We start from the raw sequence: 72,089 nt of genomic DNA, 5'->3' as shown, positions 1-72,089 counted from the left end.
CACACGCTCATACGTGCACGCTCACACATGCCCTTTTTTCACACACACTCATACGTGCATGCTCACATGCCCTCTTTTTTCACACACACTCATACGTGCACGCTCACATGCACTCTTTTTTCACACACACTCATACGTGCACGCTCACATGCACTCTTTTCACACACACTCATACGTGCACGCTCACATGCACTCTTTTTTCACACACGCTCACATACGTGCACGCTCACACACGCACTTTTTTTCACACACACTCATATGTGCACGCTCACATGCACTCTTTTTTACACACACACAAATGTTATATGACGGATAGTTTGGGGAAAGGTAAGAGGGGAGCTTGGTAAAACACACTTTTGGACCACACTTTGTTTCTCAATTTCATTATATGAAGTTGTTAAGAATTATGGATTAATTAAACTAAACATTTCACTTGTACACTAAGTTTTTTTTTGGCCCACCTCCACCCCCCCATCTTTGGAGGACAACTTTGTTTTTATGTACAGTTTAAATGACATTTATAAAAATTATAACAATATTCAAAGTGATAATTATTGGGGTTAGATGGACCAAGAAAAGGGGGAGAGAAAGAATAAAAAGGGAAAAGACAGAAGGGCAGGGAATATATATATAAAAATTAAAAACACAACCAACTCGAATGACCACAGCAAAGTAAAGCAGTGTGCATTGATCATGCCAGGATTCTCAGCGTTGAACAAATAGACAACACGCACTTTTTTCATGCGCAAGATCACATGCACACTCACTTTTTTTTACACACGCACAAACTCACACATGCACTTTATACATTTTTGTCAAAAACACGCATGCTCACATGCACAATCACGTGCACTTTTTTCACATTCACTTTTTTTCCACACTCGCATGCTCACACATGCACTCTTTTTTCACACACACTCGTGCGTGCACGCTCACATGCACTCTTTTTTCACACACACTCGTGCGTGCACGCTCACATGCACTCTTTTTTCACACACACTCGTGCGTGCACGCTCACACACGCCCTCTTTTTTCACACACACTCGTGCGTGCACGCTCACACACGCCCTCTTTTTTCACACACGCTCATACGTGCACGCTCACACACGCACTCTTTTTTCACACACACTCGTGCGTGCACGCTCACATGCACTCTTTTTTCACACACACTCGTGCGTGCACGCTCACATGCACTCTTTTTTCACACACGCTCATACGTGCACGCTCACATGCACTCTTTTTTCACACGCTCATACGTGCACGCTCACACACGCCCTCTTTTTTCACACACGCTCATACGTGCACGCTCACACACGCACTCTTTTTTCACACACACTCATACATGCACGTTCACATGCATTTTTTTTTTCACACACGTTCACATATACGTGCACGCTCACACACGCACTCTTTTTTTCACACACGCTCACATACGTGCACGCTCACACACTAACTCTTTTTCACACACTCATACGTGCACGCTCACATGCACTCTTTTTTCACACACGCTCACATACGTGCACGCTCACACACGCACTCTTTTTTTCACACACTCATATGTGCACGCTCACATGCACTCTTTTTTTCACACACACAGATGTTATATGACGGATAGTTTGGGGAAAGGTAAGAGGGGAGCTTGGTAAAACACACTTTTGGACCACACTTTGTTTCTCAATTTCATTATATGAAGTTGTTAAGAATTATGGATTAATTAAACTAAACATTTCACTTGTACACTAAGTTTTTTTTGGCCCACCTCCACCCCCCCATCTTTGGAGGACAACTTTGTTTTTATGTACAGTTTAAATGACATTTATAAAAATTATAACAATATTCAAAGTGATAATTATTGGGGTTAGATGGACCAAGAAAAGGGGGAGAGAAAGAATAAAAAGGGGAAAGACAGAAGGGCAGGGAATATATATATAAAAATAAAACACAACCAGCTCGAATGTCCACAGCCAAGTAAAGCAGAGTGTGCATTGATCATGCCAGGATTCTCAGCGTTGAACAAATAGACAACACGCACTTTTTTCATGCGCAAGATCACATGCACACTCACTTTTTTTTTACACACGCACAAACTCACACGCGCACTTTAATTTATACATTTTTTTCAAAAACACGCATGCTCACATGCACAATCACGTGCACTTTTTCACATTCACACTTTTTCCACACACTCGCATGCTCACACATGCACTCTTTTTTCACACACACTCGTGCGTGCACGCTCACATGCACTCTTTTTTCACACACACTCGTGCGTGCACGCTCACATGCACTCTTTTTTCACACACACTCATACGTGCACGCTCACATGCACTCTTTTTTCACACACGCTCACATACGTGCACACACACATGCACTCTTTTTTCACACACGCTCACATACGTGCACACACACACGCACTCTTTTTTCACACACGCTCACATACGTGCACACACGCACTCTTTTTTCACACACGTTCACATACGTGCACGCTCACACACGCACTCTTTTTTTCACACACGCTCACAAACGTGCACGCTCACACACTAACTCTTTTTCACACACTCATACGTGCACACTCACATGCACTTTTTTTCACACACGCTCACATACGTGCACGCTCACACACTAACTCTTTTTCACACACTCATATGTGCACGCTCACATGCACTCTTTTTTTCACACACACAGATGTTATATGACGGATAGTTTGGGGAAAGGTAAGAGGGTAGCTTGGTAAAACACACTTTTTGACCACACTTTGTTTCTCAATTTCATTATATGAAGTTGTTAAGAATTATGGATTATGGATTAATTAAACTAAACATTTCACTTGTACACTAAGTTTTTTTTGGCCCACCTCCACCCCCCATCTTTGGAGGACAACTTTGTTTTTATGTACAGTTTAAATGACATTTATAAAAATTATAACAATATGCAAAGTGATAATTATTGGGGTTAGATGGACCAAGAAAAGAGGGGGAGAGAAAGAATAAAAAGGGGAAAGACAGAAGGGCAGGGAATATATATATATAAAAATAAAAAACACAACCAGCTCAAATGACCACAGCAAAGTAAAGCAGAGTGTGCATTGATCATGCCAGGATTCTCAGCGTTGAACAAATAGACAACACGCACTTTTTTCATGCGCAAGGTCACATGCACACTCACTTTTTTTTACACACGCACAAACTCACACGCGCACTTTAATTTATAAATTTTTTTCAAAAACACGCATGCTCACATGCACAATCACGTGCACTTTTTTCACATTCACACTTTTTTTCCACACACTCGCATGCTCACACATGCACTTTTTTCACACACACTCGTGCGTGCACGCTCACATGCACTCTTTTTTCACACACTCATACGTGCACGCTCATACACACACTTTTTTCACACACGCTCATACGTGCACGCTCACACATGCCCTTTTTTCACACACACTCATACGTGCATGCTCACATGCCCTCTTTTTTCACACACGCACTTTTTTTTCACACACTCATACGTGCATGCTCACACATGCACTCTTTTTTCCACACACACTCATACGTGCACGCTCACATGCACTCTTTTTTCACACACACTCATACGTGCACGCTCACATGCACTCTTTTTTCACACACGCTCACATACGTGCACGCTCACACACGCACTCTTTTTTTCACACACACTCATATGTGCACGCTCACATGCACTCTTTTTTACACACACACAAATGTTATATGACGGATAGTTTGGGGAAAGGTAAGAGGGGAGCTTGGTAAAACACACTTTTGGACCACACTTTGTTTCTCAATTTCATTATATGAAGTTGTTAAGGATTATGGATTAATTAAACTAAACATTTCACTTGTACACTAAGTTTTTTTTTGGCCCACCTCCACCCCCCCATCTTTGGAGGACAACTTTGTTTTTATGTACAGTTTAAATGACATTTATAAAAATTATAACAATATTCAAAGTGATAATTATTGGGGTTAGATGGACCAAGAAAAGAGGGGGAGAGAAAGAATAAAAAGGGAAAAGACAGAAGGGCAGGGAATATATATATAAAAATTAAAAACACAACCAACTCGAATGACCACAGCAAAGTAAAGCAGAGTGTGCATTGATCATGCCAGGATTCTCAGCGTTGAACAAATAGACAACACGCACTTTTTTCATGCGCAAGATCACATGCACACTCACTTTTTTTTACACACGCACAAACACACATGCACTTTAATTTATACATTTTTTTCAAAAACACGCATGCTCACATGCACAATCACGTGCACTTTTTTCACATTCACACTTTTTTTCCACACTCGCATGCTCACACATGCACTCTTTTCACACACACTCGTGCGTGCACGCTCACATGCACTCTTTTTTCACACACACTCGTGCGTGCACGCTCACATGCACTCTTTTTTCACACACTCGTGCGTGCACGCTCACATGCACTCTTTTTTCACACACTCATACGTGCACGCTCACACATGCCCTCTTTTTTCACACACGCTCATACGTGCACGCTCACACACGCACTCTTTTTTCACACACACTCATACATGCACGTTCACATGCACTCTTTTTTTCACACACGCTCACATACGTGCACGCTCACACACTAACTTTTTCACACACTCGTACGTGCACGCTCACATGCACTCTTTTTTCACACACGCTCACATACGTGCACGCTCACACACGCACTCTTTTTTTCACACACTCATATGTGCACGCTCATACACACACTCTTTTTTCACACACGCTCATACGTGCACGCTCACACATGCCCTTTTTTCACACACACTCATACGTGCATGCTCACATGCCCTCTTTTTTCACACACGCACTTTTTTTTCACACACTCATACGTGCATGCTCACACATGCACTCTTTTTTCCACACACACTCATACGTGCACGCTCACATGCACTCTTTTTTCACACACACTCATACGTGCACGCTCACATGCACTCTTTTTTCACACACGCTCATACGTGCACGCTCACATGCACTCTTTTTTCACACACGCTCACATACGTGCACGCTCACACACGCACTCTTTTTTTCACACACACTCATATGTGCACGCTCACATGCACTCTTTTTTACACACACACAAATGTTATATGACGGATAGTTTGGGGAAAGGTAAGAGGGGAGCTTGGTAAAACACACTTTTGGACCACACTTTGTTTCTCAATTTCATTATATGAAGTTGTTAAGGATTATGGATTAATTAAACTAAACATTTCACTTGTACACTGTTTTTTTTTGGCCCACCTCCACCCCCCTCATCTTTGGAGGACAACTTTGTTTTTATGTACAGTTTAAATGACATTTATAAAAATTATAACAATATTCAAAGTGATAATTATTGGGGTTAGATGGACCAAGAAAAGAGGGGGAGAGAAAGAATAAAAAGGGAAAAGACAGAAGGGCAGGGAATATATATATAAAAATTAAAAACACAACCAACTCGAATGACCACAGCAAAGTAAAGCAGAGTGTGCATTGATCATGCCAGGATTCTCAGCGTTGAACAAATAGACAACACGCACTTTTTTCATGCGCAAGATCACATGCACACTCACTTTTTTTTACACACGCACAAACACACATGCACTTTAATTTATACATTTTTTTCAAAAACACGCATGCTCACATGCACAATCACGTGCACTTTTTTCACATTCACACTTTTTTCCACACTTGCATGCTCACACATGCACTCTTTTTTCACACACACTCGTGCGTGCACGCTCACATGCACTCTTTTTTCACACACTCGTGCGTGCACGCTCACATGCACTCTTTTTTCACACACTCGTGCGTGCACGCTCACACATGCCCTCTTTTTTCACACACACTCATACGTGCACGCTCACACATGCCCTCTTTTTTCACACACGCTCATACGTGCACGCTCACACACGCACTCTTTTTTCACACACACTCATACATGCACGTTCACATGCACTCTTTTTTCACACACGTTCACATATACGTGCACGCTCACACACGCACTCTTTTTTTCACACACGTTCACATACGTGCACGCTCACACACTAACTCTTTTTCACACACTCATACGTGCACGCTTACATGCACTTTTTTCACACACGCTCACATACGTGCACGCTCATACACACACTCTTTTTTCACACACGCTCATACGTGCACGCTCACACATGCCCTTTTTTCACACACACTCATACGTGCATGCTCACATGCCCTCTTTTTTCACACACACTCATACGTGCACGCTCACATGCACTCTTTTTTCACACACACTCATACGTGCACGCTCACATGCACTCTTTTCACACACACTCATACGTGCACGCTCACATGCACTCTTTTTTCACACACGCTCACATACGTGCACGCTCACACACGCACTTTTTTTCACACACACTCATATGTGCACGCTCACATGCACTCTTTTTTACACACACACAAATGTTATATGACGGATAGTTTGGGGAAAGGTAAGAGGGGAGCTTGGTAAAACACACTTTTGGACCACACTTTGTTTCTCAATTTCATTATATGAAGTTGTTAAGAATTATGGATTAATTAAACTAAACATTTCACTTGTACACTAAGTTTTTTTTTGGCCCACCTCCACCCCCCCATCTTTGGAGGACAACTTTGTTTTTATGTACAGTTTAAATGACATTTATAAAAATTATAACAATATTCAAAGTGATAATTATTGGGGTTAGATGGACCAAGAAAAGGGGGAGAGAAAGAATAAAAAGGGAAAAGACAGAAGGGCAGGGAATATATATATAAAAATTAAAAACACAACCAACTCGAATGACCACAGCAAAGTAAAGCAGAGTGTGCATTGATCATGCCAGGATTCTCAGCGTTGAACAAATAGACAACACGCACTTTTTTCATGCGCAAGATCACATGCACACTCACTTTTTTTTACACACGCACAAACTCACACATGCACTTTATACATTTTTTTCAAAAACACGCATGCTCACATGCACAATCACGTGCACTTTTTTCACATTCACACTTTTTTTCCACACTCGCATGCTCACACATGCACTCTTTTTTCACACACACTCGTGCGTGCACGCTCACATGCACTCTTTTTTCACACACACTGGTGCGTGCACGCTCACATGCACTCTTTTTTCACACACACTCGTGCGTGCACGCTCACATGCACTCTTTTTTCACACACGCTCATACGTGCACGCTCACATGCACTCTTTTTTCACACGCTCATACGTGCACGCTCACATGCACTCTTTTTTCACACGCTCATACGTGCACGCTCACACACGCCCTCTTTTTTCACACACACTCATACATGCACGTTCACATGCACTCTTTTTTCACACACGTTCACATATACGTGCACGCTCACACACGCACTCTTTTTTTCACACACGCTCACATACGTGCACGCTCACACACGTGCACGCTCACACACTAACTCTTTTTCACACACTCATACGTGCACGCTCACATGCACTTTTTTTTCACACACGCTCACATACGTGCACGCTCACACACGCACTCTTTTTTTCACACACTCATATGTGCACGCTCATACACACACTTTTTTTCACACACGCTCATACGTGCACGCTCACACATGCCCTTTTTTCCACACACGCTCATACGTGCACGCTCACACATGCCCTTTTTTCACACACACTCATACGTGCATGCTCACATGCCCTCTTTTTTCACACACGCACTTTTTTTTCACACACTCATACGTGCATGCTCACACATGCACTCTTTTTTCCACACACACTCATACGTGCACGCTCACATGCACTCTTTTTTCACACACACTCATACGTGCACGCTCACATGCACTCTTTTTTCACACACGCTCACATACGTGCACGCTCACACACGCACTCTTTTTTTTCACACACACTCATATGTGCACGCTCACATGCACTCTTTTTTACACACACACAAATGTTATATGACGGATAGTTTGGGGAAAGGTAAGAGGGGAGCTTGGTAAAACACACTTTTGGACCACACTTTGTTTCTCAATTTCATTATATGAAGTTGTTAAGGATTATGGATTAATTAAACTAAACATTTCACTTGTACACTGTTTTTTTTTGGCCCACCTCCACCCCCCTCATCTTTGGAGGACAACTTTGTTTTTATGTACAGTTTAAATGACATTTATAAAAATTATAACAATATTCAAAGTGATAATTATTGGGGTTAGATGGACCAAGAAAAGAGGGGGAGAGAAAGAATAAAAAGGGAAAAGACAGAAGGGCAGGGAATATATATATAAAAATTAAAAACACAACCAACTCGAATGACCACAGCAAAGTAAAGCAGAGTGTGCATTGATCATGCCAGGATTCTCAGCGTTGAACAAATAGACAACACGCACTTTTTTCATGCGCAAGATCACATGCACACTCACTTTTTTTTACACACGCACAAACACACATGCACTTTAATTTATACATTTTTTTCAAAAACACGCATGCTCACATGCACAATCACGTGCACTTTTTTCACATTCACACTTTTTTCCACACTTGCATGCTCACACATGCACTCTTTTTTCACACACACTCGTGCGTGCACGCTCACATGCACTCTTTTTTCACACACTCGTGCGTGCACGCTCACATGCACTCTTTTTTCACACACTCGTGCGTGCACGCTCACACATGCCCTCTTTTTTCACACACACTCATACGTGCACGCTCACACATGCCCTCTTTTTTCACACACGCTCATACGTGCACGCTCACACACGCACTCTTTTTTCACACACACTCATACATGCACGTTCACATGCACTCTTTTTTCACACACGTTCACATATACGTGCACGCTCACACACGCACTCTTTTTTTCACACACGCTCACATACGTGCACGCTCACACACTAACTCTTTTTCACACACTCATACGTGCACGCTTACATGCACTTTTTTCACACACGCTCACATACGTGCACGCTCACACACGCACTCTTTTTTTCACACACTCATATGTGCACGCTCATACACACACTCTTTTTTCACACACGCTCATACGTGCACGCTCACACATGCCCTTTTTTCACACACACTCATACGTGCATGCTCACATGCCCTCTTTTTTCACACACACTCATACGTGCACGCTCACATGCACTCTTTTTTCACACACACTCATACGTGCACGCTCACATGCACTCTTTTCACACACACTCATACGTGCACGCTCACATGCACTCTTTTTTCACACACGCTCACATACGTGCACGCTCACACACGCACTTTTTTTCACACACACTCATATGTGCACGCTCACATGCACTCTTTTTTACACACACACAAATGTTATATGACGGATAGTTTGGGGAAAGGTAAGAGGGGAGCTTGGTAAAACACACTTTTGGACCACACTTTGTTTCTCAATTTCATTATATGAAGTTGTTAAGAATTATGGATTAATTAAACTAAACATTTCACTTGTACACTAAGTTTTTTTTTGGCCCACCTCCACCCCCCCATCTTTGGAGGACAACTTTGTTTTTATGTACAGTTTAAATGACATTTATAAAAATTATAACAATATTCAAAGTGATAATTATTGGGGTTAGATGGACCAAGAAAAGGGGGAGAGAAAGAATAAAAAGGGAAAAGACAGAAGGGCAGGGAATATATATATAAAAATTAAAAACACAACCAACTCGAATGACCACAGCAAAGTAAAGCAGTGTGCATTGATCATGCCAGGATTCTCAGCGTTGAACAAATAGACAACACGCACTTTTTTCATGCGCAAGATCACATGCACACTCACTTTTTTTTACACACGCACAAACTCACACATGCACTTTATACATTTTTGTCAAAAACACGCATGCTCACATGCACAATCACGTGCACTTTTTTCACATTCACTTTTTTTCCACACTCGCATGCTCACACATGCACTCTTTTTTCACACACACTCGTGCGTGCACGCTCACATGCACTCTTTTTTCACACACACTCGTGCGTGCACGCTCACATGCACTCTTTTTTCACACACACTCGTGCGTGCACGCTCACACACGCCCTCTTTTTTCACACACACTCGTGCGTGCACGCTCACACACGCCCTCTTTTTTCACACACGCTCATACGTGCACGCTCACACACGCACTCTTTTTTCACACACACTCGTGCGTGCACGCTCACATGCACTCTTTTTTCACACACACTCGTGCGTGCACGCTCACATGCACTCTTTTTTCACACACGCTCATACGTGCACGCTCACATGCACTCTTTTTTCACACGCTCATACGTGCACGCTCACACACGCCCTCTTTTTTCACACACGCTCATACGTGCACGCTCACACACGCACTCTTTTTTCACACACACTCATACATGCACGTTCACATGCATTTTTTTTTTCACACACGTTCACATATACGTGCACGCTCACACACGCACTCTTTTTTTCACACACGCTCACATACGTGCACGCTCACACACTAACTCTTTTTCACACACTCATACGTGCACGCTCACATGCACTCTTTTTTCACACACGCTCACATACGTGCACGCTCACACACGCACTCTTTTTTTCACACACTCATATGTGCACGCTCACATGCACTCTTTTTTTCACACACACAGATGTTATATGACGGATAGTTTGGGGAAAGGTAAGAGGGGAGCTTGGTAAAACACACTTTTGGACCACACTTTGTTTCTCAATTTCATTATATGAAGTTGTTAAGAATTATGGATTAATTAAACTAAACATTTCACTTGTACACTAAGTTTTTTTTGGCCCACCTCCACCCCCCCATCTTTGGAGGACAACTTTGTTTTTATGTACAGTTTAAATGACATTTATAAAAATTATAACAATATCCAAAGTGATAATTATTGGGGTTAGATGGACCACGAAAAGAGGGGGGAGAGAAAGAATAAAAAGGGAAAAGACAGAAGGGCAGGGAATATATATATAAAAATAAAACACAACCAGCTCGAATGTCCACAGCCAAGTAAAGCAGAGTGTGCATTGATCATGCCAGGATTCTCAGCGTTGAACAAATAGACAACACGCACTTTTTTCATGCGCAAGATCACATGCACACTCACTTTTTTTTACACACGCACAAACACACATGCACTTTAATTTATACATTTTTTTCAAAAACACGCATGCTCACATGCACAATCACGTGCACTTTTTTCACATTCACACTTTTTTCCACACTTGCATGCTCACACATGCACTCTTTTTTCACACACACTCGTGCGTGCACGCTCACATGCACTCTTTTTTCACACACTCGTGCGTGCACGCTCACATGCACTCTTTTTTCACACACTCGTGCGTGCACGCTCACACATGCCCTCTTTTTTCACACACACTCATACGTGCACGCTCACACATGCCCTCTTTTTTCACACACGCTCATACGTGCACGCTCACACACGCACTCTTTTTTCACACACTCATACGTGCACGCTTACATGCACTTTTTTCACACACGCTCACATACGTGCACGCTCACACACGCACTCTTTTTTTCACACACTCATATGTGCACGCTCATACACACACTCTTTTTTCACACACGCTCATACGTGCACGCTCACACATGCCCTTTTTTCACACACACTCATACGTGCATGCTCACATGCCCTCTTTTTTCACACACACTCATACGTGCACGCTCACATGCACTCTTTTTTCACACACACTCATACGTGCACGCTCACATGCACTCTTTTTTCACACACACTCATACGTGCACGCTCACATGCACTCTTTTTTCACACACACTCGTGCGTGCACGCTCACATGCACTCTTTTTTCACACACGCTCATACGTGCACGCTCACATGCACTCTTTTTTCACACGCTCATACGTGCACGCTCACACACGCCCTCTTTTTTCACACACGCTCATACGTGCACGCTCACACACGCACTCTTTTTTCACACATGCTCACATACGTGCACGCTCACACACGCACTCTTTTTTTCACACACTCATATGTGCACGCTCACATGCACTCTTTTTTTCACACACACAGATGTTATATGACGGATAGTTTGGGGAAAGGTAAGAGGGGAGCTTGGTAAAACACTTTTTGACCACACTTTGTTTCTCAATTTCATTATATGAAGTTGTTAAGAATTTCACTTGTACACTAAGTTTTTTTTGGCCCACCTCCACCCCCCATCTTTGGAGGACAACTTTGTTTTTATGTACAGTTTAAATGACATTTATAAAAATTATAACAATATGCAAAGTGATAATTATTGGGGTTAGATGGACCAAGAAAAGAGGGGGACAGAAAGAATAAAAAGGGAAAAGACAGAAGGGCAGGGAATATATATATATAAAAATAAAAAACACAACCAACTCGAATGACCACAGCAAAGTAAAGCAGAGTGTGCATTGATCATGCCAGGATTCTCAGCGTTGAACAAATAGACAACACGCACTTTTTTCATGCGCAAGATCACATGCACACTCACTTTTTTTTACACACGCACAAACTCACACATGCACTTTAATTTATACATTTTTTTCAAAAACACGCATGCTCACATGCACAATCACGTGCACTTTTTTCACATTCACACTTTTTTTCCACACTCGCATGCTCACACATGCACTCTTTTTTCACACACACTCGTGCGTGCACGCTCACATGCACTCTTTTTTCACACACACTCGTGCGTGCACGCTCACATGCACTCTTTTTTCACACACACTCGTGCGTGCACGCTCACATGCACTCTTTTTTCACACACACTCGTGCGTGCACGCTCACACACGCCCTCTTTTTTCACACACACTCGTGCGTGCACGCTCACACACGCCCTCTTTTTTCACACACGCTCATACGTGCACGCTCACACACGCACTCTTTTTTCACACACGTTCACATATACGTGCACGCTCACACACGCACTCTTTTTTTCACACACGCTCACATACGTGCACGCTCACACACGCACTCTTTTTTTCACACACGCTCACATACGTGCACGCTCACACACTAACTCTTTTTCACACACTCATACGTGCACGCTCACATGCACTCTTTTTTCACACACGCTCACATACGTGCACGCTCACACACGCACTCTTTTTTTTCACACACACTCATATGTGCACGCTCACATGCACTCTTTTTTACACACACACAAATGTTATATGATGGATAGTTTGGGGAAAGGTAAGAGGGGAGCTTGGTAAAACACACTTTTGGACCACTTTGTTTCTCAATTTCATTATATGAAGTTGTTAAGAATTATGGATTAATTAAACTAAACATTTCACTTGTACACTAAGTTTTTTTTTGGCCCACCTCCACCCCCCCATCTTTGGAGGACAACTTTGTTTTTATGTACAGTTTAAATGACATTTATAAAAATTATAACAATATTCAAAGTGATAATTATTGGGGTTAGATGGACCAAGAAAAGGGGGAGAGAAAGAATAAAAAGGGGAAAGACAGAAGGGCAGGGAATATATATATAAAAATAAAACACAACCAGCTCGAATGTCCACAGCCAAGTAAAGCAGAGTGTGCATTGATCATGCCAGGATTCTCAGCGTTGAACAAATAGACAACACGCACTTTTTTCATGCGCAAGATCACATGCACACTCACTTTTTTTTTACACACGCACAAACTCACACGCGCACTTTAATTTATACATTTTTTTCAAAAACACGCATGCTCACATGCACAATCACGTGCACTTTTTCACATTCACACTTTTTCCACACACTCGCATGCTCACACATGCACTCTTTTTTCACACACACTCGTGCGTGCACGCTCACATGCACTCTTTTTTCACACACACTCGTGCGTGCACGCTCACACGCACTCTTTTTTCACACACGTTCACATACGTGCACGCTCACACACGCACTCTTTTTTTCACACACGCTCACAAACGTGCACGCTCACACACTAACTCTTTTTCACACACTCATACGTGCACACTCACATGCACTTTTTTTCACACACGCTCACATACGTGCACGCTCACACACTAACTCTTTTTCACACACTCATATGTGCACGCTCACATGCACTCTTTTTTTCACACACACAGATGTTATATGACGGATAGTTTGGGGAAAGGTAAGAGGGTAGCTTGGTAAAACACACTTTTTGACCACACTTTGTTTCTCAATTTCATTATATGAAGTTGTTAAGAATTATGGATTATGGATTAATTAAACTAAACATTTCACTTGTACACTAAGTTTTTTTTGGCCCACCTCCACCCCCCATCTTTGGAGGACAACTTTGTTTTTATGTACAGTTTAAATGACATTTATAAAAATTATAACAATATGCAAAGTGATAATTATTGGGGTTAGATGGACCAAGAAAAGAGGGGGAGAGAAAGAATAAAAAGGGGAAAGACAGAAGGGCAGGGAATATATATATATAAAAATAAAAAACACAACCAGCTCAAATGACCACAGCAAAGTAAAGCAGAGTGTGCATTGATCATGCCAGGATTCTCAGCGTTGAACAAATAGACAACACGCACTTTTTTCATGCGCAAGGTCACATGCACACTCACTTTTTTTTACACACGCACAAACTCACACGCGCACTTTAATTTATAAATTTTTTTCAAAAACACGCATGCTCACATGCACAATCACGTGCACTTTTTTCACATTCACACTTTTTTTCCACACACTCGCATGCTCACACATGCACTTTTTTCACACACACTCATACGTGCATGCTCACATGCCCTCTTTTTTCACACACGCACTTTTTTTTCACACACTCATACGTGCATGCTCACACATGCACTCTTTTTTCCACACACACTCATACGTGCACGCTCACATGCACTCTTTTTTCACACACACTCATACGTGCACGCTCACATGCACTCTTTTTTCACACACGCTCACATACGTGCACGCTCACACACGCACTCTTTTTTTGACACACACTCATATGTGCACGCTCACATGCACTCTTTTTTACACACACACAAATGTTATATGACGGATAGTTTGGGGAAAGGTAAGAGGGGAGCTTGGTAAAACACACTTTTGGACCACACTTTGTTTCTCAATTTCATTATATGAAGTTGTTAAGGATTATGGATTAATTAAACTAAACATTTCACTTGTACACTAAGTTTTTTTTTGGCCCACCTCCACCCCCCCATCTTTGGAGGACAACTTTGTTTTTATGTACAGTTTAAATGACATTTATAAAAATTATAACAATATTCAAAGTGATAATTATTGGGGTTAGATGGACCAAGAAAAGAGGGGGAGAGAAAGAATAAAAAGGGAAAAGACAGAAGGGCAGGAAATATATATATAAAAATTAAAAACACAACCAACTCGAATGACCACAGCAAAGTAAAGCAGAGTGTGCATTGATCATGCCAGGATTCTCAGCGTTGAACAAATAGACAACACGCACTTTTTTCATGCGCAAGATCACATGCACACTCACTTTTTTTTACACACGCACAAACACACATGCACTTTAATTTATACATTTTTTTCAAAAACACGCATGCTCACATGCACAATCACGTGCACTTTTTTCACATTCACACTTTTTTTCCACACTCGCATGCTCACACATGCACTCTTTTCACACACACTCGTGCGTGCACGCTCACATGCACTCTTTTTTCACACACACTCGTGCGTGCACGCTCACATGCACTCTTTTTTCACACACTCGTGCGTGCACGCTCACATGCACTCTTTTTTCACACACTCATACGTGCACGCTCACACATGCCCTCTTTTTTCACACACGCTCATACGTGCACGTTCACATGCACTCTTTTTTCACACACGTTCACATATACGTGCACGCTCACACACGCACTCTTTTTTTCACACACGCTCACATACGTGCACGCTCACACACTAACTTTTTCACACACTCGTACGTGCACGCTCACATGCACTCTTTTTTCACACACGCTCACATACGTGCACGCTCACACACGCACTCTTTTTTTCACACACTCATATGTGCACGCTCATACACACACTCTTTTTTCACACACGCTCATACATGCACGCTCACACATGCCCTTTTTTCACACACACTCATACGTGCATGCTCACATGCCCTCTTTTTTCACACACGCACTTTTTTTTCACACACTCATATGTGCATGCTCACACATGCACTCTTTTTTCCACACACACTCATACGTGCACGCTCACATGCACTCTTTTTTCACACACACTCATACGTGCACGCTCACATGCACTCTTTTTTCACACACGCTCATACGTGCACGCTCACATGCACTCTTTTTTCACACACGCTCACATACGTGCACGCTCACACACGCACTCTTTTTTTCACACACACTCATATGTGCACGCTCACATGCACTCTTTTTTACACACACACAAATGTTATATGACGGATAGTTTGGGGAAAGGTAAGAGGGGAGCTTGGTAAAACACACTTTTGGACCACACTTTGTTTCTCAATTTCATTATATGAAGTTGTTAAGGATTATGGATTAATTAAACTAAACATTTCACTTGTACACTAAGTTTTTTTTTGGCCCACCTCCACCCCCCCATCTTTGGAGGACAACTTTGTTTTTATGTACAGTTTAAATGACATTTATAAAAATTATAACAATATCCAAAGTGATAATTATTGGGGTTAGATGGACCACGAAAAGAGGGGGGAGAGAAAGAATAAAAAGGGAAAAGACAGAAGGGCAGGGAATATATATATAAAAATAAAACACAACCAGCTCGAATGTCCACAGCCAAGTAAAGCAGAGTGTGCATTGATCATGCCAGGATTCTCAGCGTTGAACAAATAGACAACACGCACTTTTTTCATGCGCAAGATCACATGCACACTCACTTTTTTTTACACACGCACAAACTCACACGCGCACTTTAATTTATACATTTTTTTCAAAAACACGCATGCTCACATGCACAATCACGTGCACTTTTTTCACATTCACACTTTTTTTCCACACTCGCATGCTCACACATGCACTCTTTTTTCACACACACTCGTGCGTGCACACTCACATGCACTCTTTTTTCACACACACTCGTGCGTGCACGCTCACATGCACTCTTTTTTCACACACGCTCACATACGTGCACGCTCACACACGCACTCTTTTTTTCACACACTCATATGTGCACGCTCATACACACACTCTTTTTTCACACACGCTCATACATGCACGCTCACACATGCCCTTTTTTCACACACACTCATACGTGCATGCTCACATGCCCTCTTTTTTCACACACGCACTTTTTTTTCCACACACTCATATGTGCATGCTCACACATGCACTCTTTTTTCCACACACACTCATACGTGCACGCTCACATGCACTCTTTTTTCACACACACTCATACGTGCACGCTCACATGCACTCTTTTTTCACACACGCTCATACGTGCACGCTCACATGCACTCTTTTTTCACACACGCTCACATACGTGCACGCTCACACACGCACTCTTTTTTTCACACACACTCATATGTGCACGCTCACATGCACTCTTTTTTACACACACACAAATGTTATATGACGGATAGTTTGGGGAAAGGTAAGAGGGGAGCTTGGTAAAACACACTTTTGGACCACACTTTGTTTCTCAATTTCATTATATGAAGTTGTTAAGGATTATGGATTAATTAAACTAAACATTTCACTTGTACACTAAGTTTTTTTTTGGCCCACCTCCACCCCCCCATCTTTGGAGGACAACTTTGTTTTTATGTACAGTTTAAATGACATTTATAAAAATTATAACAATATCCAAAGTGATAATTATTGGGGTTAGATGGACCACGAAAAGAGGGGGGAGAGAAAGAATAAAAAGGGAAAAGACAGAAGGGCAGGGAATATATATATAAAAATAAAACACAACCAGCTCGAATGTCCACAGCCAAGTAAAGCAGAGTGTGCATTGATCATGCCAGGATTCTCAGCGTTGAACAAATAGACAACACGCACTTTTTTCATGCGCAAGATCACATGCACACTCACTTTTTTTTACACACGCACAAACTCACACGCGCACTTTAATTTATACATTTTTTTCAAAAACACGCATGCTCACATGCACAATCACGTGCACTTTTTTCACATTCACACTTTTTTTCCACACTCGCATGCTCACACATGCACTCTTTTTTCACACACACTCGTGCGTGCACACTCACATGCACTCTTTTTTCACACACACTCGTGCGTGCACGCTCACATGCACTCTTTTTTCACACACACTCGTGCGTGCACGCTCACATGCACTCTTTTTTCACACACTCATACGTGCACGCTCACACATGCCCTCTTTTTTCACACACGCTCATACGTGCATGCTCACACACGCACTCTTTTTTCACACACACTCATACGTGCATGCTCACATGCCCTCTTTTTTTCACACACACAGATGTTATATGACGGATAGTTTGGGGAAAGGTAAGAGGGGAGCTTGGTAAAACACACTTTTTGACCACACTCTCAATTTCATTATATGAAGTTGTTAAGAATTATGGATTATGGATTAATTAAACTAAACATTTCACTTGTACACTAAGTTTTTTTATGGCCCACCTCCACCCCCCCATCTTTGGAGGACAACTTTGTTTTTATGTACAGTTTAAATGACATTTATAAAAATTATAACAATATGCAAAGTGATAATTATTGGGGTTAGGTGGACCAAGAAAAGAGGGGGAGAGAAAGAATAAAAAGGGAAAAGACAGAAGGGCAGGGAATAAAACAACCAGCTCGAATGACCACAGCAAAGTAAAGCAAAGTGTGCATTGATCATGCTGGGATTCTCAGCGTTGAACAAATAGAACATGCACTTTTTTCATTCGCAAGATCACACGCACACTCACTTTTTTTACACACGCACAAACTCACACGCGCACTTTAATTTATTAATTTTTTTCAAAAACACGCATGCTCACATGCACAATCATGCGCACTTTTTTTTCACATTCACACTTTTTTTCCACACACTGGCATGCTCACACGCGCACTCTTTTTTTCACACACACTCATACGTGCACGCTCACATGCACTCTTTTTTTCACACACGCTCACATACGTGCACGCTCACACACGCACTCTTTTTTTTCACACATGCTCACATGCGCACTTTCATTTATTAATTTTTTTCAAAAACACGCATGCTCACATGCCCACACACGCGCACTTTTTTCACACTCTCACTTTTTTTTTCACACATGCATGCTCACACGTGCACTTTTTTTCACACACGCTCATACGTGCACGCTCACATGCACTCTTTTTTTCACACAAGCTCATACTTGCACGCTTACGCACTCTTTTTTTCACACACACTCATACGTGCACGCTCACATGCAATCTTTTTTTCACACTTTTTCACACACGCTCACATACGTGCACGCTCACACACGAACTCTTTTTTTCACACGCACACTTTAATTTATTTATTTTTTTCAAAAACACGCATGCTCACATGCACACACACGCGTTTTTTTTCACACTCACTTTTTTTCACACACTCGCATGCTCACACGCGCACTTTTTTTCACACACACTCATACGTGCATGCTCACATACACTTTTTTTCACACACGCTCACATACGTGCACTGTAGCTGCCATCAAAGTCAGAATAAATAAATAAAATAAATAATAGATTAATAAATATTAGGTTAAAAATATAGAGTTCATAAATACATACGTTTCTAGTAAGATAGTTAAATATTCTAAGCATAATTTCATATATTTCATGTATATTGTTTGTTTTTGATAAGGGGGAAACCAATGTTTGCTGCCACGAGTTGATAGGGTGTTACTTTGAGGGTTACACTTGCGACATGCTAGACCAAGCTAGCAGGCAGACACCTCGCTGATTCATCTGTTTAAGATCAGCGGTGATTAAAGAAGATTGTATAAAGTGCATAGTGCATTTAAGGTCTGAAGATTTCTAATTCTTTCTCAAGGGAAAGCGGCCAATGAGGTACATTTAATGTTTCTGTTACTGTAATTTTGTAAGATTTAAAGATGTAATGTGACGAATTTCATGTAACGGTACGGTCGCGTTGTTCCTTCGAAATCTTCGTGTGAAAATAAGTTGTTTCTTTTCGTTCATTTTTTCTCTCTTTCTGTATGTCTAACAGTTCTCACGGCACACTATCATGCTATGTGTGATTAAAGCCCGTAATACAAAGAATGACTTGGTTTCGTGATCTCGACTTGAGAGGGAATTACATGCACGCTCACACACGCACTCTTTTTTTCCACACACTCACATACGTGCACGCTCACATGCACTCTTTTTTTCACACACACTCACATACGTGCACGCTCACACACGCACTCTTTTTTTCACACACGCTCACATGCGCACTTTAATTTATAAATTTTTTTCAAAAACATGCATGCTTACATGCACACACACGCACTCTTTTTTTCACACACACTCACATACGTGCACGCTCACACACGCACTCTTTTTTTCACACACGCTCACATGCGCACTTTAATTTATAATTTTTTTTCAAAAACACGCATGCTTACATGCACACACACGCGCACTTTTTTTCACACACGCTCACATACGTGCACGCTCACACTTTTTTTTCCACACACGCTCACATACGTGCACGCTCACATACGTGCATGCTCATAAATATGCAAATGTCGCTGAGCACTCTCTCGCGAGACACTGTGGATGGCGGCCCTCCGCTGCTAGACGACCAAACAAACAACTCTACACTCAAACGGGAAACTAAATTATCTGGAAACACCAACTCAACGCCCTGGAATCCCTAGAAGAATACATCGATCTCTACTACCAAAACGTCATCATGAACAAGGACAAGAAAGAAGACAAACCTAAAGGTGAACAACACCAAACCCCTACCGGCAAGCGACTCCGACCACCCAGCTCACCTGGAGATACAGGAGCTCCAGCTTCACCACCCTGCTGCACAGAGGTCAGAGGTCTATCCTGCTATCAATTAACAGCAAACTATCTGCACTCGACGCCAGAATATCCCTCGTTGAAATATTGCATAAAGAATTTCAAGCCCTATGTGAAAGCTTGGAATATAGCCAAGAGCAAATCATTACTCTTACCAAAGAAAACAAAACGCTACAGCATTCCGTCAGCGATCTCACAACCCAGCTATCAACATTTACACTTGAAGACAAACAAATGAAAGAAACAATTCTGGACTTACAAGCACGCAGTATGAGAGACAATATTGTATTCTCTGGAATACCTGAACACACACAGGAAAACCCAGAAGACATTAAAAGACTTTATGATCACCAAACTGAAAGTCTCACCTGAAATAACCTCATCTATCACATTCCACCGCGCGCACCACTTAGGAAGAAAAAAACCCGAGAACAACCGACCCAGACCCATCGTCGCTAAGGTCGAGCATTACAAACATAAAGAACTCATCATGAGTAAAGGAAGGAAACTTAGAGGTACAGACCTGGGAATTAACGACCAGTTCCCCCGTGAAATCCTGGACAGACGCAGAAAACTGTTTGCTGTCAGAAAAGTCTTCATTAAAGAGGGGGAAAAAGCAGTTATCACAGTTGACAAACTTTTTGTCAATGGAATGCTATATTATGACAAAGACATAACCCCTTGGTTGTTTTAGGTTCCTATATTATATAATTGAATGAGCGGTCTCTCTCTATCTTTCCTGACCTCGCTCACTGTTGCGCTCTATCTCCCTCTCATACACGCTGAGCTCTACAGTCTGTATCTTGAATATATAGTGATAATTATTTGTATGTATGTATGTGTATGTGTGTATGTGTGTGTAGGTATGTGTATATGTAGGTATGTGTATGTAGGTATGTATATGTGCATGGATGCATGTGTGTGTATGCATGTTAGGGGTGGGAATTGTTTACTATCTCACGATTCGATTTGATTCCGATTTTGGGGGCCACAATTCAATTCAAAAATCGATTTTCGATTCAAAACGATTTTCGATTCAAAAAACGATTTGATTTATAAAAATGTCTGCTTAAGTCTATAAAATTTACATGATCTACTACAGTCTGCTTTGCAAGACAGAACGACAAATACAGAAAATTAAGTGTCTTTCACATTTAATTAACAAAAATTAAGTGCTTTGGTAAAATAAAATGGTTTTTGTTGTTACCAAAATTCTTGAGCTTCATTTTGTGAGCTGTCAGGGCTGGCTCGGATGCAGTTCCCCCAGCCGTCGCTAGGGGCACCAGTCAGTCCCAGACTAAACCGGCGTAACCGTACGTTCTCAGCCAGTCTCTGCTTTATCTGTGATTGCTTATCGTTTAATGGTGTCTCGCCACCTCTCTCTGTTATGCTTTCTCTTTACTTATTCGAGTATCTCATGCGTCGCTTTCTGACCCATCTCAAGTTTTCCCAATCCTGTATGTCTTTCTATCCGTTTTGCCTTTATTTTTGGGAAGGGTTTTATTTTGCTGCAGTGTTTTTTGCCAGTTACTTCTGCTGGTGTCCTTGGTTTCGTTTTCGCGTTGCATTTATCCGCGCTGTTTTTTAGTTACTGTTGTTGTTTTGTTTCTTCCTCCCGTCTCACTACGGTTGAGTGTTATTTTTCACGCGTTGTATTTTCCGCATTGGTTTTTGTTTCTATTTACTCCGTGCCCTCACGGTTTTGCTTTCTATTCTCTTGCGCGTTGAGTCTTCCGTGTTGTTTTGTTTGTTCGTTCTGGGTCGCTGTGCGCGTTTCCCTCTCGCTAATACATGTGACGAGTGTCAAACGTCTTGATCTTGCGAGCCGGCAGTTGGGTCCATCCTTCTCTATATTATTTCTCACCCTTCTCTATATTATTTCTCACCCTTCTCTATATTAACGCTCCCGTGCTCACCGCGTTACACAAGCCTTGCACACGAGCTACATTGTGTCCAGTTCAGTCTTCCCCGGCATTCGGTAAAAACCAAAATGAACCCATATTTTTGCCTTAAATGAAGACCGGACAGGTTGAATATCTCTTTCCTCCATGTGTTTTGATCCTTTTTCGCGCATGAGTGTGTCCCAGAACATGCTGCGTAAAGTCTCGCGTAATTTTGTAATTACGTAACGCGAGACTTCACCACGACTTAGAATCGATTTTGGGACATTTAAAATCGATTCTGAATTGTAGTAAATGAGAATCGATTTTTGATATATGAATCAATTTTTTGGCACACCTCTAATGCATATATATATATATATATATATATATATATATATATATATATATATATATATATATATATGTGTGTGTGTATGTATGTGTGTATGTGTTTGTATGGATATGTGGACATATGTGTAAGTGTATGTATGTGTGTGTATATATATCATACTTTTTTTTATAATGTATATATATTTTTCACTGAACTTTGCTCTCTCTATCTCTGTTCTCCCTCTAACTTTAGATTTCTCGCTACCCAGAATCATCCATTCACTGCACGCAAATGTACACACACTCGTAAACACACCGCATACATATTAATCCATCCATAAAATCCCATAAATAACACAAGGAATAGCTCAGGAATAATACAACGCACGTAACGTCTCAACATCACAACATGCATGTCACTCCAAACCCAACTCCTTTTATATTATATTCTATCTGTCTCTATGGAAGCACTTCTCTCTATCTTTCTGCACCAACTTCTGTTTTATTACTATTGTACATCCCAGACCAGGAAACAAATAACTCTGTTTACATTCCATCCCATACACAGCAGAAAATATTCAAGCATGTGCTCACTCGTATCATATCATTGATAAATACTATTAATCCATATCCCACTATATGTCCTCACTCAAATTTATAACCTGGAACATTCGTGGTACCGGCACACAAATTAAGCAAACCAAGGTACTAAATCATCTCACGTCACTAAAGGCAGACATTTGCTTACTACAAGAAACACATCTATCAGAAACAAATCATCACAAGTTCAGGTCATCACAATACACCTAAATATTCTCAGCCTACTATAACTCCAGACAAAGAGGAGTATCAGTATTAATAAGCAAAAATGTATCTTTTATACATAACACCTCCATATTAGACCGAGAAGGAAGATATATTATAATCAACATAAACATCAGCAATACCCCCTTAACAATAGCTAGCTTATATGCCCCTAATACTGATAACCCATCCTTCTTTCACGAATGTTTCGACCATATAAACAATATCTCAGGCGCTACAGTTATTATTGGAGGTGACTTTAATTTAACCCTCGACCCACATATAGACAGATTAACCAGTTCACACAATACACGTAACTGGCAGTCCACAGACATCATAAAGCAATACATGTCAGACTTAGGGCTCAGTGATGGTTGGCGCCTCAAAAACTCGAACGCTAAAGAATTTTCTTTTTATTCATCAGTATACCACTCGCACTCTCGCATTGACTATCTCTTAACCACCGATTCTATTATATCCTGTCTATCTGAAATAAAATATCACCCGATAACAATTAGCGACCATGCTCCAGTATCACTTACATGGAACATAAATCCAATATATAAAACTTTCAACTGGCAACCAAATACCTCCTTACTCAGAGATCCAGAGTTTGACAGCTATATTAAAAAAGAGTGGGCATCTTTCCTAGAAACAAATGATTCTCCAGAAACCCCACCAACACTACTTTGGGAAAGGCAGTGTTAAGAGGCAAAATGATCTCTAACTCTTCTTATACGAAGAAGAAAGATTTAGAAAATGAGACTAATCTACAACAAAAAATTGGGCAGCTATCGAATGAAGTGATAAAAAACCCAACAGAAAAAATTTAAAAAGAGTTAAAAGAAATCTACGGAGCCCGTAAGGTGACATCATGTAAAAAATAAAATAACGCGTGGCCACGACTTACTAACGCGTGCGAACGAGATAATTAACGCGTGGGAACGAGATCATTAAGGCGTGGGAACGAGATACTAATGTCGCCTTTCACGCGCGGCAACAAAGTTAATTTTTTTTTTAAGTATAACAAAGAAAAAGCTAAAATTGCATTAATCAAAGATGAAAATGGCTCGAAAACACACTCACGATTTTGAGCTCCGCCGCGTGCTCCAAGCGCAGCTCCAGTATGTTCCGAGTGAGCTCTCTCGCGCGTTTGTCCTTCTCCACGTAGAGCCGCCACAGCAAAGCCAGACGCTCAGAGCTGGAGGCGTCCACAGACAGTCCTTCCTGCACCAAGCGCTGCTCCATCTCACTCAACGACTCCATCACCTGAAGAAATACAGGCGCAGCTAAACACCTTCATCCCTGATTATGTAACTACCCATCAATAGAACTAACGTGTTAGGTTCCGTTTAAATGGGGTAAAAATGAGTGTAAGATATAAATAACTAATTCAAAGTTACCAAAGCTGCTAACGTACAGTTTTAAACAGGTACCAAAGTTCAGAGACGCTCTTAGCTCTCAGCAAGTTAAACAAACGGAACACGAGCGAAAGGGACGGACGGCATGCCACGAGGATAACGTGGACAGCTGTTTTCAGCTTTAAACGATCTAACCTGCCAAATACGATTTTATAATCAATCCACTCTCACTTCAGAAGTGGACAAAGCCGCTAAACCGCATAGCGATCGTCAGTCAAACAAAAACAAGCTAGCATACAGGACTACAGATTAGCTTTGAAGTAAATAATTTAAATCCATCGTATCATATCGTTGATCGTCTTCATAAAGAAGTGACTAATGTGTAAAGAAATGTTTACCTCTGTAGTCTGTACCGTTTACCTCTGTAGACAGACAGCTGTACAACAGAATTTAACAGATGTTTCTGTATTGAACGCTTTTTAAACGCGAAACTTTCCGTCAGTTCAACCAACTCTGGTCTCGTTTCGAACACAAACTTTGGGATTCTGTTTGGATTCTAGAATCCCGCGTTGTGACGTCAGCGTCAGCACCGCGTCAAAATGCAGCTTCCATAGTAACGGCGTGCGGTGCGTAGCGGACATGCTTCCTTTTCAGCTAAAGCGCAGTTGTGATGGGACGGCTCACTCTCGCGAAGGAAAAACAGTCCCGTTATAGCTGTCTGTGGAAGACCTGGGGTGGGCTAGTAATCATCACTGGAGCTTAATGCTATCCCACATGCAAATTCAACAAAAATATTATAGTGCTTATTCCTCATACTTCTTATTATTATTATAGAGCTTGAAAAGCACTATATTGCAGTGGTGTGCAGTCAGGCCCTTCTAACCCTTCAGAGAAGGGGTAAAGGTGTATGTAAAATTATATAAATATATATATTTCATTAATAAAGTAAAATTATATACCAGTTCATGCTATATTAACATGTTATATCAGTGTTTTTCTTTGCTGCTGTAGGACATATATCTGACTTAGAGTCAGAGCCGGCCCTGACCAATGTGGTGCCCTAGGCGAGATTTTGGTTGGTGCCCCCTGCATCATCAATCATTGGGTTGATTGTGTCACTATTAAAGAAACAAATAAAAAACAAATTACTTAAATATTACCATATAACAAACAATAAATATAAAGGTGTTGCACAAAAAATATTTTAAAACCATTTTACATAACGATTCTAATTCGATAATATGATTGGTTGATAAAACTGCCAATCTATAATAAAAGCTCTCAATGTAAAAGGCAAGGGTATGCGACAGATAAACAGAAGTTCCTGGGGGAGGGCCTTTCTCTCTTTTACCTAGAAACAACGGTGTGAAATACCGTGGTGTACAGAGAAACAGTAACAAGGTGCGCAGAGCGCGGGTGATAGGTGTCGTGTGTTGTTATTATAAGAATTATTAATTTGACTAATATTATTAAACAATGAAATTATGATTATGTGGACTTTGCTTGTTTTCACATTTATTAATTGTTCATTTGTAAAAAAAAAAAAAAAAAAAACGCATGCACGCGAGCGCCCCCCTGGACAGACGGCGCCCCTAGCTCGCTCTCTCTCTCTCTCTCTCTCTCTCTCACTCACACTCACACTCACACACACACACACACACACACACACACACACACACACACCTATGCCTATGTCGCCTAATGGAAGGGCCGGCCCTGCTTAGAGTGGATCTAACCAATCAAAACTCATTAAAATGGCTTTATGGGCTTTCTCCTGCCTATGCCTACGTGCCCCTTCTAATGATATTTTGAAGGGTCCGGTATGTGTCTATTAACAAAATCTCAGAGCTCATAACAGAACACCCAATTACTCAATAACCTGCAGTTTGCTTTAAAGATTTTTATTTGCTTACATTGCGTACAAGACATGCTTCATGGGTTTTATGTATATATATGTGGGGGCATACAAGAATCTAACATTTAGTGCGCCAAGGTGGGTAAGGCATAACCTTTATGTCCACTTCATTGCAGTATTTGTCAGGAAGCCCAGCTGACCTGAGATCGCAAAACATTTTCTGTTAACCATAATCAACATTTCATAGTAAATTCCCTTGAAAATACATACTTCCTGTACTTGCTGTATCATTTGGGAATCAATCACAGCTGTTTGTGTGCATGTTGTAAAGTACATGCATATTTTCATTTATTATTATTATTATTATTATTATTATTATTATTATTATAGATTTTAGTTTTTTGCACATTTGGAAAATGTGGAAACTCCACAAGAATAAAAAACCCCACATATTTTGGCATTTTTTCTCATGGGTAGTACAGTTTCACTCTGGAATCAAAATTTAAGGATGTGTCCAGATATGCAGTAAAAATCATGAGCAGACACACAGAAGTCTGCTGGTTTAGGGTGATAAGATGACTCTAGTCATGTCAGATGGAATAGACAGTGAAGTCTTCCTGGCAACACTTTTCTAAAATCACCACTGGTGACCCTAGTCTGAACACTCTTCCATTGTTCTGTGTGACTGAGAAGCATTCCCTGCTTGATGCACTTAAGCAGGTCACAGAAAAGAGACTCAGGTTAGAATTAAGCAACATTAAAGAGCTCATATAAGCTAGGAAAATCAAAGAACTTTGTTTACAAAGTTATTTTGTAACGCATTATTAGTTGTTTTTAACATGTGCAGTTATTATTATAATATGCAGTATATAGATAAACTCTATATAAAGTTTTTGTTAAAATTTTTTAAGAAAAGAAAAAGGGAGATTTTTAACTCGTAATCACAATGTGATCCCCTGTTATATCATGAGACTGAGAGGGGGTCAAGGGGGGAATGAAATGGGGAGGAGTGACATAAAAGTGGGTTTAACCTGTGAGGGAAAACGAAGATGTTGTGTCATTGCTTATCTTGCATGATTCTGCTGACAATTATAAAATCTAGCAGTTCTGTCATTAAAGGAAATGATCTCATGAATGACACTGATGTTATCATGCTACACTCTTCCTCAAACAGGAACTGGGTTAAAATGCTCATGTGCTTTTCATGAATGAAGACAACGTGCCAATTAAGAAACTCGTCTTCGATTGCTTTTGTGTGACTCACTTCAGCTTTTTGTCTCTCATGTCAACCAGACGAGCTCTGCATGTGCGAGTTTCTTCGTTCATTCTCTGCACCTCCCGGAAGCGCTCCCTCTGCAGGACGATGGCCTGCGTCTCTCGCTCCCGCAACTGCTGTTGGATTCCCTTGGCATGGTGGAGAGCCTGCTGCCTCACGCGCCTTCTCCCGAGTGATCAATTCCTGCTGTGTCCTGCAGCATGGAGAGGGAGTAAGCGGAGTATCCAAACCCAGACGGTAACCCAGGGAACCCAGAACGCTCTGACACCTTCATTTCAGTGTTGATCCAGGATGAGAAGGTTGCCTGAGATGAATATGAATAAATTGGGCCTAGAAGCCCTCTTCTGTAAAATCATAGAGCACTTCTGGGAAAGCAGATGGGTGTGAACCCAAATTAGAGCAGAAGTGTCTACTTGGCACTAAATTATTATTTCTGGTCTTCAGTCTAGCAAGGCCCAGACTGCCTCTGAAACACAGACTTGAAATGTAATATAATCATGATTTTTTCATCAGCCTCTAGTGGACCTCAAAAACATGGATTTATATAACCTTAAGCAATTTCCAGTTTCCTTTCCTATAGTATGTAAATGTACTATTTTTCATATTAGATGAATATGGATCAATTGGACCTAAAAGATTCAGGACACAAGCTTGAAAGACAGATAGTTTCAAAATGTCATTTTACATGCAACACTAACTAAAGTGTGACGGGCAGGGGTGAGCAACTAAAAGGAAGCGATCACGCCAAGTCTCAGGGAAAAAGGATGGTTTAATAGAAAGTGTGCAAACCTAAAACCCATGCAATATCTCCAAATTAAGGATATAATGACCAGCGGTCAACTGGTACAAAGACAAGACATATATAGGCAAACAAACGACCCTCAGGTGAGACGGATCACGGGCTCCGCCCACCTGAGGGACGCACATTACGTCACCAGACAACAACAACAACAGCCGCTGTGGACGGAGGCGGCTGGTAGGGGGCCGCCTCACCGTGACAGACCCCCCCACCAAGCCGCACTCCCCTCCACTGGGTGTGTGGCACACAGCGGCTGCACACAAAACATGAAGAGGCAGAAAGGCAGAGACAGGCAGGAACACACCTCCTGCCGTCCAGGAGCTGGAACATAAAACACAAAACATTAGGCAGCTCACCTCCCCGGGCGGGACCCTGGACCGACCGGGCCGTTAACAACACAAAACCACGCCCCAGTCGGTCACAGGGCCCTCACGCCCTAACCGGCGTTTAGCCAGAGAGCCCCAAGGGTGTGCGGACGAGGAGCTACGACTCCTTTGTCGTCCTTAGTGTGTGTGTGGGTGCAGGTTACCTCCCCGAGGCGTGGCTACTTCTCCTCCTGGACCTACCTCCTCCCAGAGCTTACCCCGGCCCCTGGCTAGGGGTCACCCCAGCCTCCTGGGGAGCCAACCCCTCCTGGGGCCCCTCATCGCACGGTGGACTCCTCCACCCAACCCAGGAGCGCCAGAGACCAAGGCCCAGAGCACCCCCGACGCGGGCTAGGGAGCAGCCCCAAGGGCCTCCTGGTCACCCCGGGCAGGAGGGAGGATCTCCATCTCCAGCAGGAGCTTCTCAGACCGGAGCCCCATGGTCCCCAAACATCCGCGGGCCCCATCCCTCTAGGGAGGGGCTCTTCCTGACCAGGCTCCGGTCACCCCACAACACAAGGGGGCTCCTGCCAGGTGGAGACCCCCACAAGGTCCAGGAACACCACAACATCGCCAAGGGGAAGCACCTGCACAGAAACACACACACACACACACACACACCAACATAAAACACAAACGCGCCTCAGACGCCCTCCGTGCCATACCCAGTGGCACGGGACCACAGCCGGTCCCCCCCCAAACACACATTTAAGGGGAGGAGCATGCGTGGAATTACATGTAACAGTTGACAACACGCTAGGACAAAACACACACGCAAATACTAGACAAACAAAAAACGGTGTACAAACAGACAGACGGAACCCATCACATGCGCGCTCTGCTTATACGCTTATACAAACACACAGTGACGCGCGCCGCTCAGAGCCGCAGTAGCTCCCCACATTAAACGCACGACACACGGGGAGCGAGGCGACAGTGACGAGCGGCAACCGCGTCACACATAAAACATTCAACATAGAACATAACAAGCACGCACACTGGTCCACACGTCCGTCGACATGTACACACATTCATAACACACACGAGAGTCTACCCAGGCAGACACCCTGGTCCTCGCGTGCCACACACACACACAAGCGCACGGCGGAACTCCCGCAACATACAACGGACACGAAGAGCTGTCTCAGGGCAGACTGCCCTGGTCCTCGCCGTGCTACACACACACACACACAAAACACAAAAGCACGGCGGAGCTCTTCAAACAAAACACCACGCAGACAAACACTTACCACGAGACATGACTACGAACGAAGGGGAAAGAAAAAGAGACTCGGCGGCTTCCGAAGGGTGGCTGGTCATTCTGTGACGGGCAGGGGTGAGCAACTAAAAGGAAGCGATCACGCCAAGTCTCAGGGAAAAAGGATGGTTTAATAGAAAGTGTGCAAACCTAAAACCCGTGCAATATCTCCAAATTAAGGATATAATGACCAGCGGTCAACTGGTACAAAGACAAGACATATATAGGCAAACAAACGACCCTCAGGTGAGACGGATCACGGGCTCCGCCCACCTGAGGGACACACATGACGTCACCAGACAACAACAACAACAGCCGCTGTGGACGGAGGCGGCCGGTAGGGGGCCGCCTCACCGTGACATAAAGTATAGCTGTCATACAGCAGGACCATGTAGACTGCAATTCCCAGAGTCCCCTGCATCATATACCTTGTTCCTCCTCCCTTCAATATTAAGCTTCACACCTGTTCTCCATTCATACATAGTAGAGCTGCTATGGGAAAGTAGATAGAGTGTGAATGCTGTCTAAGATAAGAGCATTTCTGTATACAACCCTGACGATCTGTGACTGGAGAAAAATGCAAAAGTGTCTACTTGGCACTAAACTATAATCTATAGTCTTCTGTCTAGAAGTTCCAGACTGCCACTGAAACAAAGTGATGTAACGTTATCAGTTTTATAATCAGGAGTTCTTCCAGGTAAAAAATAAACATCTATGATATACACTACCGTTCAAAAGTTTGGGGTCACCTAGACAATTTTGTGTTTTTCCTGAAATCTCATATGTTTATTTATCAAATGAGTTGCAAAATGAATAGAAATATAGTCCAGACATTGACAAGTTCATTGCTGCTAAGGGAGACATTGCTCCCTTAGCAGCAATTACAGCATTGCAGACCTTTGACATTCTAGCTGATAATTTGCTGAGGTAATCTGGAGAAATTTCACCCCATGCTTCCAGAAGCCGCTCCCACAAGTTTGATGGGGTTGATGGGCATTTTTTTCATACCATACGGTCAAGCTGTTCCCACAACAGCTCAATGGGGTTGAGATCTGGGGGGTATTCCAAGAAGCGGGTTAAACGAGAAAACCGGGTAAGTTAACTAAGAACTCACGGAAACTCGAGCTTTTCCGTTCCAGAAACCAAGCTTAAAGAGAACCTGAGTCAGTTACTATAACAACTTACGCTCTGAAGCTAACCTGCTCGCTGGCAGGTTAACTTGGACCTGAACCAGAGTTACAAACACGTCATCATGACGTGTCCTTTTCTCGTGGATCATGTGGATATTGAAGCTCAGTTTATTCGCCGAGCTCTTCGTCGGGAACGCCTTATAAAACCCCGAATAGACATAGGCCTATCATTTTCGGATTATTTTTTAATGAACGTTATCGTTTTTCAGCACAATCCAATACTTACATCAATAAAATTATTAAGCGTCATATTTCAAATATTACACATCGCGGATCAGCCCTAAATTCTCTCCAGATTGTTATACATCGCTCTTCGTTTTTTGCTATGGTTTTTTTATGGTGTTTCCTGGGCATAAGCCAGTTATGGACATCAAAGAGGAATTCCACAGCATCGTTGGTTTGTCTTTAATTCACACGGACAATAAAGAAATTAAGCAAAGGAGAAGCAGTATATAACAAACTTAATTCCATTTACATTTTAAAGATTTCCGAGTGGTTGGCTGCATTGATAGAACCTACATATGCTACCTATTCCAGCACCATTAGAACATGAAGGCGATTACATAAACAGAAAATCCATCCATAACATTAATGTACAGGTACTAACCTTTATAATACTTAATGAATAATGTAGGCTACTTATCTTTAATGGTAACAAAACTAACGTAGCTATTGCCACCAGCCACTTTCCCTCAAACTGGACATATATAGACTTACCTCCCCCTGACTATATCTCAGATTTGCCACCAGTCCAGAGACCAGTCCACCAGCCCTTTGGCACCATGCACCATGCACTTTATCCCTGTCCCATTTACCTACCTCACACCCACTCACACACACTGTACATACTGTACTTATATTTTTATATTTCATACCTTATACTGTTATCTATTTTACATTTTTTTACCTTGCTTATTTAATGTCTATTGCCTGGCTTGCACCATGACCGTCTTGCACTATGTTGTCCTGCACTATGTTGTATGTAATTGCTGCTGTGATATTTTGTAGTATGTAATTGCACTGAGGCCTAGCCTAAAAGTGTTTTCATTGTGCTGTACAACCCTGTTTCTGCATAATGATAATAAAGTTGAATTGAATTGAACTGACCGTTCTCCCCATCAAGATCATATGTGATGCTTCCCACCTCATCACAAATGTTGAAGCCAGATGGCCAGGATCCGTGTATGATTCCACACTGTACAACAAATCTGAATAGAGTAGGCCTGAGGTAGTGCAGTGTAATAGTTAAATCAGTGTAATGCAGTGTAATAGTTAAATCATTGCAAACCCTAGTGTGATTATAGGACACTATGACGGCCTCCTTCATGGAGACAGAGGGTATCCCTGCCTGTCCTATAGGCCTACCTTATGACTCCCTATTCAGATCCTGCACCTGGACCACAGTCCCGCTACAATCAGGCCCACAGCAAAACCAGGGCAAGAATTTAAGTGACCCTAGGAATCCTCGAGGCCAGGTTCCAGTGCCTGAAGGGGCTCAGAGTAACCCCTGATAGGGTGTGCCACATAATAATGGCATATGTGGTATTACACAACATTGCAACCATCCAGGAAGAGCAACAGCCTACCATCTTTGACATGCCCACAGATGAGGAACCTTACATGCATGTGGGTGACAACAGAGATGGTGGAGTTGTCAGAGACTCCATCTGCAATCACTGCTTTCCACATTAAATCATGCACCACCACCCACCCCACCCCATCATCCACCCTGTAACCTTTTAATATACATTACAGTCAAATTCACTGTTATGTTTCATTATTTCATTTTTCTTGTAAATAAATATATTTTAGAATATATTTTAAGAATAAGATATAGTTATGTACAGCCATACCACTTTGTACTATATTCTTATACTTCATTTTTATCTGATGCCATGTGTGTTTCACACCACTCAGATTAGACCTGGGGGTATTCCAAGAAGCGGGTTAAGCGAGAAAACCGGGTAAGTTAACTCAGAGTTCACGGAAACTCAAGGTTTTCCGTTCCAGAAAGCAAGCTTAAAGAGAACCTCAGTCAGTTACTATAGCAACTTATGCTCTGAAGCTAATCTGCTCGCTGGCAGGTTAACTTGGACCTGAACCAGCGTTACAAACACGTCATCATGACGTGTCCTTTCCTCGAGGATCATGTGGATATTGAAGCTCAGTTTATTCGCCGAGCTCTTCGTCAGGAACGCCTTATAAAACCCCGAATAGAGGCCTACTATCATTTTCGAATTATTTTTTAATGAACGTTATCGTTTTTCACCACAATCCATTACTTACATCAATAACATTATTAAGCGTCAAATTTCAAATATTACACATCGCGGATCAGCCCTAAATTCTCTCCAGATTGTTATACATCGCTCTTCGTTTTTTTGCTAGTGGAAATTTTCTTTATAGTGTAGGAGATGCGGGATCTGTCAGCAAAGCTACTGTATGTCGGTCTGTAAAGTGTGTCTGGCATTAAAACGACTAGTGCCCAGTTTTGGTTTTCTCCACAGTTGAGGCTTATACAGACTCACGAAGGGTTGCACAGAGCACATCAGATGTTTGCCTTCACCTTCTCACGAATGGTTCCTTCAGCTACACCTGTGATACACCTTTTAATGTGTATCACAGGCACAAATAAATATTTTGTTACCTGAGGGTTTATAAGGGCTTTGTCCATTTCAGTGGTAAAGTTTTTTTTCTGCATGACTGCAGGTGGTGGAGGTGAAGCTTCAGCACAAGTCCATCTACTGTGGGCTGGAGAGTGAGCACTGGTGGGTGCTCAACAATGAGTTCTACTGGATAGATGCAGAGGTGAGTCATGGGAACAGGTTCACAATTTCAGTAAAAATGGACATGCTACTTTCAACGTCCCTTCAACCTAATCTTTTCTTTGTATTTGTAGCTTACCCTCCACCACTTTGCTAGCGCTAGTGCTGTGGCCTGCATCAAGGTAACGAAGAGTCTTGACTATAAGCATCTTCAACTAGCCTGTCCCATTCTGAATTACACTCATCAACATGTCCTCTGCAGGCCCGTAGCCAGGGGGGATCGGAGGGTTCGTTCAATCTCCCCCGTACACACATGCCCCCTCAAGATAGGTAGGCTATTCAACGAATGAATTGTTAATCTCCGGTGGATATACAGACAAACAAATAAGGACAGCAACAACAGACTCACAACATACTTATAACAGTGTTGCCAACTCTCACGCAATGAGCGTGAGACACTTGCATTTGACTGTCTTCACACGCCATAAATCCCATTTCTCATGCTGAAAAAATCTAGTTTATTTATCTCCGATCTACATCTATGATTCAATGAGTTACTAGTTCGCTCTGGCGCCAACCACTGGCGATCGATCTCTTTAGGCGCAACATATAAGGAAACATATAAGACATAACACCCCCCCCCCCCCCCCCCCCCGGTCAACGTTTGACACACACACACCCCCCCTCGCCCCCAAATCAAATCTCAGTCCTAGTGATTTTGAAAAGTTGGCAACCATGCTTATAATGAATAAAATATGTGTAAATTAAAAGGTTTGAAGTGTGCTCGTGTATTTAGGGGGCATTGGAGTAGAGAGCCAAATTAAGTCCACTTTTGGGGGAAAAAGATCCCCCCCCATCACAATGCTGGCTACGGGCCTGCTCTGTTAATTCAGCGGAGGGGAACCAGCATCACGGAGGCAAACATTTACCTGCGCACCTGTTCAACAACGACATCGGTGCAGAATATTTTTCTGGTCAGTGTTTCCTCCTTTCTGATTGCATTTAGACTTATTTGTGGTGAGGTTTTTAGAAAATGATATCTAAAGGCATTTTTACTGTGTGTGTGTTGTAGCAAACACAGGTGTCCACTTGGTTTAAGGGTGTCTCCATCGGTTCGGATGACATTTTCAAATCATCCGAATCTAGTCACACCCAGACCCTGGAGACACCGAACCCAGCTGTTTTTTCCACCAGTCCACCAAGACCACCACCTCAACGTCCACCTCCAGGCTTTTAAACACCTACACATTCATTGATTCTTATATAAATTCATGATTTGACTGTGTGGCATGCGTTTTATTTTTCCATGTAATTTAATATTTTTGTTTGCATGTGTGTTTTTCAGATGCTGAAGTTATTCCCATAATCACATGAGGACTAGATGTTGTTCTATTGGGACACAGAGGCAGAACATCACATGGACTGATCACCCACCTGGAGCATTTTACATCTGCCCCTTCTTCTCTTTCCCCTAACACTCTTTCATCTTTTGAGGTTTGTGTAATTGTGAGCGTGGTACTAGGAGTGGATGCATATTGAGGTGGGTTCACTACAGAGAGTGAGATGAATATGGGCACAGGAGTTCCAGTTCCAGATGTTTTAATGGTGGATTCCAGCAAAGGAGTAAATTACTGATACTAGCAAAGAAAAACTGTATAAAAGGAAAACAAACATATAAAAAGTACTCAAGCCCGCAAAGGCTTATAAGCAGTACTTTAAGCAAACACTGGCAAACAGCAGTCAATCTAGCCCCAATAACCAACATTAACCACCAACATCTACCTCCCCTAGCCTCTGAGAGGAAGCCCCTCTTATACTAGTAGCCCCTCCCCTTAATTAAGCTGGGGCACACCATTACCACTAGCAGGGGTTACCTATAAACACAAACATAACGTACATACATTACATTACTGCAGTAATACACAATATATACATAACATTTTACATTTAGTGCACTAAGACAAGAATAATAATTAACATGTCCATCCATTGTGTACATCTCCGTCCTCAGGTATTCCCAGGACCTGTAACCCCCCTCCCCTCCTTTAGTAGGCCGAGGGCCCTTCGACCACTATAATAAATCTTGAATAAATCTCTCGCTCTCCTCAGCGTTTGTGTCCGCCTCCCTGTTCTGCGCTACGCAGATCGTTACATTACTATAATTTCCCTGGTGGAAATATATATTTTTTTAATAAACATTTTTAAATAACTAGTTTTTAAATAAGTACAAATGTCCTACACATGTGCAACATAAAATATAAGTATAAAATGTAGCTGGGCTAATTATATTACTATATTACAAGTGTGCTATATATGCACATCAATGCATAATACACAAAATGTAGCTGGGCAAATTATAGTGTGTGTCGTTTACAGTGGTGAACAGGATTCTTCAAGTCACCAGATTTAATCCGTCACCATATTCAATCACGGAAATTAATGAGAAATTTGGTGGAGATTAAAATACCTGTCTAGTTTACTAAAATACCTGTCTAGCTTGTCAAAGTGTGTATTGTGAACACCTGCAGCTCCCCTTCCCGCCTCCAGAGGTCCTCCTCCCCTCAATTTTAGGGTTGCAAAGGTTTCTCCACAACTGTTTTCATTTTTTTACTAAATGCCCTGTCTGTATATACTCTTCCTTGATCATCTTCACCTTGCAAAGTATTGCCATTTCTCTGTGTTTGTATGCTGAGCATTATTCTCTAGCCTGTTTTCCTGTGTATATCACAAGATATATGGATCCCAATATGTCTTGTGATTCTGACTCGTGATTGCCACGTTCAGTGGGTGTAAGCAGGAAAATGCAGAGTACGAAAACTCTTACGGTAAAAAGAAAGTAACATCAACTGACATAGCACAAAAACACACTTGCCTATACCCTTTATTCGTTATGTTAAAGATGCTTAGTTCAAACTCCCTCTGCTTATGGTGTCTGCATTTGGGTCGTCACTTTGAAAACCTGACGTGTGTGACAAAATGACAAATATGTTGCAAATACTAAATAAATGTTTGGCTCCACTTACTACTAAAGTAACTACTTAAAGCTAGTTATTATAGTATTATGTTACTTTATAACACACTTGGATGATAGTGTCTTTTTTGACCCATGTGCAGGGTTGCCAACTTTTCAAGATCGCTTGGAGTGAGATTTGAACCTGGAGGGGGTGGCGAACGTTAATTGTTGACGGGCGGCCTGTAAAATGGACACAAATTAAGTATTATATCGAGATCGATCGCCAGTGGTTGGCGCCAGAGCGAACTAGTAACTCATAGATATGGATCAGAGATAATTAAACTAGATTTTTTTTCGGCGTGAGAAATCGGATGTGTGGCGTGTGAGCGTGTGAAGACGGTCAAATGCGTGTGTCTCACGCTCAATGCGTGAGAGTTGGCAACCCTGATTTATTTATGTATGGGTATTATGCTTCTTATAAAACCCCTGGTTTTAACACTTCAAGCAATGATTAATTAATTGAAGTTAACATGTTAATTTGACAGCCCTAATAATAATATTGTGGCGTGGTGTGGAGAAAAGAGGTCGTAGGCAGGTCCATTTCAATTTTGTAGTTGGCTTTATTAATGCCACGAAGTAAAACTCAATGCGCGCATGCGCAATCACATGGGGCTAACCGCCTCCTTCACACATGCACACGGGGGGGGGGGGGGGGGGGGGGTAACATTATGACAATCACATTACACCTGGGTGGAAGGGGGTCTCGGGTAAGGCACAAGTACATGAAATGGACCAGGGTAACTAACACCAACAGCACATATGAAGGATAACAGCAACTCGTAACACAAAGGCATAAACTTACATAACACATAACACTTCTAGGCCGCTAGGGCTCATGGGTATTACCGTAACTCTTCGGTACCTCCCATAGCCCGACGCTACACAGCCCCCCCCCCAAGGGGTCAGCCGTCCCGGCGACCACACAGTACAAAACAGTAGCGTGCAACTAATACAAGGATTTAAAAATTCCATAACGGAATCAAACACGACATAAATGCATGAACAGTATAACTCGTACAACATGCATAAGGCAATAAACAGCTCAACTCACAGCATCATGAAAAAAAACAAAAACATGGAGATGCGTAACAAGAATATGGCATCTGACCAGTCGGGAACTCAGCAATGAGCAGTCCATATAGACATGGCACACGTTTCAGGGCACACAGTCCTGTAGGCGCCGTGGTAGCCTACGCATACGTTGCGGCCTGGCCAATCCAGCCGCAGGGGAAATGGTGTGAGGGGCCACGGGGGAAACAGGGGCAGGAGAGTCCCGGCAGCGTCCAGTGCCCTGAGCCCTTGGGCGGTACGGGGCAAGGCGGTCGCGATGTACCACGAGGCGCCGCCGGCCCCAACGTATCCGGTAGACCACGTCGCTCAGCCGAGACAGCACAGAGCACGGGCCCACCCAAGCAGACTGCAGCTTGGGGCACAGTCCCTTTTTACGCTGCGGGTTGTACAGCCATACCTCAGAGTTCGCCAGCAGAGGTTCGCCATAGCAGCGCATGTCGTAAGCACGCTTCTGGCGTAGCCCGGCCTCAGACTGGCGGCCCCTGGCCAGCGTGTGGACATCGTGCAGTCTCGTCCGTAGCCTGGAAACAAACACAGGACCTTGGTAAGTGTCACCGTCGTCCACTGGAGGTGCGCCGAAAGCCAGGTCTACCGGCGAACGTAGCTCACGGCCGAACATGAGCATGGCCGGCGTGAAACCAGTGGTCTCCTGTACGGCAGAGCGGCATGCCAACAGGACAAAAGGGAGCTGCTTGTCCCAGTCACGTTGGTTCCCCCGGGTAGCCATGGCCAGCTGAGCGGCCAGGGTCCGGTTGAATCGCTCAACCAGACCATCACATTGCGGGTGGAGGGGCGTCGTCCTCGTCCTGTGCACCCCCAGCAAACGGCAGACCTCGCCCATGACCTCAGACTCAAAGTTCCTACCCTGGTCGCTGTGTAGTGCCTCTGGGACGCCGAAACGGCAGAAGAATTCCCCCACCAGGGTCTCAGCCGTCGTTGTAGCACTCTGGTCGGGCACCGCATACGCCTCCGGCCATTTAGTGAAGTAGTCCATGGCCACGAGCACGTAGCGGTTACCCGACTCAGTCACTGGGAACGGCCCCAGCACGTCCACTGCCACTCTTTCCATAGGGCTGCCGGATTGCATGGGGTGGAGGGGAGCATGTGAGGTCCTCGCCGGTCCCTTCTTAGCAGCGCACACGTCACAGCAGTGGACATACAGCTCGACATCCATCCTGCAGCCAGGCCACCAGAATTTCTGACGCAACCGGCCCAAAGTTTTGGTGATGCCAAAATGGCCTGAGCCGGGAAGACCGTGTACGGCCCGCAGGACATCGTTGCGCAGCTGCCGTGGCACCACTGCTTGGGTTAGACGGCCCCCAGTGCCCGGGTCCTCCCAAACCCGGCATAGCATACCCCCAACAACTTTCAGGTTGCCCCAGTTAGACTTCAGGGCCTTGGCCACGGGGCCCAGTCGCATCACAGTGTCCCACTCCGGAGTGGTGGCCGACTCAACCGCACGCAGTGCCCACTCGAGCTCCAGATCAGCCCCCTGAGCTTCGGTCAGCTCCGCGGCGGACACACAGCTTAACACGGGGGGAGAAGGGGTAAACTGGCCAACCGCCGCGCATAGACCGATGTCAACCGCTCTGTCTTCAGCCCGCTGGCAGTATTTGCAGTCGAGTGACGCGCACGGGCGTCGGGACAGCGCGTCGGCGTTACCGTGGTTGTGACCAGGCCTGTGTTCGACCACGAAGTTAAACTCCTGTAGCCGGGTTAGCCACCTCGCTAATTGGCCCTCCGGCTCGCGGAAACGTAGTAGCCACTGGAGTGATGCATGATCGGTCCGCAGCAGGAACGGCACACCGTACACATAGGGCCTAAAGTGGCGCAGCCCCTCAACGACGGCTAACAGCTCGCGTCGCGTGACACAATAGTTCCTCTCGGCCTTGTCGAGGCGGCGGCTGAAGTACGCGATAACCCGTTCTGAACCTCCCTGGACCTGGGACAGTACAGCACCTAGACCGTGATCGCTTGCGTCAGTGTCCACGATGAACCGTTCGGCCGGGCAGGGGTAAGCCAAGACAGGCGTACTGCACAAACGTTGTTTCAGAGAACAAAACGCATGTTCAGCGTCGTCAGACCAGCTAAACCTCACACCGCCGCCGCTCGTCAAGCGGTGAAGGGGGGCAGCAATATCTGCAAAGCCCTTTACAAAGCGGCGGTAGTACGACGCGAGTCCGAGGAAACTACGCACTTGTCGTACAGTACGAGGGGTGGGCCACTCCCGGACCGCGGCCGTCTTGCTGGGATCAGTAGCTATACCCTCCTTGCTCACTACGTGTCCGAGGAAATTTACGCGTCGCTGAAGGAGATTGCACTTTGCCGGGTTGAGAGACAAATTCGCTTCCTTCACGAGGCCCAAGACTAGCTCTAAATTGGCCAGCGCTGACTCGAAACCCGCGGCATGGACCAAAACATCGTCCAGATAAACGACGCACGTACTGCTCGGGACGCCAGACAGGACACGCTCCATCAGGCGCTCAAAAGTGGCCGGAGCGTTACATAGTCCGAAAGGGAGGACCGTGAATTGCCAGAGGCCAGAACCAATAGAGAAGGCAGTTTTCTCCTTGGCCGTGTCCGCCAAGGGGACCTGCCAGTACCCGCTACGCAGGTCCAGAGAACTAAACCAGTCGGAGCCCGCTAGTTGTTCGAGCGTGTCATCCACCCGTGGTATGGGGTAGGAGTCCAGCCTGGTGACCGCGTTCAAGCGCCGGTAGTCAACACAGAACCGCCATGAGCCGTCCTTCTTCTTCGCCAGGACTACCGGTGCGGACCACGAGCTGCTCGACGGTTCAATGACGCCAGCCGCTGCCATCTCCCGAATCTGACTCTCGGCCGCCGCACGCTTAGCTAGAGGGAGGCGGTGGGGTCTCAGGCGGGCAGGCTTAGCGTCCCCCGTGTCGATCGAGTGGCTCGCGAACCCCGTCCTCGAACAGTCACGTTCGTTCGCCGCGAATGATCCCCTGTAGCGCTCTAGAAGGTCACGGAGTAGCCCGCCTTGCGTTATGGATAGCCCCGAGCTACTCCTAAGCCACAACTCATGGATCGGGTCCCCCAGGCACGGCAACGGTTTGTTCAAACTCACCTGTTCCTTGGACATTAAACACGAACGCGGGGTCGTGTCACTCCCGCAGCACACATTAACCGGCCGATCATTCAGCACCAGTACCCCACGCCCGTAGTCGATAATGGCCCTAGTCTGTTTCAGGAAATCGCTACCGAGAATACACGAATCTGAGATCTCCCCGACCCAAAACATGTGGACGCAAGGTCCCTGCCCAAAGTCAAATTCGACCTCGATGTACCCTAGCAGCTCAAGGCGCTCACCCGTAACCGTGGTCAGCCCCCCCCGACTACGCGTCACGTCAGCGAGCCCCCCCGCGCTGCCCGCAAGTAAATCAGGCCGTATAAGCGATACCGAGGACCCCGTGTCAACCAGCGCAGAAACATGAATATCGCCGAACTTACACGGAATGTGCATGTCGCGCTGGCCGGCGACTCTTGAGAAGCTTGAGGGTAGACCAGAGGGGTTGGGAGTCGCCGCGTCCCTCATCGGGCGGCTCCCTGCTCGTTTCCCGTAGCTTTGCAAACAGCGGCCTTGTGTCCGCGTTCGCCGCAATTCCAGCATGAAAGCGGGCTGTCCGCTGGTTGAACGCGGGATCGGGGTCGCCGCGAGGCTCCGGCTCCATCGTCGCTGAGGAGAATGGGCTCCGCTCTGGACGCCTCGTCCACAGCGGCATCGAGGGTGGTGGGGTTGGTCAGGCGGACGTGTCTCCGTAGGTCGGCCGGCTCTAGCGCGCCCACAAAGTAATCCAGTGATAGCTGCTGTTGGGCTTCGCGCGGGAATGTTGGGTACGCCAGCCGTACCAGCAGGGCCACCTCTGACGCCAGCACACCGAGCCTCTCTCCCCGGCCGCGTCGGCGAGCAGCCAAACGCTGTTTTGCCTCCGACTCATTCGGTTGCCGGCTGAACCGGGTCTTGAGCGCCGTCTTCAGCGAAGTGAGCACCCGCCGGGACTCCTCGGGGAGTTCGACAAGGACCCTGAGCGCCGGACCTCGGAGCGCCAAACACAGCTGTGCCGCCGCCTCCGTGTCGGACCACCCCTCGTAGCTGGCCACCACGTCAAGCTGGGCCTCGAACGCCGCCCAGTCCGCCTCGCCGTCGTAGCTGGGCAGGTTAAGCCGGCGCGCTGGGCCGGCTGCCGCGCCTGTCGTCTCTGGCGTCGGCACGCACGCACGCCCGACGGTTACTTCCGTTGCCCTCGCCGGCATCGTCGACGACGCTCCCCGCCGTCCGGAAAGCGGCGTCTCCGTGTCGCTCGGCCCGTCGAAACGCAGCCTGTGTTTTCTCGTGGCGCCGTTGAATCGCCGAGCATCTCCCGTCTCCACTCGCAGCCGTTCGAGCTCTCCATCAATGCGGTCTAGCTCCGCTTGGAGAGCCACTTCTGACACCAAATGTGGCGTGGTGTGGAGAAAAGAGGTCGTAGGCAGGTCCATTTCAATTTTGTAGTTGGCTTTATTAATGCCACGAAGTAAAACTCAATGCGCGCATGCGCAATCACATGGGGCTAACCGCCTCCTTCACACCTGCACACGGGGGGGTAACATTATGACAATCACATTACACCTGGGTGGAAGGGGGTCTCGGGTAAGGCACAAGTACATGAAATGGACCAGGGTAACTAACACCAACAGCACATATGAAGGATAACAGCAACTCGTAACACAAAGGCATAAACTTACATAACACATAACACTTCTAGGCCGCTAGGGCTCATGGGTATTACCGTAACTCTTCGGTACCTCCCATAGCCCGACGCTACAATATAAAGGTTTGGCTCCCTAAGGAATTGAGACACTGAACAATTAAAGAAGAAACCAGGTGACATTAATATAACACTACAGCCACAGCATCACACCCTCAAGAAGTCCCGCTGTCCCTCACGAAGTCCTGCTGTCCCTCAAGAAGTCCCGCTGTCCCTCAAGAAGTCCCGCTGTCCCTCAAGAAGTCCTGCTGTCCCTCAAGAAGTCCCGCTGTCCCTCAAGAAGTCCTGCTGTCCCTCAAGAAGTCCTGCTGTCCCTCAAGAAGTCCCGCTGTCCCTCAAGAAGTCCCGCTCTCCCTCAAGAAGTCCTGCTGTCCCTCAAGAAGTTCCGCTGTTCCTCTGCACTACCACCTCCACTCCTGTCCCACCCCCCAATGCTGAAAGACTCAATATCTTTTACGAGCAGCGCTAAGGCACTTAAAATATAAAACTGGAAACACTAAAACACATCGCTGTCCTGTGTTGACCCTTTTTGAGACTTCGTCCCTTTTGAGGATTTTTCATCTCACCACCATCACCTCTGGCTTGTTCTACTGTGGCTTGGACACAGGCCAAAACAGTGAAGCTGCTTTGAGACAGCAGCTGGTGTAAAGTACATTTTGAATGAACGATTGATGCTGACCAACTACCCTCTTCACAGATACTTTCAATCAAACTTTGTCCCAGAGTGTCCCAGGAACAACATTACTTCAACATTATTGTTCTTGTGCAATGATTGCAGATCTGTTGTACTTGCATCAGTGATCATAATGATATTTGTCTGCCTGACTCTCATAAACCTGAAAAGAATCCCAGCCACCACCTTCATCATTTTCTGTGTACATGTGTACATTCTCTGATCTTCTGTGAACATCTTTCCCAGCACCACCAGAATGCACCTTATAGCTCTGATTATAGGGTTAGACATTGTACAACTCACCTGGAGATGAAAGGGTGGGCAAGCTGAGCTGCATGGCAGAGCTTGGATTAAAACTCATAACCTGGGATTAAAACCCATAACCTGGGATTAAAACACATAACCTGGATGTCAAAACCACCAAAACTCTGGACATGATAATAATGACATCAGGAAGTATATTCCTGTATATTCAAGTAAACAACTGTCAGGGCAATAGAACCCTGCATATTTCCTGCACTGTCAGATGAGATGAAAACAGTGTTATTTAAAGCATCTCAAGGAACTCTGAAGGGAACCTACTCTGTTAAAATCTTACAAAGTCTTAACTGAAAGCTTACCCCTCTCTTCTATTGCTGTTTGGTTTGACTCTGCACACTGCAGAGTATTATCACGTCCAAAAACTCATCAACTGCAGCCTGCCATTTCATGCTGAGCTTCACCAGTCTTGAGCAGTACATGGACTTTCCAGAACATCTGCAGATCCATTCCATCGTCACTTATTTGAGAAGTTCCCATATGGAAAACTCTTTAAGGCACTCAAAACCAAGACCAACAGGCATCCAAACACTTTTATTTGTTGGTGTCATATGCCTTCTGAACCACCACCGTCCCTTTAAATCAAAACAGACAAATAATAATACTGATGCATCCAAAAAACGTTAGTCCAATAGCACCCCACATAAACATCAGTACTGAGGTGACATCTTTATAAAAACACTTTATACACCGTACATGTCAAAATTCTAATTCTAATTGTGTCATGTGTCTATTTCCCCCTGTATCTTGAAGATGTATCTCTGAACACTGGATTCTTATGTTTCTGCCCTGTCACTTAATTCAGGCCAAAGCAAATTCATGACAAATATCAGGAAATAAAGTGATTCTGATTCTAATTCTAATTAATTTTATTAAACATTAACTTGGATGCAGAAGAGTGAAGTTGCACGGTCATTCCCAGATGGAAACTGTTATCAAAGCTTTTCAAAAGACATTTAATAAGAAAGAGCAAAAGAGAAAGAGTATTATTACATGCTTGGCTAACTCTGGATATAGTTCTGTCTTCTGTCCTGTTGCTCTGTTCATATAACACACCCTATTGTCCTGTTAAGCTTTATTACTGTCTGAGTTAGTTGATTGGCTGAGCTTGTTCTGTTTAAATATGTGGCAGGCATTGCTGGGACCGGTGATCTGCAGGCAGTGGTTTAATGTCATCACATGTAATAGAATAGGCCTTTATTTAGTTCTGTTAAGCTAGCCTATCAAGATGGGTCCTTTATGTATGCAAGTGAATTCAAGCTCAATATCCTCTCAATGTATTGTCAATGGAACGCTCAGTTTTATTAAAATAATTAAACTTGAATGTATTGTCGTGGAAATTCTCCGTCACAACAACCGGGGTCTCTCTGTAAGAAAAGATACGAGCTCGGAGAGTGATAATTAGTGAAAGCAACACACACACTCGTTGGTTACTTTACCAAATCACTCTAGTTTATTGTTCAAACCTCCAACCCTTTTATACAGTTTTAGGGCTGGTTGGTCATGTGAAACATTATCAGCACAATTACAGTCAGATGATGTATTCGTAAATACATGGCATGATTGAATGCATGTGTGCTAAACATCAAATGTAAGAATAATTCTGCAATCTAAGGGGAACGTTTCTTGCTGGGCCTGCTGTCCGTCTGGAACATGAAACATGTCACCAGCCTGGAACATGTCCTCACTCCCGCCTTCTCTCTGTCTAGTCTCCTTGACCCAGTGGATGACCTCAAACTTCCTCTTTCGGTAGCACACCATGTTCTTAAACACTTCTCTGGGGAAGCAGTTTTTGAAGTCTATATTTCTGATTTCTATCACATTCCCCACTTGTTTGTACTTATTTCACAGTACAAACACATAACTTTACCACAGTAAATTTTCATCATAATCAACATGAGTACCTTTCCTTTAGGATACAGAAAAAAGATATAAAACCCTTACAAGAATACAAGAATATATAGGAATACATAAGGATACAGTCATAAATCGTACCTGATTCATTACTCAGGGTTTAACCAAAGGTTATTGGAAATAATCAAATAAAACATGAAATTAAACATGCCATATACTCCACATTACTCATTTTGGAACCTTAACACTATTGTTGAATGTAATAGTTTTTAATCACAACACACATTTTTTGGAGATTTCATGAGTTACTGCAGTACTTTTCACACTATGTAATTTTTCTATCATGTGTGACTTTTAATTGAGGTGGCGATTCAGTTGGCAAGTAATATAGTACATTAGGTATATATTACTTATTTTTTAAGCTATTATTAATTTGGATTCAGCGTGAAAAACACAACAAACTGATATTTATTTGCATTAAGCACAGACCATATATATTGTATATACGGTATATATATTTGTATAATAGCGCTTTTCACAACACGTTTGAAAACATTGTTTGTCATTCCTTTGACCACTAGAGGACAGTGTTACGCCTTCGAAATGTATGAATTGGATTAGGGTTATTATGCAGGCCTAGTTAAGTACTAAAACTCGTTTCAATCGGCAATAACCTTAATTGCTGACATCAGCTAAAATATAAGTACAGGAATTCCAGATTCGTATGCAAACTGAGCAACATTTTATATAGGCCTATTACGTTTTTTGAATGCACAGAGTATTGTATTGAGAAAGTCTTAAAACGTTGTCTGCTATATGGTCACTACAAAGCTTTATTTATTTTCATATTAATTAATTTATTTAACTGACTCGATTAACTGGATCCTACCAAACATGAGGCTGAGCGATGTGACGAGGGTGTAGGTGGAGTTAGTGGATGGATGTTGGTGTAGTCGCGCTTCGCGGAGCTTGAGAAGTAAAGCAGGACTCCTGAGAAGAGACACCGCTTCAGTCTCTGATCAGCTATGGACGGTATAGGTTAGCTGTACGGAATTCAGCTATTAATTCAAGTGTTTTGCTCAAAACAGTGTCAGTATGATGCTCGTCCTTTATGCTAAATTATCTACAGATGAAATTTACGTTTAAAATATTTAAGCGGGATAATATTCGGAGAACGTCGCAATGGACATAGTTAAACGAAAAGGAGCTCAATGAAAGCGAGAAAATGGACTTCTGAAACTGTTTGAAGATAATTGTTCTTATTTTCATGTCAGTGGTTGACAGAGGGACAGAGGACGTTTCCGACGGCACGTCCTATTTTCCCTTTTTCACAGTGAAGGACCTTTTAACTCGAATTAAACCCGCGATTCTGAAGCGGAGCAGCGCGCTATGGGGCATCCGCACATACATTCAGGATTTCAGTTGTGCGTAAAACCTCTGTAAGTCTCCATCCTGTTAGTAGCTGGAAGAAAACTCTTCTGATAATACTTTACTTGTCTTAGTGCGACATTTTAAGGCATTTAGCTTTTAGAGTGAAAAGGAGAGACTCAGGTTTCATATTGCTTGCGAAGTTTTTCTTTAGGAGTCGGTTTAGAACAGCTCATACCTCTCAAGTTATGGCTTTACCAGATAATTGTAGTGGTGTTCCAGATGGGCTTCCCTTTCCAGAGATTATTGAACTAAATGTGGGTGGACAGGTGTACATAACACGCTATTCTACCCTCACTAGTGTGCCAGACTCCCTCTTATGGGAAATGTTCAGTCAGAAAAGCCCTGCGGGGTTGGCTCGTGACACAAAGGGCCGTTTTTTTGTCGACCGAGACGGCTTCTTATTCCGTTACATACTGGACTACATGCGGGACCAGAAGCTTGTCTTACCAGAGCATTTCCCAGAGCGAGGGAGACTACAGCGAGAGGCTGAGTTCTTCATCCTCCCAGAGCTCGTCAAGCTGCTGGCCCCGAAAATCAGCAAGCAGAACTCTCTGGGTGATGATGGCTGCCAGAGTGACCCTGAGGACTCGTCGCCCAGCACAGATGCCACCCGCAGCCTGGCCACCCTGGGGGCGGCAGCTGCTGCCTGCTCCAGCCTCGGGTCCGGCGGGGTTGACGGCAAGCGCTCTGGTTTCATAACGATCGGCTACCGGGGCTCCTACACACTGGGCCGTGACAGCCAAACGGACGCCAAGTTCCGGCGCGTGGCTCGGATCATGGTGTGCGGGAAGACGTCCCTTGCCAAAGAGGTGTTCGGAGATACCCTGAACGAGAGTCGTGATCCTGACCGGCCGCCAGAGCGCTACACGTCCCGGTACTACCTGAAGTTTACGTTTCTCGAGCAGGCATTCGACAAGCTAGCCGATGCAGGCTTCCATATGGTTGCCTGCAACTCTACGGGGACGTGTGCCTTTGCCCACGACCAGACGGACGACAAGATTTGGACCAGCTACACGGAATATGTGTTCTACCGTGAGTGAGCTCAGATCTCTGCTCCTACGTCTCCCGGCCTCCCCACGTCTCTCCAACATGGCATCCTTCTCACTAGCTGTAGATGCTTCTAAATCACCACCCCAGACATCTCCATCTAGACTCTTTCCCTCAGCCAAACCCATGATGCCTTGTGCTTTTGTCCGACTGCCCCGTCTTCAAGCTAACCCACCTCCTCCCAGCTCCTCCTGGTTCTTGTGTAACCATCTCAAGCATTTCTGGCCTTTGTAAAATAGTGTTGTACTGTTGAGCTTATTTTGTGCTGTTGCTGTTCAGCTGTCCAAAGTGGCGAAAGGGCCAACTGAAAGGGCTTGAAAGAGGGCTTCCTGTATCCATGACTTCCTGTATCCATGACTTCTGTATCCCTGACGTCCTGTATCCCCAACTTGACACCAGACTGCATGACGGCACTCATCTTATCTGTCAGCCAAACAGCTGGATATCGTTTAAAGGTTTCTGGGGTGTTGGCCATCTCTTCAGGAAAAACATATCTTTTCAGTCAAGGGAATGTTAAGCAACATGTTTGGAGTTTTGGGACCAAAGCGTTGAGAACTCAGCAGGCTGGTGCCACAGCCATCTCAACCACACAGTGAATCTCCTTTAACTGATGGAGAGCTATGAAACTGCATGTCAGCAAAGATGATGGTCATGCTGTTGAAGGAGATGGCAGGAAGCTGAATTAATCCCCACAGTTTAGTTAGTGAGCTATTTTAGCAAGACATACATTCTGTGTCTTATTTACGGTACTTCTGACCAGCAGATAGTGTTACTGGGAAATGAAACGTGCCGTGTTGCCCAAGCAGGTCAGTAGGATAAGCACTAAGCTCATAACAGGAGCAAGTGAACGGCACAAAAACAAAAAGATTAATGAGTCGCCTGAAATCTGATGGAAAGTCTGGTCGGATGTATTGGTAGTGATGTGAAGCATTCAGTATTCCAATCTCCCACAGCATAAGGAGTAATGTTAGGTGTTACATCACAACACAGGTTGTTTTTTTTTTCATTTTTACATCAACTAGAATCTATCATGCAATTTAGAGAAAGCTGAGACTTTGTTTATCATGGTTGTATAAGCTTATCTTATTTGAATTGTAATGTCAGTTCAGTATTTAGTGACACTAAGGTTCCTTTTGGTGACAGTATATATCACTTTCATGTGAAAGAAGTTCAGCTACTGTGAACCATCGTGTTAGCAACTTGCCAAACATTACAATGAATAGAAAAGGGTGTGATATGTGGAATGCCTGGAAAACACACAAACAAAAAACGTCTGAGAACAGACGGAGGAGAAGAGATCAGGTACACCCTCAGGACTTCATCATTTTGCACAGCAGTTGTTACCTCAGATCTTAAGGACAGAATTGTACAAACCATTAAGGCACAAATATTTATAGCTCTTAGAACAGATATTTGTTCCATTAAATTCCCTCTATATCTGTAATTCTGGCCACAGAGTTGTAATTATTTCACAAGAACATTGGTAGGTATGTAGTTGTTAAGTGAAACAACTAATTAGGCTATAATTTTGATATTTTAGGACATTCAAATTTGAAGTTCATGTGAAGGCATTGTGTTATACAAGGCTAGCGACAAAGTATCATTAAGGCATGAATAAAAGACAAATGTTCATTGTAATTTGTGATGGATTAAACTGATTAAACTGAACTTTCATTTGTAAATGACTCATAAAACTGCAAGTACATTTCACCATGTTTAATCTCACAAATGCATTGTAAAATTAAAATAACCATTAAGAGTTAACTCGTGACCAAGATAGACGAACAGAAATGAAAAAACAATCTCTTGCATGTTTGTCTGTGTTTGATCACAGAATCAGGATAGAAATGTAATTTCTTTCTTGATTTCATCAGATTTTTGTTTCCTCCCAAAAAGGTCAGTTGGGGAATTGCATTAATTTGTCTTGATGATTAATGTTGCTTTGTGGCAGATATGTGTAGTTAAAATGTGAAGAGACAGATGCATTAAACCAGATTATCACTCTTGTGTCCCTGGAGCACACATTTTACTTCAGCAACGAGCACAGTCTCCCTGATACCTTATTATTCATCTTTTCTCTCTGTGGTGACTTCAAAGGCTTACCCAAGACAAGGCCAGAATAGAAACCAGGGCAAAATGTAGCAGTCTCCTCTCAAAGATTGCCCAGCCCTCGTACTTCTAAGACTCATAAATAACTTTCACATAAGATTCAGGTGGCATAATGAGAATCTAGAGATTTTCAGACAAAATATCTGACACCCAGTAGCCTGTGGTGGGTGGGTGGGCTTGTGTAGGGGGAGTGAATGTGGTCTGTCACTCCTAAATCAGACCAGCTGCCTCTTTCAACTAACAGGTTGAGAGAAAACCTTTTTTTTTTGCACTTCCATTTGTGGCCTTTCGTCATGACAACTGTGTTGGAATACAATGTTAATGCTGAACCACAGTGTCTGTAATTGGCACTATTTTTGTTGTTTTGGCATTTCCATCACATTAAAATGAAGCAGCGGACCGCAGTTGCAAATGCCACATGATCAGTCATCTGTACTGCTTCACTACCTTGTACAGGAACTAATAATGCTGTTACCATTTGCCAAGAAATAGCAGTTTACCCATAATTCTCTGAAATAGAACAACTGTGCCATTATTCCTATTTTGTTCACCCAATGCTTCTGAATTTAAGTTGACAGTCTACATTTGAACCTCATGGTAACCGTTTCATTTCCAATCTGCTGCAGTTTAGAGCCAAAACAGACACAGTGTACAATACCTAGGACATAGATCTTTTGGCTTCAACTTTGTATTTATACCTTTTGTACAAAACCTTTGAACAAAAATATGTCTTTATGGAAGCCATGTTAGTCTACCCGAAATGAACGTGGTTTGTGTATTTTAATAGATATTCATTTTGATTAATCATTTTAGACAAACCTCTACCTTAGCAGTTCCTAATTTAGTCTGTCAATACCTGACCAGCCTCTGTGCTCTTGTTTATGTATGGTGCAGACTTTATGCAGAGAATTCATTATGTGTTTGTTTATACAGCCATAGGTATGTTTTTCCTCTCATAATTAGTACACTTAAAGGCCTCAGACAATCAAATAATTTTTTCATGGTATTAGGTAATCTGTAATTCCATTGCGTATGTTTCAGGAAGTAAACAGATATTTTGCCGCCATTCTCCCACCCCTTTTCACTTGTTGTTAGCTGCGACATAAATGCATCGGTTAATCTGATCACCTGTCGTCATGGCAGCGTCCTTGATGCTGTGAGTTACAACACTTCTCCAATGCAGTTCCAGCCACTTGCTTGACGTCAACTGTTCTTACATCGCTGCCCTTAGACACACAAAGCCCACGTTCATTTAACAGCTAGTACTGAGATTGTACTGTGAGTGTCCGCAGTTTGTTGACTACAGAATAATGGGGTGGTCATACACCCATATCGATGACACACCGATGATGTTTTTCGCATCCTGTCATAGTTAAAGCGCCATTTAGCGTGTGTGGCTCCTCGCCAGGAAAATTCCTCGATACATAAAAGCCACGTAGTTCTGTTTTTATGTGCTTTTCTCGGTCACATTTCATTTTCCTGTCTGGTCTGAGGGTTATAAACTAGAGTCCAAAAGTCTGCATGTACTAATAAGGACAGAGAACCACGGCACTCACAAGGCTTTTCAACACTCAGGAGAACCACAGCCTCAGTCAACTTACCTGGACTAGCCGTTAGACCCAACTGGCAGTCAACTTACCTGGACTAGCCCCGTTAGACCCAACTGGCAGTCAACTTACCTGGACTAGCCGTTAGACCCAACTGGCAGTCAACTTACCTGGACTAGCCCTGTTAGACCCAACTGGCAGTCAACTTACCTGGACTAGCCCTGTTAGACCCAACTGGCAGGCATTCAGCTGTCCTTCAGAGTTAAATCACTTGTGACAACAATGTACAGAAATGTATACTGGTTAAGTCAATATCTGGTACTAATGCTTAACTAATAATGCACCATTATTAGTTTAGCCTGACAATTTTTAAGACATTGTCCAGATGTTGCCTGGAAAGAGGATTCTATTTTATACACAGCTACTCAAACAGCTGAAAAGATATTTGGCTCTGTTTCAAGTTTTATTGAATAGCATCGTTCAAACCTAAGCATTTGCTGAAGTTTTCTAATAAACAACCCCCCCTAGCTTGGTAGCATGTACAAACCTTTGGACCATTAATCACTATATAGCTCTCAAGACATCCAAACATGAGGTGTGACCTTGAAACACCACACTGTGAGGTGTTTATCTGCAGGCTCTGTGGTGAAGCTTTGCCAGGACTTTAAAACATGGTGTGCTAATAATGACCAAAACACAGTGGACCAGTTTACTTTCTACAGAGCAATCAAGATTTGGGGTCCCTATTCACTTTCATACACTGCTGGCAATAACAGCATTTTAAGGTAATATTTCTTTAAACCTGCAGCATATGTGGTGTGTGGAACACACATCATAAATCTCTTATTCAATTAGGGTTTCTATTACAATAAGAAAGAAAGATGTTCTCACAATTGATTCTCACAATTGATCCCAAGTTGCAGTAGGATGTGTCATTTCTGTAGCACTGATGCTCCAGAGTGTACTGACAACACGAGGGGTATAAAGAGACCCTGGTGTTGCTGTGAGCAAGCAGCATCATGGTGTCCTCTTACACAGGTAAGCAAAATCCTTGTTTAAGTAAGCATTTAAACTGCTAAACTGTACCATAGTCAGTGGAAGCTTTAAATGAGAAAAAAAGGGAAAGAAACTTTAGGAGAATATAGAGATATAGATAAAGATATTAAATATATTAGCTATAGATAGAATGAAGTAAGTGACAGGTTCACTTGAGAGTCAGTTCCCCTTATTGTCAAAAAGAAGGAAAATATGGAAAGAAGATTGAAAAAAGCATGAATTGTTCAGTGGCTCTGAGCAGACACACTCTGTGAGGAGAGGAACAGGGATCAGGTTTGAAGAGCACATGAGGTTGCTTGATGGGACCTTCTCTATCTTTCCCTTTCTAAAGCACTAGGCCCCAAAGCTGCTTTGGCCATGAAGCTTGGTCCACTTGGGACTCCAGTGCTCTGGTACCCCCACGGAAAGGGTCACGCCCACCCCTGGCATGGTTGCCCACGTGTACCTTCAGCACGGCGAACCTTCGTCCGCCAGGATCTTCTTCCTGGTTGTGAGAGGGATGCAGTGTTCTCAGTGCCTGGGAGACGAGGTCGGTTGAGGGAGGGCAGCTGGAGTGCGAGATTTTTCTAATTAAAGGATAGCCATTCTGGAGGTGGAGCCTGACGTGGGTCCAGCAAGCCCGGAGGCGATGCCTGATGTGGGTTCAGCACCGGCAGCATGGTGGTGGGCTGCTGGGGTGACCGGTGCTGTTGCAGGTGCTTCTCTGCTTTCTCGCCATCACCACCCACCCCCAGGACACACACCCCCAGGACACTCACCCCCCAGGACACTCACCCCCCAGGACACTCACCCTCCAGGACACTCACTCCCCAGGACACTCACTCCCCAGGACACTCACTCCCCCAGGACACTCACCCCCGGGACACTCACCCCCAGGACACTCACTCCCCAGGACACTCACTCCCCAGGACACACACCCCCAGGACACACACCCCCAGGACACTCACTCCCCAGGACACTCACCCCCAGGACACTCACTCCCCAGGACACTCACTCCCCAGGACACTCACTCCCCAGGACACACACCCCCAGGACACTCACTCCCCAGGACACTCACCCCCAGGACACTCACTCCCCAGGACACTCACTCCCCAGGACACACACCCCCAGGACACTCACTCCCAGGACACTCACTCCCCAGGACACTCACTCCCCAGGACACTCACCCCCAGGACACTCACTCCCCAGGACACTCACCCCCAGGACACTCACCCCCCAGGACACTCACTCCCCAGGACACTCACTCCCCAGGACACTCACCCCCCAGGACACTCACTCCCCAGGACACTCACCCCCAGGACACTCACTCAGACTCCCCAAGAGTTTCCCACCACACTGTACGCCCCCTTTTTGTGTCAGCTACTGCAGCCAACTCCAAGGCCAGTGAAGTGACATGTGTCTGTTTAACCAAGCATCACACAAATGGCAGGAAGTATCTCTCGCTCTCTCTAATCTCGGTTCGTTTGTCTCATTCACCCCTCTCCTTTTCTATCTTTTCTCTTCCACTTTTCCCTTTTGCTCTCCCCTTGATTGTATCTCCCTCAACCTTGTCTAAGAAGAGGCTGCATCGTGTGGCAGCATGCCCAGAAAACTGAGTGTAACAATTTTAACCCGTAAAACTCGCAGAGCTGTAATTATGCCGCAGCGATTTAGGTTCCAATTGATACCGTCTCTCAGAACACAGGGCTAAAAAAGCAGCAAAACATATCAGCTAGAGCCCTGGTGGTGCTGGAGGGGGGGCAGTGAGAGACAGGCGAGGGAGCCAATCAGCTGCGTTGGGGGAATGTGCCACTGCGACAAGAGCCGGCAGCGAAGTGCAGAGCTGGGTCACCCCACCCCCACCCCCGCCCCCACCATCTGGCCACTCTGGGGTCTAATCTTCACTCGAATTATCAATAAGCTGTGGAGGGCTCTGTCCTCAGTGGCCAAACCCAAGGAGAGCTGTACAGCAGGGTGGCTACCCCCAGGGCCAGGAACACTAGCCATGCTAGCATCCGGCAGACTGGCAAATGATATAGGGCTACATATACAGCCATGGGAAGCATGCAGATGTTCATTTACTAAGCCTGGTTCCAGGATCACTGCCTCATATGTGCAAGTTCTTGGAAATGTATCACGGTACTGCCAGATGAAACTATGAAAACCAGTACAGTAAATGAAGGACTTGTGAAGACAACATGAAGTGAATCAGAAGACAAATATTGTCATGGTGGGTCTAATTACTCCTCTGCTCTTTGGAAACAGAGCGAACAGGACGTACAGGCATCACAGAGACGGAGTAAAACCGTTAGTTCATAAAAATACAACAGCTGCAAAGTGCTATTGTTCTGTCTCTTCATGTAAGACCACAGCTCTGTGGGGGCCCGTAACTTCACTGCCCTCTCCAATGCTGACGATAATTCTTAATGATTTTGGCTGTATGTTTGCAGTTACTGCTGCAAAATACATTTGGAGCCAATCAGATGTTCCCATATTGCACGATGGATAAGTATCTGCATGTATTTCTCAGCATCAACCAATCCTGACCAAATCCTCAACCCTATTTGCTGAAATGCAGGCCCAAACTACCACCAAACCTCCAGCGCGCCTCACTGTTGCCTGCAGACTCTCATTGCTGTGATGCTCTCCAGCCCTTTGGCAAGCAAACTGCATTCTGTTACAGCCAAATGTTTCCAGTTTTGACTCATCTCTACAAAGCACCTGCTGAAGTTACTGTCAGTTCTGGGCTGATGGCACTGCTGGAATCTTGATTTTGAAGGAAAGTAAGCATGATGTGTTTTTCATCTGATGCACTAAGATTCCTTGGCGACCACCGTGTATACAGTCCTCAACGGTGCCCATGTGAGCTTCTTCAGAAGAGCTTGTGTAGCATGTGTTGAAACCCCAGGCTGCGTTGAGATCTTTGCCTGGGAGGGACCTCTCTGATGCAATTACCTTGTGTATTGTTGCTGTGCTTAGTCTTGCCACAATGTATGAAACTTTTACAATATCTCCCCTTTGCTTTTGGTATATAAATATACAAGTTCAGGTGGTATTTCTCCTTCAAGCTCAGACTTGGGAGCTTGAGGGTCCTGCATAGTGCGTTATTTAGCTGTTCCCAGGACTGCACTCTTCTGAACCGAGATGGAGATCTCAGAGGTTCCTGGGATATGGAGACATTCTCTTCTAGTGCTGCAATTACCAAGGGAACCACAGTTGCTTTTCTCACCCCTTGGTATTTATTAAGCGTTCATGTTCCTAGCTACTGATGTTTCTGTGGCTTGGGTATGCTGCATGTGTCACTATAGCCTTCTTTTGTTGTTTACTCATCAGTACTATGTCCACCTGGACAGCCATTACCATTTTGTCAGTCTGTATTCTGAAGTACAGGATCTTCACCCAGTGTGGACCATTTCAGAGCCCGGAGCTATCCAACCCTTCGTATGTGAGACCCTTTCTTGGACATCTGCTAGCGTGATGGTTCAGGGAGGTTGCTGTCTCTGTTTTCAGGTCCAGGAACCACTGGGCCTGTGTTGTGTGATGCCTCATTTCCCCATATGCTGTTCAAGTATGGTTCAGCCTCCTCCAGCATTGGTGGGTCTGTTCTCATGCTGCTACTCCACCACTGCGAGAACACTGAGGAGCTCTCTGTGTGTTCTGAGGAGGAGAACATTCTGTGTACTCTCCTGGTTTGTGCCTCTTTAAGCAGCCAGAGCTGTTAGTATTTGCTTGGCAGTCCCCAATGTCTCAGGTGTGGCCAGGTTGATGTGCTTCTCAAGTACCTTCATCACATCTGTCTGCAGTTCCCATGGCTACCTTCTCTCTGTGTTGCCTCCAATAGCCTCTAGCTCCATCTCCATGGTGGATACTGGTCCATGACGATGTTCATTTCATAGCCAAACTCCTCAGGTTTCACTGTTGTTGTGGCACACATCAACTGATCCATCTCAGTAGTGATCATCCACAGTGCTGCACTAACATTTTCCAGCAGTTCACCTGGTCTTGATGCCCAGCTTAGCCACGATCTTCAGTAGTAATATATAATATATCATATATATATATATATGTCACTGACCCCTTTATTTGAAATTTCTCCTTTGTGACTACACTTTATAGATGTATGTTAGAAATAGAAGCCATTTCTGGCCATGCACAATTTATATCAGCCATCTTCTAGCTTTTCCTCAACAGTCAGTTTCTGACCACAGAACCGCTAATGGCTTGAATGCTTTTGGGTGGCAGACTGCTATGAACCCAGCAGTGACAGTGGAATAACAGCACTGCTACACCTAATACACTAACAGTGTAACACTAATGATCCTGCCATTAGCATGCCAACATCACCCATGTGTTGAAAATGTTCTGTCGCACAAATGATAAACTGCCAGGAGGTGAATTGAATATATGTATATATATGCCTCTTAACTGTAATTTTAATATCTCAGTATATATGTACCTCTTGGCTGTAATTTATATAGTGTAACATAGTGATACTAGTATGCTGAAATGTTCAAAAAGCTTCTGAACCCTGACCTTTTCACAACGGCTTCCTAAGTCATTAAACGAAAGAGTGGAAAGACTTGCTTATATCACAGAGCCAATGTGAAGCTCCGCGGTGGTGAAATGTAACCATAGAGACAATACACCTCTTTTTTTTTTTACTTTGAAATGCTTCCCACATCCCACTCAAGACTACCTCACAGGGCCCTCAGATCTACTCACTGAAGATCTACTCACACGCATCTCCAGGCGTTTATGCAACTGACCGCGAAGTGGCGGCTATGTGCGCCGAGTGTGCTGGGTAACAGTGTGGCATTGTTCCTAGCAATGAGCTCCAAGAGCTGGGATGAACAATGAAGCCGCACCTTGGATCACATGAGCGACTGTACAGATGGCTTCTGTATTTAGCACTGTAGGCATGAGGTGCTCACTGGGCTAAACTGAGTAAAGAATGCTGATTCATTGTCTATGGTCACAGTGCTGTGCACGTTCATGTGAAGTCAACATCATATTGTGAAATGTTTAGTTTAAATTTTAGTTGAATTGCCAGATGTATTGTTTGGGGCTGTTGCTGTGAAATATGGCTATGGAAATAGATGCTCTACCATCTCAGATAAAGCATGGGTGCGCGCACACACACACACACACACACACACACACACACACACACACACACACACACACACACACACACACACACACACACACACACACACACACATTCTTGTTAATGAGAGCCTGGTAGTGGTGACACATTAGTCTTGTTAATAGCAGTAATGATGATACTGAAAAAAGTGCCACTGACAACAGATGGGCTGCTGGGAAAAAAAACAAGACATGCCAGGAAGCGCTTTGGTTTTTCAGAAGGGTGACATGAAAATGGAAGTGTATTTTAAAGAGTATTTTCCACTTTACTCTCAGAGCCTGGACAGTTAAATGTGCCGTTCCTTTACAACAGATAATTCCAGTGGCACTCAAACCCCCCCACATCCCACACCCACGTCTAAAGCCGGCTAAACCCACACTTTGCCATTATAAGGCTCTGAAAAAAATAAAAAACACGCTGAAGAATTTGTCCTCTCATCCAGTGTTAGCTGTGTCCTGTTCAGTGAAATCAGAGAGTCGCATAAATACAGCTTGCTTCCAACCTTCTAAAAAAACCAGCACAAAAATGATCCCTCAAAAGCATGTGTATAGAACTGTCTGATTTCCACCCCCCCCCACACACACACTCACACATGAAAGAACACGGACGAGCTCTGACATTGTTTATTCAGCCTCCGGTTAAGTGGAGACATTTTTTCCTTCAGTCATTACATAAGCAGGTAACAGCAGACGTGGGCCTCCATTTGAGCGGGGCCAGGGGGAGGAAAGGCCGGATGTTGGCACGTGAGAGCTTGAATAGGCGTGTCTACAAAACCTGGGTGTGTCCTCAAAGCTGGACAAGGGTTGAAGGACTGGGGACTGTACTGTTCAGTCCTCTGACAGATGGCTGAGTGAGGCTGTAACCACTGACTCCGCTGACACTGCACTAATGTGAATAAATGCCAGGATGATGACCCCTCCCGCACTAGAGCTCTCTAACCCCCCTACTCACCCCACTCTGCCCCATCTTGGCCCGTATGTCATAGTGCTAAACTTCCTTCGCTCCCATTGTGATGGAGACCTACCATGCTATTTTCCTACGAGTGTGTCTGCTTCAGTGCCGGTGGCTGGCTCGCTTTCAGCAACCAGGCTGATGTCCAAGCCCCTCAGGGAGAGGTTTCTTTCTCTGCAGGCTATGCCAAGGCTGCGCTTTGATAAGGCAAACAAGAAAGAAGAGAATGTGAACCCAATATATGAAGTCCTCCCACTCTCCTAGGGAATCTTGTCCAATCAGACCACAGGGTCTGAAAGAATAACCTTATGAATAGTGTGTGTCTCTGTTTGTTTCTTTCTCCCTGTATTTTGGTTTGTCACAAATTTATTTTATTCTTCTATTTAGTATTTCACGCCCAGTGTCTTGCCTAATAAAAAACTGAAACTCATTTGGCTACCTGTTTGTTTCTATAACTGGTGTAGTGGAATGTCATTCTCTTTTTTGCATCTGTTGCAGGTGGTAAGGTGTTAGTCCCACCACGTATATGCAACCAAGGTACTGCAGACAAGCCAGAGGACCAACCAGTAGAAGGCACAGACTGTGACACACTCGATGCAGATCTGAACTTGGAACAAATACCTCCAGTAGAGCCTGAAACCAGCCCTGACAGCCCTGAGCCCTCACTTCCCTCCCCACCACTGCCAATCGCAGGGCCGTCCACGCCCCCTCCCAACCCCTGTCCCAATCCTTCTGCCCACCATCCCTCCAGCCCACCCCCGGTGCCCACCAGCAGCCCTGCAAGGCCCACCACACTGGCCCTGAAGACTCTGCCCCGACCCACCACCACTGCAGATAACAGCAAGGCCCCAGCCAGGGACCCTGAGGAACAGGAGAGGAAATTGATGGAAGATGAGCTGAAGAAGTGCATTGAAGACTTCCGCAAGATCCGTATCCCAAAGCTTTTCCCTGACCGCAAGAGGCACTGGCAGAGTGACCTCCTGAAGAAGTACGATACCTAGAACCTCCTGAAGAAGTACGATACCTAGAACCTCCTGAAGAAGTACGATACCTAGAACCTCCTGAAGAAGTACAACACCTAGAATCACCTGAAGAAGTACGACACCTAGAACCACCTGAAGAAGTATGACACCTAGAAGTACCTGAAGAAGTACGACACCTAGAAGTACCTGAAGAAGTATGATACCTAGAACCTTCTGAAGAGGTACGACACCTAGAACCACCTGAAGAAGTATGATACCTAGAACCTTCTGAAGAAGTACGACACCTAGAACCACCTGAAGAAGTACAACACCTAGAACCACCTGAAGAAGTATGACACCTAAAACCACCTGAAGAAGTATGACACCTAAAACCACCTGAAGAAGTATGACACCTAGAACCACCTGAAGAAGTATGACACCTAGAACCACCTGAAGAAGTATGACACCTAAAACCACCTGAAGAAGTATGACACCTAGAACCACCTGAAGAAGTACGACACCTAAAACCACCTGAAGAAGTACGACACCTAGAACCTTTTGAATTCAGGTCATGGGGGGGTGTGTGGATGCAGCAACCCAGCTGTAATGCTTCAGAGACGCCTTAAAGTGCAGGCTCTCAGTCACCCACTCCTCCGTCTAAACCACTTAAACCACTCCCCTCTCAAGGAGCAGACCCCAGAGAGATGTTCTGTGTATGAGTGTCAGAAACATGTGATCAGACTTGTGATGTTCTTTGCTGGTGAAGTTTTCACCATTGTTGGTCATGCAGTCTGAGATCACCAAGTTGAGATCAAATCCCTTTGAAAACACCAAAACAAAATAGTGCGATCATGAGAGTACATGAGTAAAACTTACCTGTTAACTATCCTTCTGTTATGGTGACTTTTCACTACAGGGTTATGATATCAGATATAAGAGATCCTTAATGGTTCTTGATTGTTCTTTGAATAAATCATTGGTCAGCATATCTTCTGAAGAAGGAGTTGGTGTGGTCTGAAAGCTGATTGTGTTATATTTTTCCTGGCAATCACTGATTGTAAATCATGGTTATTTGGTGGTATTATTGCTGCCAAGTTCAATTAAATTAAATATCCACATATAGAGTAGAATTGATTATACGCAGTGCAGGTATTGCGCAAACTGTAAGTCACTGTAAATTGTTCCTCTAATTGTCCAATTTAATGTCTTAAACATTAACATTAAACATTTATTAAACAATAAATGGATTTCTGGAATAAACAAATTAAAAAGGCTTCACCACTGTTCTATGTGACACTCTATCCAAACCTGCCACCTATTCATTCTTTCCTCTCTGCTCTTCACGCCCCCTTCTTTGGACTTTTAGATCGTCAGTACAGAAGCTGCTGCTGTTTGAGGCATAGAACCTCATAGAACAGAACCTGTTCCAAAACCTGCTCCAAGGTCCTGTCCTGGTTCTTCTGAGTTATTTCCCATTTTGAAGGAATACTAAAATACATGTTTTGAAATGCCTTCATATTTAATATGAGAATACATGTTTTAAAATGACTTACTGGGTTAAGAGCCTGCAGGCTTTAGGTCCACTGATTTGTGTATTATTAACCACCTCAGAGCAATTCACACGAGCAGTCTATTTCTCTTCCCCAAAAGGCAGGAAGAGAGGATGATTATAAGAGCTACACCTTCTTTTACATATATTGCTAAACCATGCATGTTTAATTCTTTTGCCTGTGTTTTCCATAGTGGTCCAATTTTGAATCAGCTACCAGTGACTGTCCCAGTAATCTCCTCCCTTTTTAATCATGAAAGCATCGTATGCCATTCAGTTCTCAAAGCCCCTCAGGCCCATGTTCTCATTCCGAATGCATGTGAAACTTAAACATTGAAGACATGTCTAGATTTTTTTTCGTGTGTGGTGCACATGGCCTATAGAAATATATCAAGCTACGAACGTCTGTGCAGCGAGGAACAGGCTTTTCCTCTCGACTGGAAGAGTGAACTTGTGGTTTAGAGCCACAGGCGAACTTCACGCTCCGTACACCAGGATCTCCTCCCAGGAGAAACCTGTCAGCTCCGCCTCTTTCTGAGGCCACAACAGAGGTTCCTTTTCATTCACTTCCAAGCAGATTGAAGATTGAATTTTTCCCATTTCCAACTGTCAGTCTGTTCCAAGATGCACTGTGCTCTTCTGCTCCTGTGGATCAGTAACTATTGCCTCATCAGCTTGTTTTAGCCTGGCATCAAGTTCCAGTTCGTCTTAGAGTGCTGGCTGCTCTTCCAGGGCCAGGTCATTAATGTGAATCAATCAACACCCAACTACAGAAGGTGTGAATAATACTGGGTAAGTTTCACCATACACCACATGCATACAATCACTAATTCCAGTGCTACACATTGCATGCATACTGTACGCACAAATACACACGCCCACACACACCCACACCTTTCATCATAAACAGTTAAATGAAGCAATAATAATGTGTTCATTTAGTGAACAGACTAATTTGAACTGCAATGCTTTCTTAACATGTAAGGTCACAAGTTGAAGTCAAAATGCATGGTCTTACCAGGGGTTTAAGCCATTAAACAAAGTGTTCCAAAGTCACGGTGTCATTTCAACTTTTAAGAAATCCACCTGACAACTGCTGAGTCAAGGTCTTTTGAACTACAAGTAAAAAATGCACTTTTTTTGCTGACACCATGCATTCCAGAAACCCTGTTGGCTTCTTTCAAACTATTTACATAGAATTGTTTTATGGCATGTCACCTTAAAATTCACCAGTAATGTCAACGCTTAGATAGTGTCTTACAGCTTATGAAGGGAGAATTCATTTGTACCTCAGATGCTGCCTAATTTGTAAGAACTTTCCCAGAATTCAAAACTTTGATAGCAGCATATTCTAGCATACTAGCATATTCCCTGTCATTAGGGATCTAACAAGACCCTCAAGGTCCAATCATCTTTTATGTCACGCTGAGACCAATTATATGTCTCTGTTCCTAATGCAAGAGGACTGGAGCCGTAGGCATACGCTGGGGGCACTAGGGACATGTCCCCAACACTTTCTGAAGCAACTAATTTTGTCCCCAACACTTTCTGAAGCAACTCATTTTGTCCCCACCACTTTTTAAAAGTTTACTCTGAACATATTTTATTTAACATTTTTTCAGATACCTAACAGATTGTAAAAGGGCATTAAGACATGGAAATAAGATAAAATACGGCACGTACATCTTATTCGATTGGTCAGTACATACGTACATCTCATATGATTGGTCAGTATATACGTATATCTCATATGATGAATGGTTGTCAAAGCAAAAAGTCCAGAAATGCTGCTGTAAAGTAATAGTTTTCAGTTTTCTGTCATGTTCTAATGAAAAAAATTATTTTAAAAAGAAATGAAACAACTGCACAACAAACAGATTATAACCTTAGTGTAGATACTTGACAAACAAACAATATGTTTGACAAACAACCATAAAACCCTTTGTGAACCTCATTCAGTCCCAGTGCTGGTTCCTGTCAGGTGAATGTGTATGTCAGAGAAATATCTATTAACTAGTAAATAGATATGAGTTCAAGTTAAAATGCTAGACATTACAGTTTTTCTCAGTTGCCAAGACACATTTCCTGAAACCATACATCTATTTCTCCAAACTGTAAACACAAAACCCAATTCACACACTAAATTCACAAAACATCTGACTCTTCCTGCAAAAACTAAACTATTGACTCAGAACAGTTCAAGCAGTGCTCAAAACCAAACAATGTTGTCAAATCAAGACTCGAGTCAATCAAAATGAACAACAGCACTGAACAACAGTCATTACACACAACAGCGAAAAAAGGAAAACACAATGGTCAGATCATGAACCTGTAGAAATATCTTTATTGGCCACAAAACAAAAATGTTGTTTAGCAAGAATGAGTAAAAATATACACAAAGAAATACATTAGAACAGAAGTGCATAAAGTCTCTACTCTACTGCAGCATCAAGTCGACGTGCTGGGTCAGATCACAGGGCTTCATCTACATGACAGGCCACGTTCGCCCTCGCCAGGCAGCGTGAGAAATAACTCCTAGTATGCTGGATCCATGCTTGGCACGCATCCACACCTATTTTACCTGGTGTAGGGTTGCCAGTCATAGACCTTCCAACACCACGAGGAGAAGAACTCCTCTGTTGGGTTGAGGAAAGGGGAGTATGGTGGAAACAAAAGATTTAGGAAATCTAGGTTGATACTGAACCACTCTCTGACATGGACGGCATGGTGAAAACTCACATTGTCCCACACAATGACAGACAGGATGGCCTGTCTGTTCATGATCCTGCTGCTCACGCCCCAACACAACATCTCGAAGATTACTGAAAAATGAAAAATGCCAAGAGATGTTGAGTGTTGTATGGCCCCCAGTGTGGCATGATGGTGGAGAACCCATGATTGCTGATGGCAGCACATAATATGACATTGGCACCACGCTGGCCAGGGACTGCAACAATGGCACGTTGGCCAATCACGTTCCTGCGTCTCCTCCTCCTTTTGGCACGTTGGCCAATCACGTTCCTGCCTCTCCTCCTCCTTTTGGCACGTTGGCCAATCACGTTCCTGCCTCTCCTCCTCCTTTTGGCACGTTGGCCAATCACGTTCCTGCCTCTCCTCCTCCTTTTGGCAAGATTGAACCCAGCATCATCCATATAAATATATTACTGTGGACAGTCTGAGGAATCCATTTGAAACAATCTCTATGAAAAAAATATTTAAAGCTTTGTAAGTGGAACAGAAAGATAGACTTGTGCTGTGTAGACTGCAGTATTGAACACCTACCTGTACATACTGTACTCTTTGATCCTTGACCCCTTCTGAGTTGCAGTCAAAGGGTACTCTGTACAGTTGCTTCATCCGCATTCTCTTGCGTTTTAGGACACGGTCAATAGTGGAAAGGCTTATACTGTTGATGCTTTCAAAGTTGACATGTCAACAATGAGGGTCTCTTGGTTTGGGTTCAACATAGACGTCCTCCCCTCTGATGTGTCTTGTGATTCTACAAAATATGCTAGTTACAAACTATTACATGCAGCACCAAGCCTACAAATGTCTTACTGTAGGAAATTCATGTAATGAAACACCTTTTTATGCAACAGATCTGTATTGAGTCATACTGTAAATATATATATGAAATGAATAAAGCAATGACCTGTTCTCCTCTCTGAATGTTGGGACTATGGTTGCTACCTGTGCTTACCATTATGCAACCCAAGTGCATCATAGTGCAAAATGTGTTTTAGTTTGTGAAAATACGTTTGTAAATTGTGTCTTAACAGGTGAAAAGTGCTTAAGGCTCTGACAAAAGTGTGAACCTGTTGTGACTAACTAGGTGAAATGTGCTTATGGTTCTGCAAAATGTGTGACAAGTTCAGTAAATGGGTTTAAGACACTGAGAATTTGGTTCAGACAACAGAGTTATATGTTTTAGCAACAGAGAAAATCTGTATTATGTAATGTTATTTATTAGAAAGCGATGTACCTTGGTGATTGTAGTCTTCAAATCACTGAACTTATTAGCTCTAGAATATAGTTCCCTATAAAATAAAAGAAATGTCAGTAAGATATAACTCAATCTATTATAGAGGGAGAGAAAGTCCAGGATTGGGGGTTTTTGCCAGGGGGTAAAAAAACCCCCCCAAAATGTAAATGATTCTGAACATGAATTCTGTGTGCACCACACATGCATCACACACTGAAGCATATGCACATGTCTGGCAGCAACACAACAGCCAGAGGCTCCAAGACTGTGGCACACAGGGACATGAAAATGAGAGAGAGATACTGTGAGAGAGAGAGGGGGGGAGAGGGAGAGAGAGAAATGCAGAGAGAGAGAGGGGAGAGGGAGAGAGATGCAGAGAGAGAGAGGAAAAGAGAGAGAGAGAGAGAGAGAGAGAGGGATAAAGAGAGATAGAGAGAGAGGGAGAGAGAGAGAGGCAGAGAGAGAGAGAGGGGGAGAGGGAGAGAGAGAAATGCAGAGAGAGAGAGGGGAGAGGGAGAGAGATGCAGAGAGAGAGAGGGAAAGAGAGAGAGAGAGAGAGAGAGAGGGATAAAGAGAGATAGAGAGAGAGGGAGAGAGAGAGGGATAGAGAAAGATAGAGAGAGAGGGAGAGAGAGAGAGGCAGAGAGAGAGAGGGAGAGAGAGAGGGATAGAGAAAGATAGAGAGAGAGAGAGAGAGAGAGCACTGAGATCCAGTATAATGAAGGCTCTCCTCTTCACAGCACTTCCTGTTTCATTTGCATCATTAAACCTGCACTCTAATCCTGCGCTTCCACTTTAATCTCTGATTTCTGATCTCTCTCCTCCTCTCATCAACGAGGTCCCTCCATCAGGACCAGGAGTCTTCACTCACATATGTAGATCTAGTAGTGCTCCTACAACATGTTTCAACTGGAGTGTTGTAGCACAAGTGAGCCAAGAGTCTTCTTCATCTTAAACTGTAACATTACAGGAGTGTCCAATTATTAAAATCCTAAATGCCATTCACTGATTTTAAAATACATTGGTCTGCCACCTTACAAAATTATCATTCACTCCAAAGCACTAAAAAGCCTCTTATTGAGCAAGAATCCTTTTGTATTTCATTTGTTGATTTTATTTTCATGAGTAGCAGTGAATCCCCTACTGATGGCCAGTGTTCTGCACATGAAGCCATCTGCTGTCTGTGCAGCACCCTGGCTTGTGGAGCAGGACCACTGGGCTTTAACCATCCAAACAGTCATTAACACCACATGGCTTTACCTCTGTCACTGGCAAGCACACACAACCTTCTCTCCCCTCTCCCTGCTGGATCTGGGTCTTCCACAGGCGGACAGGGCTGAGTGACATATGCCTTGCGTGGACCACTGACTTCAAGGCTCTCGAATGCCAGCGTGAAAACTTCATTTAAGGAAGGCAATTCCTTGATAACTATCACATTTCTTGAAAACATTTGCTTTCAGATTAGCTGACAACAATGTCTTTCTGAAAAAGAAACCTTATTGGAACTTGCTATTCATCTTTCTGCTGCAGGGTTCCCGATTTGATGGCTATTTTTAACAAAGCCAGTTCTCCCTCCTGTCCCAATGCTACCTGCAGCTTCGATCAATAATACAACAAAGAAATGGCCCCACCCACACAACACCCTGAGCTTGTGTAAACTTCACCCTCATTGCAGAAACAGAGCACAGAATGCACACATAAATAAAACACATCATGCGTGGAGGTTATTCCTCATTTACTATACAGTCCAAACATAAAAGACTATATAGTATCATCTGCTCTACTCAGCCACATAACATGTTTTATGTTTACACTTAAAGCTGCCAAAGGACACACAGTTTAAAATAAGAGAAGCTGGATTTATACACAAGCTTATATATAAGGCATTCATTTTTATGAACCTGCCATAAGAAACTCATTGTATAATATAATGAGTAATAATGAGTAATAAGTAATTTTTTTTTAATATATTTTTTTATGTTTTAATGAAAAATTTCTTAATGTTCGTTTTGATGAAATTTCAAACAGGAATTTAATAGCACACCAGTGCATGTGTCTGCCACGTTCGTGGTCTCCCTTGTGCCATGATAATAAACACATAGGAGGAAAACACATTGATTATATTGCAGTTGGGACACATGCATTTAACTACAAGCCGTGTGAGTTTGTTAGCTTGTTGTTCATTAATTACATCAGCCATTTTCTCAGTGCGAATTTCACATTTCAATGACACCTCTTTATCTCTCTCACATCCTCTCGTTTTCTCTCATACACCACCTCCCCTCCCCCCACACACACTGTTTACATCCTTTATGATGGATTACCTGGTGCAGTTGGCCGGCCTCCAGCCTGTACTGTGAATGAACAATGAGCTGGCATTCAAACTCTGAGTCACTGATAACCTCCTGCAGATCACAGCCTCAGCCTCCTACATCCCAGAAGCTACTAAAGGCCACTGAGATCACAGGTGAGCACAGTGAGTGACCCTGGTCATGGCGACAGGAACAACTACATCAAACTCATGTGGATAGACCTCAGGTTGGTGTGCAAAGCATCACACATGGAGGCCTAGTGCGTATGACCATTCCCAGACGGCCCAGCTCTTGTGAGTGACTCATGCCCTCCTCTTGTGTCACAGTGGCAGTTGGGAGTTTATGTCGTCATTTACCTTAAAAGGGGCCAGATTCACAGTAGTCAGTAGGTCACAAAGTGCAGCTACATGGGCTGTAAGTCCCTTGCTGTAAAACGGGCCATCAAAAAACAGGCCGTCATTCTTGACACGAATAACATTATATTGGAGTGGAAGGTCAGGCTAAAGGATAATGACATCAAATAGTTTCCCATTCTACAGACTAGCAGGTACACCATCAAGTCAGGACAGTATGGAAACACCATTGGCTTCCTATATGATGTTAAAGGGGTGCATATATATGAATCCACTGGGACCAGAGGCCATTTCAGTACCATGGAGAGTGCCAACCAGTAAAGTCAAAGTAAAATGTATTTATATAGCGTTTTTTTACAACACATGTTGTTACAAAGCAGCTTTACAATAGTATGGGTCCAGATCCCTAATGAGCAAGCCAGTGGCGACAGTGGCAAGGAAAATGATGGTGGGGATTAGGAAGAATCCTCGGGAGGACCAAGACTCAAAAGGAAACCCATCCTCCATTGGGCGGCCGTTAGCACAAGTCCGTATTTGTGGACAAAAGGTGGTTCTACAGTTATAGTTAAGGTTCTTGTTCCCCGGCCAAGTAGTCACAGTCCCTTCAGTGCAGATGGTGAGCCTCAGGTAGGAGCCTCTTGCGACAATGGCACATCCAACCCCAGCATCAGTACATCCACCGGCAGGCCAGACCATCTCCCAGGTGCTTGTAGGTGCTTGCATGCAATCATCTTGGGTAGAAGCATGCAAAAAGATAGACAATACAGACTGTGTGTGACAATACAGAGAGTGTGTGGACATCAATTTTAACCACCATTGATTTAAACGTACATAGCTCACATGCCAGTGATTAGCATGTGGCTCCGGCAGGCTAATCTATAGCAGCATAACTAAAGGGAGGGGTTCAGAGGTGACCACAGTCATGAGGGCTCACTGAGACATTACTTTCCAGTCAAGTCATTGTCACAACAAGAGTGGTGCCATGACACAGCTGGATGACAGTATCAACATCTCAGACTACCAGAAATCTCAATGTCTGGGGGCCCCCGAGCCCCACACCTTACAAGGGGAATATTAACTGAAGGCTTGATTAAATAGGTGAGTCTTAAGTCTAGATTTAAAGATTGGAACTGTATCAGAATCTCGGATTGGAGCTGGAAGGCTATTCCATAATTGAGGGGCTGTCACGTTGTGGGGGGGGCCCCCTACCGGTCGCCCCCGGTTACAGCGGCAGCGGTCCTGTTTTTGGTCACGTGATGTTCGTCCCTCAGGTGGGCGGGACCCGTGATCCGTCTCACCTGAGGGTCGTTTGTTCGTCTATATATGTCTTGTCTTTGTACCAGTTGACTGCTGGTTATTATTTCCTTAATCTGGATATACGTCACGGGTATTTTGTTTGCGCACTTTCTATTAAACCATCCTCTTTCCCTGAGACTTGGCGTGATCGCTTCCTTTTTTAGTTGCTCACACTGCCCGTCACAGGGGCTTTAAAGGAGAAAGCTCTGCCTCCAGCTATGGTCTTACAAATTTTTGGAACTAAGAGAAATCCAGCATTTTGGGAGCGCAAAGGGCGAGATGGGTTGTAGTAAGCAATGAGTTCACTCAGATATTGTGGGGCAAGACCATTTAACGCCTTATAGGTTAACAGAAGAACTTTCAATGCGATATTTAATCGGAAGCCAGTGTAATGCGGCGAGAGTGGGACTAATATGATCGAATTTTATAGCCTTAGTTAGGACTCTAGCTGCAGCATTTTGTACAAGTTGTAGCTTCTTTATGGACTGTTTAGAGCATCCAATTAGAGGACTATTACAGTAGTCCAATCTCGACGAGACAAAAGCATGGACCAGCTTCTCTGCATCAGCTAATGGAAGTAAGTGTCTCAGCTTGGAGATATTACATAAATGTAAAAAGGCAGCCTTAGTGACATTGCATATATGTGTGTCAAATGAAAGATCCGAATCAATAGTGACACCTAAGCTTTTTGCGGTAGTGTAACGAATCAACCAGGCAGACAAGGATCCAAATGCGGAAAGTAGTCGCTTTTATTAGAGACGTGAATACAGAGCACTCGAATAGGCAAATAACTCCGTTGAGCGTGTGAGGTGTATGGGTGCTGTAGACGAGGTCAGGACGGTCCAGGCTCACGCCGGGTAGACAGAAGGCAGAAGGAGAGTCTGGAAGGTCTGGAAGGAGAGCAGAGGTCAGTACACGGGAAGGCAATCACAGAGATAGAACGCTTGGTATGTAGCATAGCAACAATACTTCGCAATCCGGGAGAGGGGGAAGCTTAAGTAGTTGTGAAAATGGTGGGGTAATGAGCAGCAGGTGTACAGAATATTCCAGGAAGATCATGTGCTGTTCCTAACAGGTAGATTTAGGTGTGACTGAAAAATCATCTGTCACGTATGACCGGCTCCTGTCCCCGCTGCCCGCCAGCGGACCCCGCCTGTTCCCGCTGCCCGACAGCGGACCCCGCCTGTTCCCTCTGAGACTGTGCTGCCCTCTGTTGGGCATGGACTTCGTGTGCCCCCAGCTCCACCCTGTGCCTCTTATGTTCCGTTGCCCGTGTTCCCCCTGCTCCCTGGTCCTATCCCTGGTTTTGTTTTGGTCCCTGTCCCCGTGGTTGTGTCGGTCAAGGTCTGTGTTCCTGTTCCCGTGTCTGTTTCCTGTGGTGTCATCTCTGTCCCCGTCCCCATGTCTGTTCCCCAAGTCGTCACTCATCTTGTTCCTGTCCCTGTCTCAGTCGTCCAAGCCGTGTTTGCCTCTGTGTTTTTCTCCGCCCTGTTCCCTGGCCCCACTCCCATGTCTGCTCCCGGTCCTGTCCTGTCCGGCCCTGCCCCCGTGCCTCGCCCGGTCCCTACCTGTGTTGCCATGCCCAGCTCCTGGCCAGTCTCTGTTTCCCCTGTCCCTGCCGTGCCCCGGTCTCCGTGCCCTGCTTTCCCCTGGTCTGTTCCTCCTGTCTGTCCTGTGTCCCGTGATTCCCTGCCGTGTCAGCCCTTGCGTGCCCCGGAGTGGCACGCCTTGAGGGGGAGTAATGTCACGTATGACCGTACCCCCCTCCCGTAGCTGTCACTCCGAGTTCCCTCATGTCTG

At 44.1% G+C, this 72,089-nt stretch overlaps 2 protein-coding genes and 2 long non-coding RNA genes across 4 annotated transcripts; 2 read left to right on the top strand and 2 right to left on the bottom strand.

Moving 5' to 3' along the window:
- Positions 1 to 17,978: 17,978 nt before the first annotated feature.
- LOC143527484 (uncharacterized) lies at positions 17,979 to 25,899 on the bottom strand. Its single transcript, XR_013134138.1, has 3 exons — positions 25,762 to 25,899; positions 25,089 to 25,271; positions 17,979 to 21,579 (listed from the first exon to the last, which is right to left on the bottom strand). It is a non-coding gene; the product is annotated as an uncharacterized LOC143527484 (long non-coding RNA).
- A 1,430-nt stretch (positions 25,900 to 27,329) lies between these two features.
- LOC143527485 (uncharacterized) lies at positions 27,330 to 32,926 on the bottom strand. Its single transcript, XR_013134139.1, has 3 exons — positions 32,824 to 32,926; positions 28,483 to 28,687; positions 27,330 to 27,418 (listed from the first exon to the last, which is right to left on the bottom strand). It is a non-coding gene; the product is annotated as an uncharacterized LOC143527485 (long non-coding RNA).
- A 14,592-nt stretch (positions 32,927 to 47,518) lies between these two features.
- On the top strand, positions 47,519 to 51,054 carry kctd12b (potassium channel tetramerisation domain containing 12b). The gene has a single exon (XM_077022727.1). It carries the CDS (start codon positions 48,186 to 48,188, stop codon positions 49,038 to 49,040), a length of 855 nt encoding a protein of 284 aa, XP_076878842.1. The 5' UTR covers positions 47,519 to 48,185; the 3' UTR covers positions 49,041 to 51,054.
- A 3,132-nt stretch (positions 51,055 to 54,186) lies between these two features.
- LOC143526575 (uncharacterized) lies at positions 54,187 to 60,977 on the top strand. Its single transcript, XM_077021048.1, has 3 exons — positions 54,187 to 54,288; positions 57,308 to 57,416; positions 60,334 to 60,977. The coding sequence occupies exons 1-3, from the start codon at positions 54,187 to 54,189 to the stop codon at positions 60,834 to 60,836; spliced, it is 714 nt and encodes a 237-aa protein (XP_076877163.1). The 3' UTR covers positions 60,837 to 60,977.
- The last annotated feature ends 11,112 nt before the right edge of the window (positions 60,978 to 72,089 follow it).

Source organism: Brachyhypopomus gauderio, chromosome 11 (assembly GCF_052324685.1).
Source record: "Brachyhypopomus gauderio isolate BG-103 chromosome 11, BGAUD_0.2, whole genome shotgun sequence".
Taxonomy (NCBI): domain Eukaryota; kingdom Metazoa; phylum Chordata; class Actinopteri; order Gymnotiformes; family Hypopomidae; genus Brachyhypopomus; species Brachyhypopomus gauderio.
The sequence above is the reverse complement of the archived record's forward strand: the minus strand, read 5'-3'. Positions and strand labels throughout refer to the sequence as shown.

Coding starts and splice junctions, on each gene's coding strand:
- kctd12b (XM_077022727.1), top strand. CDS start 48,186: ATGGCTTTACCAGATAATTGTAGTGGTGTTCCAGATGGGCTTCCCTTT.
- LOC143526575 (XM_077021048.1), top strand. CDS start 54,187: ATGGTTGCCCACGTGTACCTTCAGCACGGCGAACCTTCGTCCGCCAGG. Junction 54,289..57,307: donor CTCAGTGCCTGGGAGACGAG/GTCGGTTGAGGG, acceptor ATGCTGTTCAAG/TATGGTTCAGCCTCCTCCAG. Junction 57,417..60,333: donor TGAGGAGGAGAACATTCTGT/GTACTCTCCTGG, acceptor CATCTGTTGCAG/GTGGTAAGGTGTTAGTCCCA.